At 59.7% G+C, this 69,748-nt stretch overlaps 1 protein-coding gene across 2 annotated transcripts; it reads right to left on the bottom strand.

The window, feature by feature from the left end:
- Positions 1-19,677: 19,677 nt before the first annotated feature.
- Positions 19,678-64,356, bottom strand: PLXNA1 (plexin A1). 2 transcript variants are annotated; one of them, XM_021694917.1, is made up of 31 exons: positions 63,121-64,356; positions 61,062-61,244; positions 49,400-49,540; positions 48,346-48,446; positions 47,887-48,010; positions 47,638-47,791; positions 47,228-47,327; positions 45,637-45,751; positions 43,056-43,256; positions 41,087-41,183; positions 40,812-41,005; positions 40,556-40,707; positions 40,342-40,462; positions 39,913-40,049; positions 38,875-39,042; positions 38,324-38,417; positions 37,950-38,189; positions 37,723-37,866; positions 37,150-37,384; positions 34,505-34,647; positions 32,573-32,829; positions 32,219-32,285; positions 29,313-29,459; positions 29,045-29,204; positions 28,144-28,247; positions 27,777-27,873; positions 27,238-27,428; positions 26,876-27,045; positions 25,110-25,322; positions 24,878-25,028; positions 19,678-23,079 (listed from the first exon to the last, which is right to left on the bottom strand). In XM_021694917.1, the coding sequence occupies exons 1-31, from the start codon at positions 64,306-64,308 to the stop codon at positions 22,984-22,986; spliced, it is 5,685 nt and encodes a 1,894-aa protein (XP_021550592.1). In that variant the 5' UTR covers positions 64,309-64,356; the 3' UTR covers positions 19,678-22,983. The 2 variants fall into 2 exon arrangements, with proteins under 2 accessions (XP_021550592.1, XP_044776817.1); XM_044920882.1 differs by having other exon boundaries at positions 47,228-47,324.
- Between the last annotated feature and the right edge of the window lie 5,392 nt (positions 64,357-69,748).

The raw sequence follows: 69,748 nt of genomic DNA, 5'->3' as shown, positions 1-69,748 counted from the left end.
GGAAGACTGGCAGTCTCTTACTAACTAAAGCTAGCCATAGTCTTGCCATATGATCTAACAATCATGCTCCTAGGTAGCTACCCAACTGAGTTGAAAACATATATCCACACAAAAACTACTACCATGTTTATAGCAGCTTTATTGGTAATTGCCAAAGACTGGAAGCATCCAAGATGTCTGTCAATAGGTGCATGGATAAACAAATGTGGTACGTTCATACAATAGAATATTATCCAGTGATAAAAAAGAAATGAACTGTCAAGTCACAAAAATAAGTGGAGGAATCTTAAATGCATATTGCTAAGTGAAAGATGCCAGTATGAAAAGGCTACCTACCATATGCTTCTGACTTTATGACATTCTGGAAAAGGCAATACTGTAGACAGTAACACTATAGAGGCAGTAAAACTATAGAGACAGTGAAAAGATCAGTGGTTGCTACAGCACCTTTTTAGGTCAATGAAACTATTTTTTATGATACTGTAATGGGGGATCCATGACATTATGCATTGTCAAAACCCATAGAATGTACAACACTAAGCATGAACTATGAACTTTAGTTAATAATAATGTATTAATATTGATTCATTAATTGTAACCACACTAGTGCAAGATGTTTAATAATAGGAGAAACCATGTGAGGGAGAGGAAGAGTATATGGGAACCCCTATTCAATCTACTCAATTTTTCTGTAAATCTAAAACTGTTCTAAAAATAAAGTCTAATAACTTTTTAAGTGATAGCTGTGAAAATCCTCAACCTCACACATTATGTAAATATGAACTCAAAATAGATCATGGACTTAAATATAAAACTATAAAACTTTTAGAAAAAAGCAGGAGAAAATCTTCAGGATCTAAGGCTTTGCAAAGAGTTCTTAGATTTGACACCAAAAGCATGATCCATAAAAGGAAATTTTGATAAATTAGAATTCATCCAAATTAAAAAGTTTTGCTTGCAAAAGTCCATATTAACAAGATGAAAGGACAAGATACAGTCTGGGAGAAATATGCAAACCACATACCCAACAAAGGACTAATATCTAGAACATATAAAAAACTCTCAAAACCTTTCAGAGGAAAAAAATACAATCCAATTAGAAAATGGGCAAAAGACATGAACAGACAGTTCACCAAGGAAGATATGCAGATGATGAATGAGAGCATAAAAAGATATCCACTATCCTTAACCATTAAGGAAATGAAAGTTCAAACCATAATAAAATATGCCATACACCTATCAAAATGGCTAAAATTCAAAATAGTGTTAACACCAAATGCTGGTGAGGATGTAGGGAAATTGTATTGCTCAGGCATTACTTGTTGGAATGTAAAATGGTACAGCCACTCTGGAAAACTGTTTGTCAGCTTCTTATAAAACTTAACATGCAACTACCATACAACCCAACAATTACACTTTGGGGCATTTATCAGAGAGAAATGAAAACTTACATTCCTGCAACAATTGATACAGAATAATCATGGCCACTTTATTTGTTATAGCCAAAAACTGAAACAACTCAGATGTCCTTCAACAGGTAATGGTGCATCCACACCATGGAATCCTACTTGGCAATAAAGAATCAAAGCATTGCTGCAGGCAATAACTTGGATGAGTCTCCGGGGAAGTATGCTGAGGAAAGAAGCCAATCACAAAATATTACATACTGTATGGAATGGAATGGAACGTACATTCATATGCAATGTCATATACATTCTTGAAATGACAAAAATATAGACACAGAGAACAGATTAGTAATTGCCAGGGATCAGGGATAAAGGGAGGGGGGAAGGAGAGGTGGGTGTGGCTATAAAAGGATAGTACAAGGGATCCTTGTGACGGAATGTTCTGTATCGTGACTATATTAATGTCAATATCCTGATTGTGATATCTGTGCTATAGTTTTGCAAGATGTTACCGCTGGGGGAAACTGGGTAAATTGTACACAGGATCTCTCTCCATTCTTTCTTATAATTGCATTTGAATATAATTATCTCAAAATGAAAAGTTTAATTAAAAATACAAAAATGTAATAGCTGGGTTTTTTTAATCTACATAAGGATTGGAAAATAAAGTTGAAGAAATATACTAGAAAGCAGAACAAAAGAAAAGGGAGATGGAAAATATGAGAGAAAAAATAGCTCTTAGTAAATTAGTCCAGATGGTCCCTCACTTACTAATAGGAGGCCCAGAAAGACAAAACAGAATATGCAGGGAAATAAAGATTGCTTGGATGCCAGAATTGGGGAAGCCAGGCAGAGTCAAGCCAACTCATTTGCAGAGTTCCAGAAATTCTGTGGAATTGGGGACACCAGATACCTTGGAGAAAGGGTCTGGCCACTTGGATCCCGTTGCTCCCCACCCCACCTGTGCAGCTAGGGAAATCTCTCTGCCCCAGCCAAAGAAGACAGGAGATTGTCTCTCTGCAGAAAGTGAACCAGGGGTTCGCTGGGGTGAGGGAGCTCAGCCTTTCTGGGGCAGAAGTGAGGCTCCTTACTGAAAAAGTAGGGAACATGAGAAAGTCTGCACATGGGGTCATGAGACCCCAGCCCCCTTCGCCATACAGAACGGGGTCACCAGGAGGACAGCAGAAGGTTCCTCTCCAGAGGAACAGCTTGACCCTGTGGGGTCACCACCAGGAGACCACCCATCCACAAACCCCCAACACACAGTTTCATTTTTATGATGTTAAATGTATTGAAGTATAATCAATGCATGGTGATATGCACTCATCATAAGCATCCACCAGCTAGGTAAGTTTCCACTAACTGAACACATGTGTGATCAGTTCAAGCTCAAGAAATGGAACCCATCAACATCCCAGAAGCCCCCTCACCCCCTCCCAGCCTCCACCCCATTTCAAAGATAACCACTATCCTGACTTCTGGGGCATAAATTCATTTTGCCTGTTTTTACGCATCATGCAAATGAAATCATGCATGTGTGCTACTTCATGTCTGGCTGCTTTTATTGAATATCATGTTTTTGAGAGTCCCCCGTGCAAACGTGTGTATAGGTTGTTCATTCTCACTGCTGCCGAGTATCCCGTTGGGGGAATACACTGTTTTATTCTATTGTACTACTGATGAGGATTTGGATAATGTCCCATCTCCCCTCTTACAAATATTCATTATGTGTTTAATCAGCTTTTAGTGCCTCCCTTTTAAATATGAATAGACAGGCAAGGATCACCCAGAGAAAGCCTCTAACATGGAAAATAGAGAGTAAAACAGAGGGTCTCAGAGGGCCTCTGATGCAGGCAGCCAAGCAAAACTTCAAAGAAAAATCAAAATAAATATCTTCAGAGAGATAAGGGAAGATCCATAAAAGAAACACAGATGCCCTAACAAGGAAAATTCAGAGAACAATTTCTAAGTAGATCTTAGAAATTAAACACGTGGGAACATAAGTTTAAAAATTCAATAGGTTGATTGGAAGATGAAGTTGAGGGAATCTTCCAGAGAGTAAGATAAAATGATAAAAGGGAAGGAATCCAGGATGTCCAGTGTCTGAATAATAGGAATTCAGGGAAACTAAGGAGAGAAAATCATCCAAGAAAACAATAAAAGAGAACATACCAGAATGGAATAACATCAGTTTCCACATTGAGAGTCCTCAAGAAGGACCCAAGGAATTGAAGACCCACACAGAGGCTCATCACCATCAAGTCTCAACACTGTAGGCAAGAGACACCATAAGCGTGTCCCAAGGACGAAAACAGATCCCATGCTGCTGACCAAGATAGAAGTCCCTACAAATTTGAACAAACAGGCATTTATTTGGGCAATTAGAATTAAATTGGGAGACACAGACTCAGGTAGCAACCTGACTCAGGTTCCGAGGAAGACACACAGGAGGCGGGGTTATGAAGACAAAGGTCATGAGTGCAGTTCTCATTCAGGTCCTCTATGCAAAATAGGGATTGAAACTAGGTGAACTGGGAGTGGTTGGGTTAACGTGCAAATGAAGTGTTGAAACTTGTCAAATCGCATTGGTTCCCTTAAAGTGAAGAGTGAAAAGGACTCAGGTGTCATGGTGAGGAGGGAGTTAAGCCCCAGCTGAGGGCCCGTGGCTGGCAAAAGTTCATAGTTTATTCAATGAGGATACGCATAAATTTCTCCTTCCTCATGGCCTCCCAGGCCTATTTTAAAAGAAAGCCTCTTCCCTATGCTGGCTCCACTGTGAAGTCCCCTTGCAGAATGCAGAGGGGCAGGACTCCCATGGCGTCCAGCTGTTCCACAGCAAGCTTGGAGGCTGGGAGACAAGGATCAGATGGCCTTGAATGCTGTGGAAGAACGTATTCCTACTTAGAACTCAATATCCAGACAAGTGATTATCAAGTGCAAGTGTAAATACATACTTTAAAGTATAAATGTAAAATACAATATTTTTGGACACATAGGATCTCAACAATTTTGCCTCCTCAGTATATAGGTATGAAGGAACCTGCCAAAGAACACATTCAGTCTACACGTGGGCACCAACCAGGGAAGAAAGAGGCATCGGGACCCCCATTATAAGGATTGGGACCCAGGACTGAGGCGAAGGGGATTTCCAGGCCATGAGGAAAGGGAGAGACCACAGCTACAGCGAGACTAACCATCCAGGCTCCAGGGGGACGTCATCAAGAAAAAATTTAAATCAGTGGGTTACTACTATGTTTGGATAATAATAATAATTACTAACTCCCCCCTCCAAAAAAATAAGGACGATTCCAGGGAAGAAATGGCATAAGAAAAAAACAGGATTGTGGTATACCATGTGACTGAGCTATGAACAATATTCACACAACCAGAACAATATAAACGCTAGACATTGATTTAACCAAAACTTGTGATATCACCACCCAGTGGGCCATGGAGAGGGGAAGGAGGGGGAATGTACAGCCTGATCTCATAAAGATGAAGTTCGGTGGATAATGCCTAATGTTCACATGCATAGAATTTGTAGAAAGTCCTGTTATTGAAGCAGATGATGATGCGGGACAAAAAAGGCATCTAAAAGGGTTGAAATAGTTACCTCAGGGGTGTAGATTTGGGTAGGACAGGGGACAAAATTTCTGTTTCGAGCATGAGAACGCCACAACCTGAATTTTTAAGCTATACACATTTTATGGCATTAAGAACTAAGTACAGAAAAAAGTCTCTGTTCACAATGCAATAAAACTAGATAATAATATTGAGGCCCTGTGTCTGGGAATTTTAAAGCTCTTTCCTAAGCAACATTTGGATCAAAGATGAAATCAAAATCCAAATTTGGAATATCCAGGAGCACTAAGAACACTACATGGGGGCTAATGTTCCTCAAAGGAAAATTCATAGCCTTAAATATTTATATTAATAAACAAGATGCAATGAAAATAATTGAACTCAATACACCCACAATCCCGATACCAATTTCATTGTTGTGTTTTGTTAACACACCACCAAGCAATTGTCATCAGGGCCTTGGAAGGGCAGGAAAAGGCAGACCTTAAACAGGAAGCAGGGCGCGTCTGTACACAGGGCCAGTTTCGCTGGGCATGGGGCAGGAGGAGGGGGCATCATTTCTCTACCTGGGAGTGTACAAAGATGCTCCCCCACTTCCTGCCCCTGGCTGATCCAACGGCAGAGAACAGGCATCCTAAGTGGCGGAGGAAGACGTCCGGTCCAGCGGTGGGCACCAGCCCCGCACTGCCCCCACCCTGCCAGCAGGTGGCCTGGGCCACGTGGCTCCTGAGCAGGGGTGTGCCCTGAGTCCTGGCTGTGAAGGGGGGCGGGGGAGAGGGAGCCTCAACCTTTCAGCTCTGAAACGGAAGCCCGGCAGACCAGGAGGGGAGCGGGCCAGCCAGCGGCAGGCAGGTCTGTCCCAGGCAGCCAGGGAAAGGAGAGCAATGAGCACCCCTAGCCACCCCCACCCCCACCCCACCCCCACCAGCCACCATGCAGGCCCGGGAGGACAGCTCTGGGCAGGGACTCGGAAACACTAGAGGAGGGGAGGGCGCCTTCGGACGTCAGCTGTCTCCCACAGCCCCTGACCCAGCTTGGAATGTCTGGCCGCCCTGACCTGGGGCGTCCTGGGGAGACATCCACCTGCTCACCCCTGGGAAAGTAAGCTTTTAGCACACACGTACATTCATTCGGGGATAGTCTCCCACACATGAGCAGAAAACAGCCTCTTGATTCTATACGTGCACAATCGGCCACATGGCCCCACAGGCTGGGAAGGATGGGGCGCAGTGTGGACGCCTCGGCTCTGCAAGGCCCAGGGCTGCTCGTCCTGGGGGCGGTCCGGGGACAGAGCAGGGCTGCCTGCCCCAGCCGGCACAGGTGGGCTGAGCGCCCCTACGCCCAGAGGGGACACAGCCACAGTCCGCACATAACAAGCACCATAGATGGGGCAACCTGAACGACAGACATCGATTTCCTCTCCGTTCTGGAGGTTGAAGTCTGCGACCACATGTCGGCGGGGTTGGTTTCCTCTGAGGCCCCTCTCCTGGATCTGCAGATGGTGGTCTTCTCCCTGTGATCTCACGTGGTCGTCCTTCTGTGTCGTGTCCTGATCTCCCTCCTTCTAAGGACACCAGTCAGGTTGGACCAGGCCCCACACCCATATGATCTCATTTCAATTTAATGGCCGCTTTAAAATCCTACCTACAAACAGTCACACTCTGAGGTACAAGGCGAGGCGTTAGGACTTCAACAGGTGAATTTGGGGGCCCATAACACTGCTGCTCAACCGGGATTGCCAGATGTAGTGAATAAAAACACGGGACACCCCATCACATCTGAATTTCAGATAAGCAACAAAAAATGTCCTGTGGTTTATCTGAAGTTCAAACGTAACTGGGTATCCTATATTTTATCTGATAACCCCGTGCTTAACAAACCACTCAAAACTCCGGGGCTGAAAATCACGAGCATTCATGGCTGCCCACGGGCCCAGAGTCAGCCGTACCGGTCGGCCAGCTCCAGGTGGGGCTTGGGGGGCCCTGGCCGGGGTGGCGGGCCTCTCTCCCACGTGGTCGCTCGGGCCCCGGCAGGGTGGCCACGGGTTTTCTCTCCATCCATGAGAAAGTGAACCTTGCAGGGCATCTTGAGGTCCAGGCTCCCAAGTGCACATGGACACCCAGCAGCCACGCTCAGAGGGGCAGACTGAGTCGCCAGGAGGCCCAGGTTTCCAGGGTGGGGAAGCAGACGCCCGCATCCTCTCGGGAGGGGTGGCATGGGCATGGGAGGGAGCTGAGAGGTGGGGACGGTTTCACGGTCAGTCTACCTCGGCAGCCTTGGAGCACCCGCCCCTGGGCCCACGGTGACTTCTGCACAGGCATGGATGGAGTTTGGACTCAGAGCTCTGGGGGCAAGTCAGGGTGGAGAGCCACAGACTCAGGGCAGGGGAGGAATGGCCCCCAGGGTAGGGAAGCACCGGATTTCTTCGTGGCATAGAGATTCTGCGCGAGGATGGGAGAAGTTATCCATCATAACTAACGATGGGGTCCCGCAGAGCCCCGGGAACAGGCGGTGGGAACAGCTCACCCTGCCTCAGAAAGACCGTCCGGCCATGGTGCGGAGGGGAGCAGGCCCGAACACCTGCAGGAGAGGCGATGCCGATGCGCCTGGCTGAGACAGGTGAGGGCATCCACCTGACAGCGGGGGCCGTGCATGTGCAGAGACCAGGAGTTCCTTCCACACCCATTCGTGTATTCAACTGCTGTTCGCCGCAGCCCCGCTGTGTGCCAGGCACTGTTCCAGATGCAGAAGGTGCAGCAGGGACCGAGACAGACAAAATCCCTGCCCTTACAAGGCAGCAAGAAAGGTATATAAATGGTGGTGACACACGCTTTGGAGAAAAAGTAAGCAGAGCAGAGACAGAGACAGCTTTGGGGAAAGGGCCCTTGTGCGTGGGGTGGTTGGGAGGGCCTCGCTGAGCAGGTGGCACCCGACGACAGGGATGGGCAATGCAGACTAGCCAGCTTTAGAATTACTAGACCATGCTATTCAGTTTCTAGAATTCGGGGGTCGTGAGCAGGGGACCCCCCCCCCCCGCCAGGGTGACACACCATCCGTTCCTCACACTGGGCCCATCCCAAAGGATCTTTGAGCCCCGCCTGCAAAGAGCTTGGGGAAATTTCTTCTGCTGACTCTAATCCAGCCCTCGGTGGGAGGCATTTCCAGAGTCAGTTGCTATGGGAAGTATTTTAACTGGCAGGAATTCAAAAGTCAAGAGTGACTGCCTATCAGCCTTCAAGAACCCCCACCTGGGAGGTTTAATGGGCCCTTATGGGGCCTGCCAGGAACTCACCCCTGGAATGAAGGGGCTCTGCAGCTCTGTAGCTGCATCGTAATCCAGGCTTACTGTCCTTTGTGCCCTTTGCCCTGATGTCTGAGCAGGCTCCCCCAGCTGCCCACTGATCTGGGGGGGTGGAGGCAGAAGGGGACAGTCTCGACTAGTGGGCAATTAAGGGAGGAACACTCTGGCCTCTCACCTGCTCGTGGCCACAGCAGCTCTGGGCAGAGGCCCCTGCCACAGCTATAGGGCCCAGGGCTGCAGACAGAAATAGGGGCTTCTACAGGTGAACCAGAGCCACGGAGCTGTTGGAAACGCCCCAAGATTTTCAGAAAGGCCAGCAAGGAGCCCTGATGGTGTGTAAGGAACTGTCAGAGGCTGGGGCAGGGACGGGGGCAGTAACACCACTTGACCACATTCTACACCCTGGTTCAGATCACCCACAGAAGCAACCACGATCTGCCAGATGGCCAGGCTCCAAGGGGGAGGCACTGGGGAGTCCTCTTGCCTCCCCCACAAGGCTCCATGAGTGGGTGGGAGGTTAGCAAGAGCAAGGGAAGGAAGAGTGAACTGGAAACACCTGGGTGGGGTGCAGACCCTCACCCCATGGAAGCATGAGCCCCATCCCCAACAGCTTCATCAGAGGTGTTGGGGTCAGAGTTTATGGGACTCAGGCAAAGGGCAGAATGCAGCTCACAATATGGTGGTCAGGGGCTGGGGGCCCTGTCCCTGTGGCGGCTTGTTGCGCAAAACAGGAACCACTCCAGGGATTTCCAGGGGACGGTGTTGAACAAGGGGAATGAAGCCCTTGCTCCATCCCTAGAAAGGCTGAGATGGGGCCCCCACTGGAAGTGTCATTATCCAGAACATTCTGCTGTAACTGATGCAAGGATCAGGAAGACATTGGATCTAAAAGCCAGAACACCAACGATGAAAAGCTGATCCTAAAAATAGCCAGAAAGAAAGAACACCACCTTCAAGGAAAGACCAGTGAACTGATGGCCAACCTTCGATGAGTAATGATGGAGGCTATAAAACAATGAGTTAAATCTCCGAAGTGCTGAGAGACAATAACTCAGCAGAATTGTGTACTTGGCAAAACCACCTTTCAAGAAAGAGGGTGGAATGAAATAAAGATAATTGCAGAAGAAAAAAGAGAATTTTTAACGTCATTGCACAGACAGCAAAAGAACAAAAAGACAAATCATGCCTTATGAAAATTAAAAACTTTTGTGCATCAAAGGCCACTATCAACAGAGTAATGGCGATCCACAGAACGGGAGAAAATATCTGCAAATCACATATCTGATAAGGTACTGACTGATATTCAGAACGTACAGAGAACCACTAAAATCAAGAACAAAAATCAAACAACCCACGTCAAAAATGCGCAAAGGACCTGAACAGACATTTAAACAGATGTACAAATGACCAATTGGCACATGAGAAGATTCTCAACATCACTAATCATCAGGGAAATGCAAATCAACATCCCTGTGAGCGATCACCTCATTGCAAGGCTACTGTCAGAAGGAAAAAACAACACCCCAGAAAACACGAAGTGTGACCAAGGTTATGGAGGAATTGGAATCCTCATGCTTTGATGGTGGGAATGGAAAATGGTGTGGCCGCAGTAGAGAATACTCCGGCAGTTCCTCAAAGAGTTAGACACTGAGTTACCACCTGACTCAGCAGTCGTGACCCTATACCCCCAGGTATATAGTCAAGAGAAATGAAAACATCTGTCCACACGAAAACGGGTACACAAAGGGTCACAGCAGCATGACACACAATACCAAAGAGTGGAAACAAGCCAAGTGTACATCAACTGGGGAATGGATAGTTTGTGGTCTATCCATGCAATGGAATATGATTCAGCCATGAAAAGGAACGAGGGGCAGACCCATGCTACAACACAGATGAACTCTAGAAATGTAATGTGGAGGGAAAACAGCCGGGCACAAAAAGCCACATATTGCACGATTCCACTTATATGAAATGTCTAGAATAGACACCTCTGGAGACAGACAGTAGATGAGTAGTGCCAGAAGCTGTGGAGCAATGCAGGGAGCAGGAGATGGACGCAAAGGGGTGTAGGGTTTCTTCTGAGCTGATGAAAATGTTCTAAAATTGACTACAGTGACAGCCATACAATGGGTGAATATACAAAAAAGCACTGAATTGTACACCCTAAATGGGTGAATTGTATGGTACGTGACTTAAGCTCACTGAAGCCATTTAGAAAACAAAAAATGGAGTGTTTCCTTACTTCCCCAGTTCTCACCCCAAATTCACATGTGCTTCACCTACACAGGGCCACCTTGTACAGTTGTGCAGGTTGTGCAGTGCACAACTCCATGGGGCACCATTAGCATAGACTGCATACATAGACTCAAGCCATCCATCACACACTCAGAAAATCAAGAACCCCTCTGGTTAGCAGAAATCATTCTCCTTAGAGAACTCTTTAGAAGCAATTGACATTAAGACAGACAACACACACACACACACACACACACAAAGAGCATATTCTTTTATCCCTAGAAAATTAGTCTAATCCCACTCTGTCCAATGGAACTATGATGTGAGCCAGAAATGTAATTTAAAATTCTCTAGTGGCCATATTTTAAAAAGTTAGAAGGCACAAGTAAAATTAAATTTAATAACATATTTTACTTAACCCTGTCTATCCAATATATTATCACTTCAACATATAATCCATGTAAGCAATTTTAATGAGATATTTCACAGCAAGTGTGTACTCTACTCACGGCCCGTCTCTGCTCCGACTATAGCCATGTTTAGAGCCCTCGGTAGCCACATGTGACCAGGGGCTATCGCATCAAACCGCACAGCTCTAAATTGCAATAGCAGATGGATTTGAGCAAAACCAGGAAAAAAGAATTTGTTGGCTAATGTCACCAAAGGCCAGAGTAGATTAGTCTTCAGGCATAGCTGGATCAGGAATTTCATCTCTCTCTCCCCTCTCCTCCCTGCCCTCTGTCCTCTGCCCTCACCCCCTCTTCCTCTCTCCTCTCCATCTCTATCTCTTCCACCTCTACCTCTCTCTCCTGTGTCTATCATGTCTTGTCTCTACACTCCTCTGAGTTGGCTTCACATTTAGGCAGGCTCATGAAGTGCCCTCCCCACACACCCTAACCTGCTCTTGGTTAACCTCCTCACCCCATGTCAAAGAGCACTTTCTCTTTTCAACAGTTTCAGGGGGGAAGAAATCGTCCCTGCTCAGGTGACATGCTTAGCCTGACAGGAGGAAGGAGATGCCCTGATTGGCTGATAGGTGTCATGTGTCAGTTGGGGGTCTGTGGCCAGGCCCACTGATATATTTGCACTGAGGATGGAGCACTTCCCGAGACTAAGGACTGGAGGCGACGGGCAAAGCCCTCACATCTCCGCTGTGCATGCCAGCCTGGCGTGGTCTCTAGGGTTGAAAATGCACACAGCTCTGCTCAGGTATTTTTGTTAATGTAGCTTCTTAATTGTCTGTATCTTATCTAATCTTGCTCCCAAGCTTCCACCCTACTGGGAAGCAGGAACAAACCTTAAATTAAAAAAAAAAATCTCAATTTAGTGATATTTAAACAATCTCTTTTGTTTTAATACAGTCTCTTTTGGAAAAGTGTTAAATCCGGGTCCCAGTTCACCTTCCCAACAGGGCTCTTCCTCCCTTTTCTTCCTTCTCCCCAAGATGGCATTCGGGTCTAAGGCAAAGCTTATAGGGCTTCCTGACACTAGGGAAGGGAAGTCAGTTCTTCTGCCGGCCTCCAGTGGAAGTGCTTCGCCCATGCAGGGCCACCTCGGGCAGTTGTACAGGTTGTGCACTGCACAACTCCATGAGCACCATTAGCATAGACTACAGTGTATGCAATTATTTCTGGAGTTGTGTGGGCAGCAGCCCTGCTCCCACTCACCTCTGCTTCTCAGCCTCAGTCCTCAATGAATGCTTCAGCTTTTGGACATGAGCTGCTCCTCTGTGGAGACTCTGGATGCTACTCTGCTCCCCCACCCCACCCCAGCAGCTTTCTCTTCCTGACTCCTGACTTCCCTGCTTCCAATGCTGCCCATGGTGGCAGGAGTAACTGAGTCCTCTCTGCATCACGACTTTGCTTGTGGCCCGTGAGGCAGCTGAAGGGGCTTTGGAATGACCCTTCCCTGATGCCCATTGCCTCATGACGGCCTCGTATAGTAAGTGGGTACTGCGGCCACACGTAATGTGAGATTCCTTTGTTCGGGGTGAGGAGGTTCACAGGATATGAAAACACGCCTGCGTGTATCTCCAACACACTCCCTGTGACTCTTACACAAGCTTCATGATACAGTCCTGCTGCCACCCTGGCAGGGCCCGAGGGACGTGTTCTCCCATTGTATGGATGAGGAACCTGAGGCTGCCCAGATCACGTGGCACCAAGGCCAGACCCAGGATTCCAGGCCAGGAAGAACTCTTCCCCTCTCGCAGACTGATCATTTAAAGAGGAATTTGTGCTTGAAACCTGTTTTCAGGTCATTTGTTCCAGCAAGAGAAGAGCGGCCTTTCTGGCTCTCTTCCTTGGACTAAGTACTGCTTGTGTGTTCTCCCCTCCATTGTTTCAGGCCCTGAGAATATGCAAAGAATGACAGGAATGTCCACACCTGCCTTTGTAATGTCAGAGAGACCAGGCCCCCTGGGAGCTATCGTCCTACTCAGGAGCAGGTACCCGGGGGTGGGCATGCTCCTCGTCCCTGGGAGAGCCCTGGGGGGGTTCTGGTGGGGGGGGTAGCATGGAAGCCAGAGGAAGGAGGGGGAAAAGCTCTCGGGCCACTGAGTGGAGCCGCTGCAGGAGCAGGGACACCCCGGCGCTGGGCCAGCCTGCAGGTCTGCTAAGGCTGGGCATCTAAACGGTGTGGGACAGGCACCCTAGGTGCTATGGGACAGTTTCGGGCAGGGCAGACCTGACATTCGATGAGCCTGAGGCGTCCTCCCAGGCAACGTTCAGTCGGGACAAGGAGCAGGGCCAGAGAGGGAACTTCATACAAGGGGCGAGGTGGAGGGCGCAGGAGGCAGAATCCCCTGGCTGGAGGGGTTGTGGGCTGGGGGCTGAGCTGCTGGTGGTGCCCAGCTGGGGGGCGCCCACCCTGAGGAGAAGCAGAGTCTTCCCTGCTCCTACCCCAGCCCCGGCCAGGGCAGCCGGCCAGGGACCTGGGAAGCAGAATTCGCAGGCTCCCCGAGGAGCTGGGGCGGGGCTCGGTCCTGGAGGCTCCGAGAGCTGCACCTGCACCTGCGGAAGGCCTGGCTTGCACTTACTAGCTTCTCAGACGGGGCTTTCTGTGGGCAGCTACTACTCTAGGAGTTCATATTATTTTTACTTTCGTTGTTTTACTTTTACAGTCACCTTCTACTTATGGCAAGCGACCTTGGTCATCCACTTAGGATTGTGCCGTCAAGTTTCGATTTCAATAACTTCTTCAGGTTAAAACAGGAAGAGCGTATTTAAAGAAAATTTCCAGGGATGCCTGGGTGGTTCAGTTGGTTAAGCGTCTACATTTGGCTCAGATCATGATCTCAGGGTCCTGGAATCAAGTCCACCCAGGGCTCCCTGCTCAGGGGGGAGTCTGCTTCTCCTTCTCCCTCTGCCCCTCCCCCCGCTACTGCTTGCTCTCTCTCTCTCTCTCAAATAAATGAAATCTTTAAAAAAAACATTCCAGGTGGATGGAAGGACTGAGCACACAGCCAAGGTGAAGGGAGCCCCTGAGGCAGTGGGACGCCTGGGAGCCACGACAGGAGAGGGCAGGCTGAGGCTGGGCTCCTGATCAACGCCAGTGTCACTGTACCCTCCCGGCAGGTGTTCTGGGAAGCGAGGGGCCCTGCTGGCCTGGAACCCCAACCCTGACCTATCAAGCTTCCAGATCAAGAACTGGTTTATGGCCACAAGGGGTAAGGGAGCGTGGCACACCCGCCCCACACCCACACTGTCTCAAAGGCCCTGCTTGTCCCCAAGAAATGGCTTTAAGACAGACGGAGCGCCTGTCGACAGAGCTGAAGGGGATGTGAAACCAAGCGGGTTCCTGGAGGTCCTCATTCAAACAAACCATCTGTGAAGACGCAGCTTTGAGACAATTGAGGAAATTTGAATATGCAAATACTAATTTTGTTAGTGTGATAATGACACGATGGTTATATAAAGAAAAAAATGTATATTTTTTTAACATTATTTATTTCAGAGAGAGAGGGAGCATGAGCAGGAGGGGCAGAGGGAGAGAGCGAATCCCAAGCAGGCTCCCCACAGCCCAGAGCCTGACGCAGGGCTCTGGGGCTCCGTCTCATAACCCTGAGACCATGACCTGAGCCAAAACCAAGAGGCAGGGCGCCTGCGTGGCTCAGTTGGTTGAGCGACTGCCTTCAGCTCAGGTCATGGTCCTGGAGTCCCGGGATCGAGGCCAGCATTGCAGGCTCCCTGCTCGGCGGGGAGTCTGCTTCTCCCTCTGACCCTCCCCCACCTTGTGCTCTCTTTCTCATTCTCTCTCAAATAAATACATAAAATCTTTAAAAAAAAAAAAAAAAACAAGAGGCAGATGCTTAACCGACTTCACCACCCGGGTGCCCCTATCTTCATCTATTAAAAAAGCAAAGAAAGGCTCATGAACAAAGAAGAGAGGGGTTTTGAAAGCTGGGCTGGGAAAGGCTTCACCTGCCAGTGAGGAAGTGGAGCTGGGGCTGGAGGAACTGGCCAAGTCCCAGCGCTGGCCTGCGGGGCCCAGAGACGCGGGGCCTAACCTCCCGAGTCCTGCGCTGTGCCTGGGCCAGGCGGCTGGGGGCAGAGGCCTTGGAGCTGCCCCCCAGCCCGGCCTGCCTGCTGTCGGAGCCCCGGCTCAGCGGGACAGACTTGCCCACAGACGGCAGTGTGCTGCAGGGCAGGAGCCGGGGCCTCTGCACGTGGAGGTAAGGCAGGCTGCGGGACATCTGCGGGGAGGTGAGAGGTCCGCCATGGCGGCTGTGAGTGGCCCCAGGGGGAGGTGTCCAGAGGGCAGTCAGATGAGGACAGAGGTGTGAGGCCACCAGCACAGCCACTGAGGGAGCAGATGGGACCACCAAGCCCCAAAGACAGAGTTCTCCAGCTCCAGAACATTCTGTGGCCCTCCTAGCCACACAGTAAACCTCAGACTCTTTTTAAAAATTGTTTTCTATAAATAAAATCTTAAAAAAAAAAAAAAGGGACACCCGGGTGGCTCAGTCAGTTAAGCGTCTGCCTCCGGCTCAGGTCATGATCCCAGAGTCCTGGTATCGAGTCCCACGTCGGGCTCCCAGCTCAGCGGGAAGCCTGCTTCTCCCTCTGCCTGCCACACCCCCTGCTTGTGCTCTCTCTCTCTCTCTCCAACAAATAAATAAATTAATTAAATTGTTTTCTATTATTTTTAAATATGGACAAATACACATAACATAAAATTTACCATAACCATTTTAAGTGCACAGTTCAGCGGCACTAAGTACATTCACACTGCTGTGCAACCATCCCCACCGTCTGTCTCCAGAACGTTCTCATCTCCCCAGACAGAAACTCTGCCCCCATTGAACAGCTCCCCACTGCCCTCCAGCCACCCCCCCCAGCCACCGTGCTATCTTCTGTGTCTGCGCACTTGACGACTCGCAGCACCTCATAGAACGGGAAGGACACAGTATGTCGATGGCCACCTGGGCAGCGTCCCCTTTTAGCTGCTGTGAGTGTGTGTGCAAATACCTCTTCGAGTCCCTGCTTTCAGTTCACCTGCGTGTCTACCCAGAAGTGGAACCGCTGGATTCTACGGTAGCTTATGTTTAACTTTTTAAGGACGCTCCAGAACATTCTCTACCATGGCTGCACCACCTTCCCTTCCCACCAGCACAGCACTAGAGTTCCCATTTCTCCACACCCTCGCCAACACTTGGAGGCTCAGATTCTTCTAAGCTCCTGCTTCAACTTCACGTGATGGACCTGTGGACAGATGATTGGACAGCTGTAGAAAAAGGAGGGGTGGATTGCCACCGGAAGGGGATGGATGGAGACGGATGGTGTCAATGGGGTAGACTGGTAGGTGGGTAGGATGGGGGGTCAAAGGTGGACCTGTAGAGGGTGTGTGTATGGGTGAGTGGGGGGGAAGATTGGGTGGAAGGGGGTCGATGAGGTGGAGGAGAGATGACATCACTCAGGCTGGAGTAGCCCAGGAAGCTCTGGCCACCCCCATCCCCAGTTCTGGGGGTCCGCACTCCAGCCCTCTTTCAAAAGTACTTCTGAGTTAGGGACTAGAATGCACTATCATCCAATGTGTGCTTGGGGTAGATCACCCCTCATGGCCAGAGATGTGTAACTGCCTCCCTGTCACTCCCCCCAGGCCTGGCCCCATCTGTCACCTGGCAGGGTTCCCTGGTATCATGGGCAGCCTCAGGCCAGATGTCCCCCTCAACCAAGGTCACATGGGCAGCAGAAGCTGGGGGGCAGGCAGGACTCAGGCATTTTAAGTGCATTTCAAGTGGGCAGTCAGCAGTTAATTATGGGCCCCCTGGGAAGAGACTGGATAATCATAGAAATGCCCTAGGCACTTCTGACAATCCATCCCCTCAGGTGTCCTGCACACAGACATAGCCGGAACTTACAAACTACATGAGACTTCCTCCTTCTCGAATGCACAGTTCTCTACAGTTTGCTAACCCCTGAGGTGCAAAGGGACTGACTCCTCTTCCCACTGGGCATGGGACCTGAGTCTGGCCAATCAGAGCACCTTGTCCTTTAGGCCAGAATGATCAGTTCAAGTAGAGACATGTGTGCTAAAGTTGGCTAATGAAATCCCTACCTGGACATGTGCTGACCAAAGGTGTTGCTTGGTTGGTAAGTCTACAGCTGCTGGCAGCCATTGGTGCCTCCCACTTGGGAAGAGCCTGCCTGAGAATGAAGCCATACAGATGACAGAGAAGAAGAAAGACAGATTCCTCAAGACCTCATGGAGCTCCTGGATCCAGCCGTGCCTGAAGCCAGACACACCTTTGGAGTTTTCTATTACATGAGCCAACCAGTTCCCTTTCATTGCTCAAGCCAATTTAGGTTAGGTTAAGTTTAGGTTAAATTATTTATAATGGAGAGGGCCACCCAGAAGAAAAATATGCTGTGTTATTTGAGTGGTTTTCAGCTGGAAGCAGCAATGATGGCTGGAAAGTTGATTTCTCAAACTAACTAATAAGACCCCAAGTGAGTTGATAGTCTGAGTTTGAATTCTGGCTCTGGCACTGACAGCTCCGTGTCCATGGGCGAGTGATTGATCTCACCTCTCTTTGTCCCCAGGTCCTCCTCTGGGTAGCAATGCTACCGGTTTGTATCAGTCAGTGTAGTCTGGGCTGTCCTGCAGAAACAGCAGTTTCCCCAGATGCCCAGCTCCAGCACAACTGAGCTTGTTTTGTGCTCAAGCCCTGCACCCAATGCAGGCTGGCTAGAGGTTCTGCTTTCCAGAATTCTCACTGCAGGACAACTAGATGCCCAACCTAGAAGTGCTCCAAGCCACTTCACTGACCATCCAATGATCTCCACAAGCCACACGGCCCCACCCTGTCCATTTTCAGGAAGGCCACACAACCCCATGAAGCAAAACCATCTGATATGCTCCTGGGTGTCCAGGAAGGCCCCAAAGGGGCACAGTGGGGCCAAGGCCCCTCAGAGACATCTGCAGGAACCTCCCAAGTGGACTCTGGCCTCCTCCAGCTTCTGATTCTCTAGCCCAGTGCCTGCCAAGTGCAAACCAGAGCTTCACCCCTCTGCCATCCACAGACAGCCCCATTGACATGCCCTGCTCAGTGCAGCCGGCAAGCCCTGGTATTAATAGCTGATGGTTTTAATACCCTGGATGAGCCAATGTGTGCGGCAATCAGAAGGCCCCTACCTCCCCCCCGGCACCGTGCTCACTGTGTAATTACGCGTGATCACGGCGCAGTGAGCGCTGATTGCAACTCAGAGGCCATCGCCTACTTTCGGGCTGGTGGGGCTGGAGCCCCCGGCGGCCTAACGAGGGTAATTGAGGCAGGGATGATTGTGCCGGAAAGCTGGAGGGGACTGAGCCATGAGAACAGGCCACGTCACACCCCAAACGGGACGCATTTGCTAAATTTGTTTCCGATGCAATTTCATGGTGATTACACTGATTTCTCTTTAGTAATTGAGCCTGGCGCTGAGCTCAGTGCCTGCAGCCCGGCTGTCAGGACAGGCCCATTTTGGAGCAGGAGGTATTGATTATGATTTATGGACCACTGTCAGAGCCCTCAGAAAGGAAAGACAGTGCAGGAAGGCAGGCGGAGAGAGCTGCCGGGGCTCTCTGGGAGACTCCCTCCTGATATGCTGTGGCCGGATTTCGATCTGGCTCTGTCACTTCCCACTGTGTGGCTTTGGGCAGCACCTGTGTGCCCCCCAGCTCTCCAACTGTTGGGGATAAGAACCCCTACCCATAGAGGTCCAAACCAGTCCATCCACCAGCCACGCTTGGGACAGTGGCTGAGCTACAAGTGGTCCATTGGCAGGTATGTCCTTTGGGGACGTGTCCCACCTGTCCCACCCAGAGACAGGCCTGCCGCATCCAAAATCACCACCGCTGATGCCATGCCTACCCTCTGGGTCAGCAACAGCCATCCCTATTGGCCCTAGAGGAGACGGGCCTCGAAATGGGGCCGCTGGGCAGAGCCACGCGCCAGCAGAGACTCCACAACACCGTTTTCGTTGGAAGAGTACTGGCCCAGATCTTCCTGGGATGGGAGAGCGTGTCTGGGCTGCAAAGGCCAACATTCCCCACTGGGTTCCTCAGCTGCGGGGCTCCCAACAAAAAGAATGCTCCTGGCTGAGAGAGTCTGGTAAACGCGGCTCCGGGCCCTCGCTGTCCAAGGTGGCCCAAAGGCCCTGGGGCGGCCAGGCCCCTCCTGGCTCTCTGGAGCACGATCTGCATTTTGACAAGCCCCCCCCACCCCCGTAACCAGCACTCCGAGCCGGGTGTTCCTGACCCTGCTGCCCAGGAGAAGCACCAGCAGAACCTCTGACAAGTAGCGTGTGGGGTCCCTGAGGGGCTCACACCTTGGTGGCTTTCAGTCTGACAGTTCCTGAGTGCCTCCAAGGTCCCCAGACCCCCTAGCACAGCGCTCCCACCCCAGGGCAGCAAACCCCCGGGGCCTGGCAAAGCGGCGGTGGCCAAGAGCCTGCTCTTGCAGGCAGTTCTGGGATGACGCGGCTGTGCTGGTGCGAACCCCGCTGGGAGCCGTCAGCACCCAGCTCGGCGGGCAAGGGGCCCAGTGCCAAGCAGGAGACGCACTGGAGTGTAGGGCGCGCCTGCCGGGCTGTGGGCCCTGCCCCAGACCCCTCCCAGCAACGAACACTCAGAGCCGAGAGATTTAGCAAAAATGTTTAATCTCTCTTTAATGTGTGTGTGTATTTACAAGTACTAAATCTGAAGAACAGTAAAATAGGAAATAGCCGTGTATTTACACGATCCGCGGGCCGAGCGCCCGTCAGCCACGCTGCTCCTGCCGGAGAGCGACCTCCGGGCGGGCGGCTCGGGCCGGCCGAGTGATCACTCTTCTTTTGGGTGGGGGCTCTGTGGCATTAAAGGACAGCTAATTGTGGGCTTCGTCTTAAAAATATCTTTCTCTCTCTCTAAATATATCTATTCTAGTTTGTGTAGCACCAACGACGTGAGCCATCAGATCCAGAACTGGGGAACCGGGGGTGGGGGGTACTCTCAGCAAGGCCAAACCAGGGAGGGTGGGAGGGAGGTTTGGGGCCCTCCGTCTGGGGCACCCCAGGTCCCTCTTCCACAGCCCCCAGCCCCGGCTCCTCGGGCCCTGGGTCAGGGAATACAGGGCAAGCTCGAGGTATATGGAGAGACCAGGCTCCCAGAGCGAGGTGTGAGCTGTCTAGGGGCACTCCTGAGACTGTGCGGATGGGGGCAGGGCGGGGAGGGGCGGGAAGGCCAGGCAGGGGGGTGGGGAGGAGTGGCCTGTAGCAGGGCAGGCACTAGCAGCAGTGTCTGGGACAGGCTGGGAGCCCTTGCAGCCCACACTGAGGCCTGGATCCCCCAAGCCCTGGGATGGCAGAGGGGCGCCCACCGCCGTTGCTCAGAGCAGGGCTTCAGTTCCAGGCTCCTGCCAGGCCGCCGTGCCAGTGTCGGAGCTTGGGGTGGGAGCCCCTGGCAGGAGGATGCGCAGAGGTGTCAGTAGGGTGCTACAGGGTTGGGAGGGCTGTGGCAAGTAGTGACGAGGAGGCAGAGCCTAACTGCACGACCCAGCAGGAAGGCAGGTGCGCGGGATCTGCTGCAGGGGTGAGGCAGGCCGAAGACCAGCTCCACGGGCTCGCATGTAAACAGGTACTGCTAAAGTGCTTGGCCTCCCTCTGCCACCACTGCCCTGCCCGCCCACCGTCCAAGTGACAAGGGCATGGGGAGGGCCCCGCCCTGGAACCTGTCACCTCGCAGAGGCAGGCACAGGGGGCTCGGCTCTGCGGGGACCAGGGAGGGCAGAGGAAGGGGCCGGAACTAGATTCTGAAGAGGAGGGACACAGGGGCCAAGGAACCCCAACCTGACCTCACGGAACTGGAAGAACAGGGGCTTCACATAGAAGCCGGCATCCTGGGAAGACTTTCAGGGAGAATGAGGCTTGCCCCCAGGCGCGGCCAGACATCAGAGGGGAGGCAGGGGTGCACCCAGGGACGAGAATCCAGGCCAAGGCGAGCCGTTACCAAAAGACAGCCAGATTTCTAGCCAGACCGGCCTCAGCTGGGCTGCCCAGGGACAAGTCTACAGGGGCTGTGCTGGGGCCGGGGGCGGCCTGAGCTCCAGCGGGGCACCCACAGCCGCAGGAGGCCCGAGCCCTGCCCGGTGCCCATGGGTCCCCCATCTGGCCCGTGCCAGGAGCTTCCTGCACCAGGAGTGCTCCGACTTCACGGAGCTCCCTCACGGGAGGAAGCGGCCCCTGACCTCATCTCCAGGGTGTGGCTCACGCTGCTTAGGAGGGGGGACCCCAAGACAGGCAGCCCGTGGGCGCAGGGCCGGCCACAGTTAGCTGTCCCTTAAAGTCCGTGGGAATCTTGAGTACCGTCGAAAAAGTGAACTTGAAAAGGGGCCGGGCCGCTTGTTTGTTCTCACAAGTGACTGATTAATTAAAAAACATAAAAAAGGGGTCTAACAACCTCTAGTATTCAACACTTGCAGTTTTAAAAAGATCAAGTCAGACTAAACGCTAGCACGGTCATGCAGGAATCCACGGCCCCGCGCCCTGGACACTCTCGAGGGGCCAGCGAGAAGGTTTCTCCTTTGTACGTCAACAAATGAAAACAGGATGACCCACAGGTCGAGGGGCAGAGGCCTTGGGGGCACGCCACCGGGGGAAGCCCTGGCCACTTCCTCCACGACCATTTGGTATTGCTTTCCCACTGCCTTAATTTCCTTATTCTACATTGTAAAATTTCTCCTCCTCCAGTTAACTATACAGGACCCCACTGGGGCTGGAGACTGAGGCTAGAGCCACATATATATATATATATGTACAGAGTTCTTTTAATTAAAAATGTGTTCTTTCTTGCTCACTGAGGGCGGATGGGCAGAGCCAACCTCCAGGACCTCTGGTCACTGCGTCCTACTCCCAGGGGCCCTGCCACAGCCCCGGCTGCCCACCCAGAGTGCTCCCCTAAAACAACCAAAACAAGTCCCCCAGATGTCCCACCGCGCTGCAGAGATGCCAGACCAGAAGCCGCTGAAGGTGGATGTGGAGAGCAGGGGACACAGAGGGGGGACGAGGGAGGAGGGTGGCCAGGGGCTGCTCCCAAGACCCGCGCGGCCGGAGAGCACAACCCGCCCAGGGGCTGGTGCCGGGAGAGGCACTGTGGGGGAATAAATAACGGGAACGTGCGCTCATGACCCGGAGCCCCAGGCCCCAGTGGCTCCCAGAGGCGCAGCCCTGAGGACAGGAAAGGAGTCACCGAGTCCTTCTGGAAGTCACGTGGGGGCGTTGGGCGAACCGTTCTGCAGCCCCTCCACAGGAGGGAGCTGGGGCCTGTCTGGGCGAGGTTGACGTGGCGCTCCGGCCTCGGCCGCGGCCGCGGAGAGCACGCGGTGAATCGGAGGATGGTGGCGGTGGTGCAGCAGCGAGCGTGGGGGTGCCAGACGCGGCGGGCGGGCAGCAGCAGGCGGGCCGGCTTCAGCTCCCCTCGGCTGGGCCCTGGGCATTCGGCCTCCCCCGCCCAGGGCTGCCGTCCGGGGCCCGGGCCTCACACTCCGCCCAGGACGCCGGGAACGGCTGGCACCCTCCTAGCCCCTCGTCCTGGCCCTTCTGACCCTGGCATCACAGCCTCAAGGAGACGGACCAGGCCGGCTACCCCTTTCCTGGAGGGCTCCAGCCTTACCCGCAGGTCCTCGGCGGCACCGTCTCCTCCCCAGGCGCCCCTGGTCACAGCCGGGCTCCCCCCGCCCCGTGGTGAGCAGCTCTGGGCACGGGCGGCACTGCAGGCACGGTCCCCCACACCAAGAAGAACTGGGACCCCTGCCAGGCAGGAAGAGGAGGGGGAGGGCCGGGAGGACGCTGGACCGCACGCCCGGCCCCCGAGCGCCCTGGCACGAGGCACAGTTGGGGCGAGGCTGCCTCCGGGGCCTCCCAGCTCCGGCTGCCAGACGGAGGCCGCGCCTGCGGGCCCTGTCGCTCAGCTTCCGCTGGGCGGTGACGGCCGAGTGTCTCAGCTGCTCAGGGCCATTGTGTCCACCACCTGCTCCAGCTTGCTCCGAAGCCGCTGCCGCCGCGCCTGCTCATCCTTCTCCAGGGCAGTCAGGATCTACGGGGGTAGGCGGGGGCGTCAGTGGGCCTGGCCAGGGCCACCTGCTCCCGTGGGGTGGGTACAAGAAAGCTCGGGGTGGGGAGTGGGAGGGGTGCCCAGGGAGCATGTCACACGGCCACCACCAGCGGGGACTCCAGAGTCTGCACTAGGCTCCACTCCTTCCATTTCAGCTGAGGAGCCTGGGTTGAGCCTGGACCCCCAAGATCCCAGTGTAAAGAATGAGTCCCCCAGGTCACCATGCCTACCCTGTCCCCCAAACTGGGCTTTCATCACAGCCAGCCCTTGGGGCTCTCTCAGCGCAGGTCTGTCAGAGCAGGGCCTGGCCTCATGGGGCACAGACACCACCCCCTCACAGCCTGCTCTGCACCCCAGCTCTGCCTGAGGCACCGAGCACTCGCTGGGCCCTCTGCTTGCCCACACTCCTGTGTCCTACTGGCCGTCAGCCCACCAGAGCACAGCCCCACTGCCACCTCCCTGCACCCAAGCCCCCCACAACCACCTCCCGTTTCTCTGCACCCCGTTACAGCAGAGCTCCTCAGAAACGACTGCTAGCTCCCCTCTGCTTTCCCTCGGGGGCCTAAAGAAGGCAGGCTTCAGTCCCCACCCTGTAGGTCACTCATCCTCCTCCACACTCGGCCATGTGCCGTGGCCTGTCCCTGGCTCTCAGTCCCAAGGCTCTGCCTGTCCCCTCCCGGCTCTGGACTCACCTCTGGGGCTGCCTCCTCCATTCACGGATGCCTCCTTCTCTTGGCTGCCAACCCCACACTCGGGCCTAGAGCCTGAGACTCTCCTGCTCTCAGATCTGTCCCCTCACACTTGAATAGCTGGACCCCTCGCCCCTCAGACCCCTGCCTCCTGCAGCCTGCCTCACACTTCTGTCACTCAGCCACAGGTCTGGAGTCAGGCCCACAGCCAATCCGATAGGCAAGACCCAGCCCCTGAACCCACGGCCCAGCAGCACGGCTGCAGCCTTGCTGGTCTCTGCCTCCCTCTCGTCCCTTGCTATCTGGCAGTACAATCACGGCTCTAAACCTTGAAGGCCCATCTCACTCAGGGAACAGCCAAAGTTCCCCGAGGCCTGCACACCGAGCGACGAACCCTGCCTCAGCCTTTCCTACTCCTCCCCCAGGGCCGGCTGATTCAGCCTCCCCGCCTCTGCCGTCCTGCAACAGGGCCCACTCTGGCTTCAGGGCCCTGGCACTGGCCAGGCCCATCCTGCTGCTCCAGCCCTTTGTGCCCTATCCAATCCAACCTGTAAGTCCATCCTCCCTCCCCGGACAGCTCAGGGAGCGCCAGCTCGGCAGACACCTGGGAGGCCTCCTGAAGCCTCACTCTAAGTCAGCAGGGGAAGGTGCTAAAGGTTGAGGAAAGGCCTGGTACCCTGCCCTGGAGACATCCACCCAGGCTAATAAACACTGTAATGGGCCCTCAGGGCACAGGCACTCACTGACCCACAGTCTCCACCTTGGAAAGACACTGCTGTCCACTCCCCCACGCCCCACAATGACCAGAAGCACAATCCCTGACCTAGTGCAGCCCAGCCCGACCCTGCCAGGCCTGGCAGGGAGTCAAGACAGCATTCCCTCCCTGCCCCAGTGAGCAAGGTGGCCAGTCGGGGTGCAGAGTGGAAAAGGCAAGCGCCCGGCCAGCCCTGAGATGTGGGGAGGGGCTGGTGGGACAGGGGTAGCTGAAGGGGCTTTAACGGAGAATGCTTGCTTGGCAGCATCTGGCAGGGGTCTGAGCTGGGCAGGTGTGGGACAGGGGGCCCTGGGTGAGGGCCAGCACGCATGCTCACCTCATCCTTGTACTTGGTGATGTAGGAGTAGATCTCGTGCAAGGCGCTCATGCTGTTGAACTGGCTCAGGTGCAGCCGCGACTGCTCGGCCAGGTAGGCGCTCATGTCCTGGTCGCTGATGGCAGGCATCTTGGCGATGTCAGCATAGTACCTGCAGACGGCGGCAGGTGGGCCGTGAGTGGGGTCCTGGCCCCTCGCCTGCCTGCCCGCCCGTCCCCCTGGCGCCGCCTACCTCTCCACCCAGCTCTTGTAGTTGGGGATGTCCTTGGCATAGAGCAGCTTGTTGGAGGGTGAGTCCTTGCCCAGCTTGTGCTCAGACGTGGAGCAGGAGTCCATGAAGGTCTGGGCCACCACTGACAAGCAAGCGTCCGTGATACTGCTCTTGTGTATGTCGAACACAAACTGTGGGTTCTTGATCACGTTCACCCAGAAGCGCAGGGGCAAGCTGCGGGCGGGTGGGCCCAGGTGCACGGTCAGACAGGGCCTCAGCATCCCTTCCCGATGGTGTGGGAAGGGGCCGGCCAGAAGGCCTGCAGCCCTCCTGGCTCTGACCTTCACACTGGTCACGGATTTCCATGGAGGTGGGGAAACTGAGGCCCAGAGAGAGCCAGGACTCTTGGTGAGTGCATCCCACCCCCCAGGGCCTCCAGGAGGGCAGCCCTCCCCTCAGAGGCACACATGGGTGAGACGTACAGACCCAGAAGTGCTCCCTCACCTTTGGGTGCCCAATGCACATGGCCACAGTCCTCCTAGGCCTGCATGTCTGCTCACATCAAGGGTCACACACACCCGGGTTGGCTCACCCCCATGGCTCACCCCGGAAGGCACACACTCATGCAGGCACACCAGGGGGCTGGCTCACACTGAAGCAGGCTCCCCTCCAGGGGAAGGCTCACCCCCCAAGACAGGGCACACCTGGCCTGGCTCACCCCTTCTCCTACCCAGATGGGCCCTGGAAGCAAGACCAGGAAGGGGTCCAGGAGACACAGCCCCACAGAGAGCTGACCTCTTCATCCAAGATGCCACCTCTAGGACAGCCCTCAGCTAGGGTATGCACTAGCCACTGGCCATGTGTGCCACTTTACAGAATTAAATGAAGGTAAAAATCCAGATTTTGGGTTGTACCAGTCCTCTGTCAAATGCTCAGTAGTCATACATGGCTGCCAGCCACTGCTCTGAACAGCACAGATCTAGAACATTCCGCCATCACAGAAAATTCCCCTGGACGATGCAAACCTGCATGGCGCTGCCCCCTCTCCAGTGCCCCATGGAACCCTCTTAAGGAGCTCAGGTGGAGCTGGAGGCCCAGGGTGGGTCCCAACCAGGGCCAGGGCTGCATCCCAGGCTTGGGAAGCTTGTAGAGGTCAAAGTCCTAGGAGGGCTAAGGTCACCAGGGGACAAGGGAGGAAGATGCCAGAGGCCAAAGGCAAAGGAGCTTCTGTAATAGGGCAAATGGTGCCAAGGGCCCAGGGTCAGGCTCAGAGAGACAAAAGCCAGACTGGGTGGTGGCTGCTGGCCCCATAGGGGGAGGGGGGAGGGCTTCAGGAGCGCTGGCTCTCACTGTCCTCACTGCAGCCGGCGAGAATGGGCCCATCCCACTGAGCCGACTGCTCACACGCAAGCCCGCACTCACACACTTGCACACAGCCATGCACACCCAAAGACACTCATGAATCCACAGGCATGGGCACACACACGTATTCACCTCCCACGCCTAAGGCAGGTCCCACAGGTTGGAGCAGAGGACATGCCCACACCCTGGGCGGGGAGGCATCAGATGCCCCCGAGATGGGTGAGTCAGGAAGGCGCACCCGCCGAGGGGCTGGCCTCAGCTCGGAGGCAGTGAACCCAGGGGGGCCTCTCTCCTCACCCGGGCAAACCTGTCCCTGGGGGCCAGCCTCCCGTGGCCCCACAGCCCCCAGCCCTCCCCGGCTGGGCCCCTAGTGCCCTTGCTCCCTTCCCTGGGGCGCCCGCCATGTCCCATCCTCCCGAACCCACCAGTTGCTCTTCCACGTGTGACGCACGTCTGAGTCGTGTATCTGGTGCTGGTCAGCCTGCTCGTCCAGGAAGTCGAACATGTACTTAATGGCCAACGGCAGGGCTGAGCCCCGGTGCGCTGTGCTGAAGATGGTCTCGAACAAATCATCCACAAACTTCTGCAGCGTACCCTGCAGGCAGGCGAGGGCAGAGGTCCAGGGGGGCCGCCAGGCTGCCCCCCTCGCCTCCCGGGTGGCCTGGGCAGCTGGTTGCCACAGGATAAGGGTGAGGATGAGGGGTTTGCTCTGAGCTCTGCTTTCTGAGGCCCAGGCCTGGCTGTCCCCCGCCCCCCACATGCCCACCACCTGCCCACCAGGGCCTACTTTGGTGGCCAGCAGCCGCGTCAGATAGATCTCGGAGACCATCTTGCTGCCTCGGTCGCCCTCCCGCTGGTCCAGGTGGTCATGATTCTTCACCAGGTGCCACAGCTTGGTGCCACTCTCCAGGTCGGGCGTGATCATGGGGGTGCGTGAACGCAGGCTGTCGGGGCTGCTGGCTGTGCGCAGCATGCTCTCTGTGGGCACCCTGCTCGTCAGTGGGGGGCCCTCCACACCTAGCACCCAGTGCCCACCCTGGTGCTGGCCAGGTGGCCTTGGCAGCTCCCGTCTGAGGCTGTTTCCTCATCTGAAAACTGGAATCAACAGCCCCACCACCCTGGGTTGTTGGGGACAGACAGACATCAGGGAGATGGCAGAAAGGACTACTACATAACGTCTGGGGAAAAGGAGGCTCCACATTTGGGGGAAAAGCCATTTCCAACTGACAAGCCACGAAGAAGCCCCCTCCCAGCCTGCAGCAAGGAGCACCGGGGAGGCGTCCCAGCCAGGCCTGTGGGCCCTGCCGTCCCCATCTAGTCCCTCACCGTATCTGCTGAGAGACTTGGTGAAGGTGGATGAGTTGGAGATGTTGTAGGCGGACGTCTGCTTGGGCACCAGGGCCACCGAGGACCCGTCCGTCACCTGCGGGCAGAGGGCCAGGAGATGTGTGACCCATCATCAGGGGCCCAAAGGACACCCCCTCCTGGTCTGAGCCTGGAGGCCAGTCATCTCACCACTCTGAGCCTCAGTGTCCCCAGCAGTGCCCCTGCAGGGCTGTGTGGGGCCCCTGTATCCTCTTCTCCTTGAGATCCGCTGACCAGAGCCCAAGGAGCCTGGACACTGGCATTGCCCTGGGGCCCCAAGAAGAGAGGCCCAAGCTGTGGCCGGAGGGTCAGGAAGTCTGGGGGTTACCTGGTAGTGAGCCAGCGTGTTCAGCCTCTTCCAGTCGTTGTCGATCTTGGTGGTAACATCCTCATCCTGCAGAATGATGCGCGCCATGCGGCCCTGGCGCCACTCTAGGGGGAAGGGGAGTGCTGGAGGGGCAGGCCACCCGGGCAGGTGCCACCCACCCACCGCTCCCTCCCCCTGATCCTGGCCTCTTATAGCAGGAGGGAAAGGACAGGCCCCAAGGGGGCAGGGCATCCTGTGGACACTTAGTGAGAGACCTGGAACAGCAGGATAAAGGAGAGACAGGGCTCCTCCCCTCCTCAAAGCTCCCATTCTGGCTCTGAGCAGGACGCATGCACCCCTGCAGGTAAGCCCAGCGTCCCTGCTGCTGCCCACGCCCCCTTGGGCAGCCCTCCACCTGTTGCAGCTGCTCCACCGGGGGCAGCCCGGCCCTCCCGCAGTATGCCCTGCCTTCCAGAGCTCTAGGCCCTCCTCCTCAGGCTGGCATTTGAGGCCAGCATGGTGCCCCACCCCAGCTTCTCCAGCCCAACTACCACACGAGCCCCGGGACCTATACCTCCCCCGCCTGCTCAGGCCCTTCTAGCTCTGCAGCCGCCCCTACCTGTCTGGCTCATGAGCCAGAGCGGCCCCCTGCCCCAGCTCCGATAAGCCTACCCCCTCCTCAGTGCCCGGGCACCCACCACCTGCCTGTCCCCTGAAGGGCAGCAGCCTCTGAGTGGACTTCCTGCTTCTTCCCCTCACCCTGGCCGGGAGCAGCTTTCCAGAGCCCAGCCCAGACGACATCCCTTCCCACAGACCCCCCCACGGCCTGCAGCACCCCCAGACCAGCACCGTGTCCAGCTCGCTGCCTGTGGCCTCAGGCCCCTGGCACACACAGCCCACTTCCCCGAGCGGTCAGGCTCACCAAGGTCCATGTCCCCAGCCTTTGGCCGCTGGGAGTAGGGCACACCCTTGTACACGGCATCCAGCAGCTTCTCCTTAACCTGCGTCACCGTGTCACAGTTCAGCCCCTTCACTGGCACCTCGGGTGCATTCTCGTTCTCGGGGTTCACACAGTTCAGCGTCTGCGGGCAGGGCAGGGTGCGGCGTCAAGCCCCACCCCTCCGGGCGCGTGCTGTGCAGGGGTGCATGGAGAGGGCGGGGCTGCACAGGACCGCTGGGCTCGCGCTCACCAGTGTCTTATAGTCGATCTGCTGCCGGATGAGCTTGTCCTCACTCAGGGAGTAGCGGGCCTCGCCTGTGATGGCGTCGATGGGGCCCTTCTCCATCTGCTGCTTGATGGCGCAGTAGAGCATGAAAAGGGGCTCCCCCGCGCACTCCTGCAGCAGGCAGGTGGGCGTCAGCTGTGTCCAGGACACCCAGGGGCTGCCGCCTCCACCCTCCGCAACCCGCTTCTGGTGCAGCCATGTGCACGTCTCCCACAACGAGAGAGAAGCAACTTTTCCAAATTCTTTTTAGCAAACAAGCAGAACCCTGGTTCTAGAGCCCCAAGAAGATGGTGCAAGAAAATAAATAGGTTAAACAACAGACCAGCTGCCCGTGAACTTCGAAGTGAAAATCCTAGTGTGGCCTCAACCAGGAGGAGCACACAGAGAAAAACGCCATGTGGCCAAGCCGGGTTTATGCCAAATAAGACCAAGGCCAGTGGACTCCTCCCTGAAGCCTCCCCCAGGTCAGGCCTCAGCGGGCCCACCACCCCAGCCCCCAGCCCCCTGCCTGTGCTCCAGCACCCCACTCTCCAGAGTCTGACCTGAGCAGCCAGCATGGCACCCAGGCTCCCTGGCCCCACCCCACGGCCTGAGGCATGGCGGACCCGGTGCCGCACAGCACTGTGTCTGAGGGTGATGGGCTGGATGTCAGAGGCCCACCTAGCTGGGACCCAGCCCTGCAGGCAGAGGACCACCCCTCCTTCCATCACCTGAGAGCACAAGGCCAATGCAACCGTGGGTGCAGACACACTGACCCGGAGCAGCGACTCTCCAGCACCGTGGGACACAGGAGTCCATGGCCAAGACAACGTGAGGTGGGCCCCTGGCACTCAGCAAGTCTGCTTTGCCCCTGCCTCTGACCACTTGCCCTCTGGCTCCCCACACTGCAGCCACCAAGGCCATCTCCTACTCCTCCACCAACCAAGCGTGTCCCCACCTCAGGGCCTTTGCACCTGCTTGTCCCTACAACCAGAAATTTCTCCCTCAGGTCCCAACTGTGGATAGAAACAGCCCAGGCCAGTCTCTGGTATCCCCCCTCACAGCGGGTATGGGCAGGTAGTCCCAGCATGGCCACCTCCCCCCTCGTGGCCCTGGGCCATCTCCTCCTGCCCAGCATGTTCCCTCACGTGCATGGTGGGGTATGGGCAGGTAGTCCCAGCATGGCCACCTCCCCCCTCATGGCCCTGGGCCATCTCCTCCTGCCCAGCATGTTCCCTCACGTGCATGGTGAGGGGGTAAACAAGAATTGGAAGGAGGAGTGCTCTGAGTAAATGCGGCCTCCCTCTCCCTCTCCCTCTGCTCACTACCTCCCATGTCACCACCCTTCACAAAGCAGACCCCATCCGAGAGCCCAAAGCACAACCCTCAGACAGCACCATACCCACACAGCCTGTCCACCTGCCGTGCCCTGTCGCGCTCACACCGCACACACACCCAACCCAGGCTCTCAGACCAGGCATCAAAATGAGTCCTCTTTCTCTGGGTGTGCAGAATCAGGGCCAGACAGGGAGGAACAGAGACAGAGCCTGACACCAGTCCTTGCTTCTCTTGGCTTATGGAACACCATTTTATGAGCACGTACGTGCCCCCTGCACGGTCTGCACAGAATTGCATTTCTACAAAAAGGCTCGAGTCTGTCACTGACCACCAGTTTTGTGCAATGATAATGTTGTTTACGGGGCATTTGTCATGTGCCCAGGATTCTGAGACTCTGCCACTGCTCCCTCCCGCTGCGGCCCCCACCGGGCCAGCCCCGCCCGGCTCCCCCGGGACCCCTCGCTGGAGCTTGCACACACCTCAGGGGCCTGTTTCCCTCGGGCTGGCTAACTCCTTCCCTTCCTTCACACCTTTGCTCAAGTCCCTCATCCCCTTGATTCCCTGCCCCTTCTCACCTGCCCTTGCATCCCAGCATCCCATCCAGGCCTCTCTCCCCAGTCAGGGCGAGACTCTGCCCTAGGCACCTCCAAGAGTCCACCGCTATCCCCAACTCAGTGAGGACTCCGGCAACTAAGGTCCATGACCAAGAAGCAACCACAGTAAAACTGAGCCCCAGGCCACCTGCGCCAGCCCCCACCTGTGGCCACTGGGCTCCACTGCCTATGACCTTGGCCATCTGTAGGGCATTAACCAGATGCCAGAGACCAGGGGGGAGCACACTCGAACCATACACACCGGGTTATGCTGCCCACCCCCCCCAGCTGGACTGCGGGCTTATCTGCCAAGCCTTTAGATCTTAAGGGAAGCAGACGTTTGGGTCTGAATGATCTCATTTCTAAAGGGCAAGTAACCAGTCTCACTACTTACACCCCCCAAAAAATCCACCTGGACCCGTATCTAGCGTCCACTCTATTCTGAGGCTGGCCATGGGCCTCCAGGGCTCATCTTCTGAGGGTGCGGGCCTGTCCGACAATAGAGGAGGCCCAGGCGGCCACCATCTCCCCACAACAGGGGCCAACAGGAGCCCCCGAGAGCCTCCCCAGGCTGGCCAGCACTGGGTGCTGGACACAGAGAAGTCCCTGCCCAGATGTCTCCTCCATCCCTGGCTCTGGGCCATGGGCTCAGCTACTGAGACGTGGGCCTGGGTCCAAACTCCAGCTTAGCCAGATGCTCACTGCAGCGCTGGGGTGTCCACCCCTGCCTTGGGGCTGGGTGAGGCATGGTCACCTCCAGGAAGAGGAAGAGGAAAGAGGTTAACGGGACACATGTCCTAGGGGAGTTCCTGCTGAGATCCAGTCCCCAGCCGAGCCCCTCTGGGCTGAGACCCCCCCCCCCCACCTGCCCGTGCCTCTCTCTTCTTCTATTTCCCTTGAGCCCATCCACCTGCCTGATACCCCACCTCCGATGTTCCCTCCTCCTTAACAGCCACCTACCTTCAGGAATTTATACAAAAGGAAGGTGAACCAGTTGGTCAGCATCTTCTCCGCCACTGACTCGGTCCTGGGGGCACGACATGAGGGGAGTGGCTTGACTCCACCGCCATGCCTGCCCGCTGTGCCCACCCCACTCCCACCTGGGGCGCTGAAGGTCAGGCCCTGCAAGGCACCGCAGGCATCAGGCAGCTGGGGGCTGCCATGGAGACCCCAGCCCTTGGCCCCAGAGCCAGGCCTCTGAGCGGGACAACTCTGGCTTGGCATCAATGGGCGCCAGGTGCGGCATGCCCTGGGGTGGGGGCCCTCGTGCCCGATGTGCCAGCTAGGGTCTGCAGGTCGGAAGTCCAGGCTCACCGCCGCAGCAGCAGCTTGGGGTGGTTCTTGCTCTCTAGGTTCTTCTCGATGAGGTCAGACAGCAGCTGCTTGAGCACCCCTGTGGCATACTCCATCTCGCCCTGCAGCGCCGTCATGATGAGCGAGGCCACATTCCCACGGTCTCGCATGGAGAAGCTGCGCTGGGCCTCCAGCGTGCGGATGAAGGTCAACAGGAAGTGCTTCTTGGTGAGCAGCTGCCCAAACAGCGTCAGTGACTTCTCCACGTTGGCCTGCACCTGGGGGAGGGGCAGCCCACAGGCGCGCTCAGACCCAGAGGGGCACCCAGCCCCCACATGAGAGGCAGGAGGGGAAGGCTGAGGGCAGGGCCAGAGAGGAGGCCTCGAAGGCAGGGGACATGTTGCCCTAACAGGTCCCTGGGCCTCAACTGTCCTTGGTAGAACGGATGTGTCCAGGCAGCTACTTGAGAAGCCCACCACAGGCAGGGATGGGGCAGACCAGTGTCATTGGGAGGTACAGAACGAGGGCCACCCTCTTTGCAGCCAGACCCTGGGACCGCCACCTCCTGCAGCCTTACTCTGGTAGCTAGAAGGAAGCCAAACTCAATGCCCCATCTGCTGGGCACCAGCACAGAACATCCATGGTCTCACTCTGCACTCACAACAGAAATCACCTTCCCCACTCCACAGAGAACAATAAAGTATCCCCCCTCACAGCGGGTATGGGCAGGTAGTCCCAGCATGGCCACCTCCCTCCTCGTGGCCCTGGGCCATCTCCTCCTGCCCAGCATGTTTCCTCACGTGCACGGTGAGGGGGCAAACAAGAATCGGAAGGAGGAATGCTCTGAGTAAATGTGGCCTCCTGCTCCCTCTGCTCACTACCACATGACATGGAAGTGGGGAGAAGGAATGGAATGCAGGCATGGCTGGCTCCAGGGCCCCTACTCTCTCTCTTATGCACACCAAGGCTTGGCAAAACAAGAGATTCCCCACCAGGCCATGCCAGAGGCTGCCAGTTCCACTGCTCCCAACCCAGGCAGACAAGTGGCAAGACCCAAGTAGAACACAGTCACAATTAAGAGAGCAGTCAGATGGGCATAGCAGATGGCCACATCAGGAAAGAGATATGATAAAGCATGTGGAGCCCTTGACATGGTAGCCATCCCCGGGATGAGGAGCTGATGAGCAGCCCAAGGCAGCCGTGGGCCTGAGCCAGAGTGATAGGAAGGCCCATTCCAGCAGAACTCAAGAGGGACTGTCCCACTGAGAGAGCTGCAACAGGGAGGGGGCTCCCCCACATCCAAAGTGTGCAGAGATGGGATGCCCTCAGCTGGACGGCATGAACGAGCTGACTTGCTGAGCCCCTGCCTGTTTCTAGCTGGGCACTGGGCTCCTGGCCTGCCACTGGGGGCTCCTAGAGGACTTCAGGGCCGGCCCTCTTCCTCTCAGCAAGCTCATGCCAATAGCCTGAGGACGGCCAACACCTCCACAAAGCCAAAGCCCAGCTCCATGAGGGCCACCATGCTGCATCAGCCACACACTCACCCCAAACAGCCATGCAAACTCCAGCTGAGCCCCACACCTCCCAGTCTGCACGGCAGTAGCCCCCTGCCCGGTGAGGCTCAGCATCCAGAGCCAGCCAGGAGACAGGCCAGGTGAACGTGCACAGGCAGTACACGATGCACACAGGGCCTCAGTAAAATAGAGGCAGGCCCCAATGAACCCAGGCTCCAGCCCAGGTGGCTGGCTGGGATGAAGCCCAGCCCTGACCCCAGGCGCCCACCAGGCCCATCTCCCTGCCACTGCAGAAGCACTACAGGGAGCCGAGGGCCCTGCCTCCCAGGACCCCTCCCAACACGTCTGGGCCATCCCCCAGGGGCCTCAGGCTGCCCGACAGTAACCAGGAGCCCCAGCAGTGGGCAGAGGTCCCAGTGAGCCCCAGCCGACAGCCCACCTCCATCTCCTTGAGCACTGGATGGTCCTCGATCCCGGGGAAGAGCACCCGCATGGCGTACGTCCGGTAGTCGAGGAATGGGATGCCGGCACCATCCAGGTCATTGGTCAGCTCGTGGATGTCCGTCTGCAGCTCCGCAAAGGCTGCAGCCAGACGAGGTGTCAAGACAGGTGCCCCCCCAGCCCCAGCACCCCCAGCCCTCCCACCCTCAGGGCCAGGCTCCAACTCTGGCTCTGCAGCTCGCTGGCTGGGGAACCTTAAGGAAACCGCTCAGTTCTCCCAGTGCTAACACATGGACAAAAACTCTGTCCCTCTGATGTGTCCCAGGATGCACCAGACAACAGCAAAGAGGGTTCTGCGCCCAAGGCCGGGCTGAGAGGGGCTTCCTGCATCTAACGCTGGCACCGGGGGGCAAGGAAACTACGGGTGCTGGCTCCCTCCACCACCCTGGGGCACACACTGCCCGCCCCGGCTCCCCTGAACCCTCCACTGTGACAACCACCACACGCAGAGCTCAGACCAGCGGGCCCTCTCCACTGCCCACCCTGCTCAGGGCAGCTCTGCTTCTTTCGGAAACAAAGCCAGGCAGGGAAGGGGCAGGCCTCAACGGAACATTCCAGAGCTGGGAGGTGTCTGCCCTGCAGCGGCCCGAGGGAGGCACTATGTGATCAAGAGCCAGAGGAACGCGAGGCGGGCTCTGGGGGATGGCTGGCAGGTTTAATTAAGAGCAGGGGCCTTCGCCTCCTGGGCACCGCTGCCAGGCGTCTGGTTATCGCCGCCTGGCCGGCCCCGCAACACCTGCCGGCCTCTGCCCCCCACGCTGCGCTGGCAGATAAAGGCACCCTGTGTGCTGGCCGCGGCACACGGCTGTCCTCATCCCGAGGTTCTCCCTGCCCAGGGAGCTCCCCATCTAGGCCACCTGACTCCCACCCAAGCCTCACACACCTGCCTGTGTCCCATGGGGTGGGTGGGTCGGTCCAGGACCTTTCAGTTTTCAGACAGGCAAGGGTCCTGACTAAACAGGACACTGTAGTCCCGGTGGAGTCACCAACAGCCCAACGCCCAGCCTGCTGCAGGCACGAGGCCCCCATGCAGCAGTCACCCCCAGGGCCTCACACCCCGCCTCCCCCTCAGCTCCCTTTCCTCATGCCCCAAACAGGAACACTCCCACCACCTGCTCCCAGAGCTGTGGCCAGCATTCGCAAAACGTCTGAGGTTGCTCTTGGCACCTAAGACAGGTCCTTCACCTGTCAATTACCACTAGTGTGGCTCCGTCCACCCCTTGCGACCGCCCCCATTTCCCCGATGAGGCTGGAAGCCGGGGGCCACGAGGAGACAGGGGCCATCCCAGGCTGGCCCCGTACCCGGGTCACCCAGCCCTGCGGTACCACCTCACACCAGCCAGAGAAGTTAGCCAGGTCTGAGGATGGCCATCACAGGCCAAGGCTGCTCTGCCGCCTAGAGCCTGCAGCACACACGGCAGCCGAACCCACCCCCTCAAGTGGCCAGCGTACAGCCCAGGGCCTCCATCCTAGGCCACCAGGGCTCCACGCGGGCCCTGACCTGTGCGCCCACCTCTCCGCTGCCCACCCTGCAGCAGTACCCTTGGCGCCTGGGCAGGTTGGGCAGTATCTGCTCTGCCGGGGATGAGCCTGGACCTTGCGCACACTGGCCTCTCTGGGACACGAGGGACAGAGACGGGGTGGCCTCTGTTCCAACTTGGGGCCCACCCCCCTCACCCTTCCTGCAGACACCCGAGCCCACTGCTCACATTTTTCTGACATCTGTGGCCCCTGCCTGTCAGAACCCATCCCATTCTCTGGGGTACCCCCCTCCTGCCCTTGGGGTCTGCCCACTCTCACTCGGGGGCTTCCAGGGGAGCAGGCTTCAGGGAAGGGGGCGCATGACCAGGCGTGGCATCAGGAGTTGGGCAGGGCTGGGCCCAGCGGGAAAGCTGAGCTTGCCCCCTGTGCTGGTCCTGGCACCACAGGGAGGGATCACTGAAGACGCAGCTGAGGGTCTGGCCCGGCCATGCTGGAAGCCAGCTGTGCCCCAGACTTCCCCTGCACAAAAGCCCACACGACGTCTCCCTAATGACCTGAGCTGATTTCCTCCACTCACACAGCAAGATCCTAAGGGACACAAGCCCGTCTTAGGAGGCTGGGCTGTGGCCTCATTCCTGAGACAGCCCCTCGAAGACAAAGACCAGTACCAGCCAAGGTCTGTACGTACTCAGGGCCTAAAGAAAGGGCCCCTGCTCCTTGGTGCCATGCCTGGCCCTGGGGACGGAATCACCACGCCCATCCTACAGATGAGGAATCTGAGACACAAGAAGGTCGTGTGCCCGTCCAAGGTCCTGCAGCCAAGCAGGGTCACAGACGCTAGCTCTCTGGCTCCAGAGTCTGTGTCTCAAGTAACACCCACAGAGGCTGTGCTCACCCAGGGTCCAGCTGCAGGCCTTGGTTAGGGCCTCGCCCGTCTGCCCGAGCCTGAGCATGGCACAGCAAAGGCATCGGGAAGGTGGAACACTGAGCAGAATCGTGGGGAGGACAAGGCCTGGCTCACACGTGGCGACAGCCAAGGAAGCCCCGCTCCCTGTGCTCCCCACTCCCCCACACAGTGTGCCTGCAGCTCTGACGACGCACCTTCCTTGCACTCCAGGGCCACGCGGGACTCCAGGTTGTCCATCTGCAGCTGCAGCCGCTTGAGCGTGCGGTCGGCGTCCCGAGACTTGCGCTTGTAGGCAATGAGCACGGCTACAATGACCAGTAGCAGGAGGCCTCCGCCCCCGCCAATGCCGACGATGGCGGGCAGGGTCAGTAAGCTGTCTGAGTACACCTGCAGCATCCCTGGCGAGAATTCGAAGCCGCCAGCCCGGACCTGTGGGTGGGGGTGCAGGCCAATCAGGAGGCCCCTTGCCCACTGGGAGCTCTGGAGGCCCCTGGTACCATGCCCCTTGAGAATCCCACAGCACCTACCCCTGGCCTGGAGTGGGCAGAGGGTGGGGATGTGGGGACTCAGCAGGTGCCAGGCCCACCAGGGGGCACCAGGGCCGGGCGAGGGCTGAGCTCGGCTCCCTCTGGGCCAGAGGCAAGTCCAGGGCCCAGCCACAGAGTTGGGATTGCCCTGGGTGGGGTAGGGTCAGTGGGTCAAAGGCAGGTGGGGCCAAGGAGACCAGAGCTGGGGCCAGAACATGGATGGGTGGACCATGGACGCACCGTGACCTTGTGCTGCCCTGTGAGGTTGGGTGACTCGCAGAGCAGCTGGGTCTCCGACACAGTGAGGGCGCAGGGTGTGGAGCCGATGAGCACCGTGTAGTTGAGCCGCGAGTTGCCAGGCGCAGGTGGCAGGAGGTTACGGCCCTGTGGGGGTGGGGTGAGCCAGAGAGTCCGACTGCCCCACAAGCCCCCCATCCTGTGCCCCCACCCAGATCACAATGGCCCACCTTGAGGATGAGCGGGGAGCTGGGCTTCAGCTCCAAGAGGCCTGTGGGGCTAAGCGGCTCCAGCACAGGGTCCGGGTAATAGAGGAAAGAGGAGGCGTTGAGCACCAGCAGGGCACGCACGTCATCCATGACGAAGCCCAGCTCATCTGGCCGCTCCCCCAGCTCTGGCGGGCTGCGCGTAGGGTTGTCCACCGACGGGGCCCGGCACACCATTGTGGTGTCGTTGTACACCAGGCAGCTCTGGGGATGTAGGTGTGGATGCTGGGCCGGCTTCTCCCCACATGGAGTCAGGCCCCAACACATGGGGGCCCCCACCTTCCTTCCACATCCCCCCTGCAGTGGCACAAGCTGCTGGGGGTCCCACAAGGACTCACGTTCTCCCTCTCGACACCTCCATACTTGGCCCTGATGCGGGGTTCGCGGACGGTGGCCAGGTTGGTGCCCGTGACCGTTAGGAGGGTCCCTCCGCTAGAAGATGGGGTAGGAGGTCATGGGGGTAAGCTCTGCCTGAGCCCAGCACACAGGTTGGGCCAGACATGCCAGTCGGCCCCCCCAAAGACAGCTGACAGGTTAAAATCCCCACGCACCGGACCTTTAATGCCACCAACCACGTCTCAAGGTGGACACGGTCCATCGTCCTGAGAGCCATGGCTCTGGGCACCTTAACTGTGTTCCTTTGATCTTCCTGAGGAGCTCAGCATCCCAGAGTTTAGAGGGCAATCTGTTTCCGTGACTGACACGCAAACCGGGTTGTTGCATCCAGGGCACGGTAGCGCTCTGGATCTTCTTCATACACCCATTCAGATTCTACTCCCAACCCCTGCCCAATGTTGAGAAGCAGAAAGAGAGGCGGGTGCAGGAGCGCCACCCTCGGCAGGACAGATGGGGTCGCTGGGGCTCAGAGCAGGCTGGAGGGGGCACCCACCTGTTGATGCTCCACTCGGGGTCGATCTTCAGGATGGTGGGGTCCTCCGTATAGTTGTACTTCACCTCCGGGTTGGTGAGCTGAGCACGGTTGATGTTGATGACGATGGGGGCGCTGCCAGGGCTCTGCCCAGGGGGCGTCAGACACCGGATCTCTCTGGAATTCCTCCTTGAGAGGCCAGGGGGGACAGTGAGGACACAGGTGGTAGGGCTCGCTTACAAGGTGAGCTATGCGTCTAGGCTCCATCACAGACAGGTGTGTGGGCAAGTTACTGGACCTCCCCAGGCCTCACCTGCCCACCTGTGTGTCTCCCAGAGGGCCACGCTAGCACCAACTCTCACTAAGGCGAGTGAGGCGCACGCTCTCCTTCCCCCTCCCCGCTTCTGTCTCCTGATCTGAAAACGGAGCCAACCCAAGCCTGGGCCATGACGAGGCAGAATGAAGTGGCCAGGGTGGAGAGGGCACTTGGTCACCCCAGCGAGCAGCAGCCAGCCACTGCCTGCACCTGGGTCCCTGTCCCCTCAGCTCCTTCAGCACAGCGGAGGCTCCCCAGCCGCCAGGCCTGCTCCTGCAGCAAGGCTGCAAACACCAATAATTAGTCTGATAGCGGATAATTACCGCAGGAAAATATTTAAAGGGCCGTTCCATTATCATCCCTAATCTAAAATTATCCACTTCAAGCCTCAGGGCTTTTGTCAAGATTTCTTTTTTCTCTCTTAAGATTTTTTTTTTTAAATACTTGTGTTCCCAAGGGATCTCCCTCACACCAAAACAGGGCAGTTGTGCCCGCCCCTCAGGTCCAGGCCCCGCCCACCCACCAACCCTGCCTGCCCTGCCCTGCCCGCTCTAGGAGGTAGCCTGTCTCCATGGTAACACTCTCCCCCTCTGGTTTCCATAGTGATCACCCCAGCCAGGCTCTCCACAACCCCCTCCTTGTTTCCTGGGCAACGGGAGGGGGCATGCAGCCATGTGAACCAACCACCACCCAGGGAAGGCAGGCCCTGCCCTGGCCCCCCACTCCCCATCTGCACCCCATACCAGGAGAAGGAGCAGGGCCGGCCACCAACAGACACAGCCACGTCGCTGCCTGCATTCAGGTGGCTGCCCTCGATGCCAATCCAGGTGCCACCCGAAAGGGGTCCTCGCGCAGGGCTCACCCGGTAGAAGGTTGGCGTCTATGGGAGGAAGGGGCTTGCTTGAGCGGCAGGGAAGGCCTGCCCTTCAGGCCAAAGGCCTACTTGCACCTCCAGCCGGGCCCCAGGCCCTGTGTGCACAGGGGCTCTCATACGCAGCCCACAGGCAGGGCCCAAAGTGTGCAGGAGGGACCTGGAGTTGGGCCTGGAGACAAGGAGGGGAGGGGAGACCAGAACAGAGGTGTTGCAGGATGAGGGGACCCACGGAGGACCAGCAGCTCAATCCAGTCCCTGCACAGCTCCCCCTTAGCCACCGGGGGGGAGGGGGGCTTACCACGAAAGTGAAGCGCTTGGGTGACAAGGCCCGGTAGTGGGGGGAACAGTCTCGCACGCACACCTCCACCAGGGCATCGTGAGCCCGCACTGTGCTAGCGTCCCCAATCTCACAGACGATCCTGTGGGGTGCCAAGGGGCCTCAGCGGGCTGCGGGGTCCAGCCCGGGGGGTCGGGGCGCCCCTGCCCGCCCGCACGGCCCGGGCTGCACTCACTGCTCGGCACTGATGTACTCGCTCTCCACGGGGCTGCATAGCACCTTGCCCACACGCACGCCCAGCCGCACGTCCTCGAAGCGCAGGCCCAGGTTCTCGCCTGTGATGGTGAGCCGCGTGCCCCCCTGCCGTGGGCCCGTCTCAGGGAACAGCTGCGGAGAGGCCGGGGCTGGGACACCCGTGCAGTCCGCCGCGGGCTGAGCCGGGCAGGGAGTGGGAGGCGGCCAGGGGCAGGGGGGCCGGGGGAGCTGCCTACCTTAAGGATCTTGGGGTCGGTGCAGCGGCTGGTGCCGTGGCGGGCATGCATCCAGGCGGCGGGCGAGTCGGCGGGGCAGTGGGGGCGCAGGGAGCAGCGGCGCTCAGCCACACACCAGCCGCACTCAAAGCGTGGGTCGGCCTTGAGGCAGAGGCCGCAGCTCTCCCGCAGGGCAGGGCACTTGTACAGGTGGGCTGTGGGGAGGGGCGCGGTCAGCTCAGCCCACCCTCGGCTCCCCCTGCCCCCACAAACCCCAGGCACCCTGCCCAGCTCACCCTGGATGTTCTGAGGGTTGTCGATGACGAAGTTGCCGTTCCATACCACCGACAGGTTCACGGGCAGGTCGCTGACATCATTGCCCTCGTAGGAATACTGTGGGCAGTGGGCGGGCGGATGGTCACATGCACAGCCTAGACTCGGGGGTTGCAGGCCACTGCCCAGGGCAGTGGGTCAGGGCCTGCCTGCCCCTCCTGGCTACCTCTGGGACTGGCCCCTGGGAGCGGGCTCGGCAGGACAGAGTCCAGGGGCTCTGCCTGTCCAAAATGGCATTTCCAATCTGGAGCCGGAAATCCCACAGAGCCACCCACCTGCCAGCCAGCCGAGATGGCTAAGCTGTCACACCCGGTTCTGCCTTGGTCTACCACCCCCCCCCCCACACACACACACCCCCCACACCCCCGCACACACACATACCACACACACAGGGCTTCCTTTCTGGTGGCCAGAATCCCTGCTCTCCAGCCAAGCCTGTCCCCAGCAGTCCCATGAGGCACACCCTCCAGGGTGACCCCCCACCTCCCTCTGCAGTCTGCCCCACCAGGGAACCAAAACTTCCCAACTGGCCCCCTTGGCTATTTCTCAGGGATTCTCTAGGAACCTGTTTCTTTGTCTGCTGAATGGATTCAGTAATCCCAACACCAGGACTGCCCTGAGGTGTAAGACGCGTGCCCCTGAGCCCTGGGCTCAGGCTGCAGGAAGCAGCATCAGGGAAAGCTCTGCCCTCCCACCCCCCAGGCTGGGCTGGGCTCGGGGACCATACCCCTCCCCCGGGGAGCCCAGGCCCAGCACTCCCAGCTGTGTCCCACTTTCGGCAGCTGAGGACCTCCACTCCATCCCAGAGCAATTCATCACTATTTTATCTGCAGGAATTTAATTGGATCCTATCAAATTCCCTGGTACTCCCTTTTCCCTTTCAACAGTCACAGGAAAGACAAATGTGGGCCGGTGGGCGGGGGAAGTGCAGCATGGAGGGGACAGAGGCTCGGGGATGGCAGAGAAACAGGGAATAGAGGCACGGACAGAGAGCCGGAGAGCAAGGAGAGAGTGGAAGTGGCCGGGGCCGTGGGAGCCAGAGAGAGGCAGCTGGAGGGCGTGACAGATGAGGAGACAGGATGGGAAGGGCAGGACAGGCGGGAAGATGTAGGGGCCTCTCCAGCCAGCTGCAGACCACAGGGGCCTGGCCAAGTGGCTGACTTGCCCCCAGGAGGCTGCTGGGACCCCCAACCCACCCCAATGGACACACAAGGTGCTGGCCAAGGAGCCACCACCACTGGCAGGAGGCCACACCTCTGACGAGAGGCCTCTTCCCTGGGATTCTCTCCTGAGGACTCTCTTCTGGAACAGGGGGGAAACCAAGGCCTGTCAGCTGCCACAGAGCCCGCCGGGGAAAGCTCGAGGCCGGTCTTAGGACCACCAGCTGGACACCACTCCCCGCACCCGCCAGCAAAGGATGTGGGTCTGCAAGATCGCCATCACTGAACTCACTGGACTTGACTAAAGGCTTTGGAACTGTTACCCTATCAGATTCCACACTCCAAACATGACTGCTCCCCGGCCCTCGGGCAACACCCCCGGCTACGGTACACCACCCCAACCGCTGTGAACAGCTTCTGGGTCTGGCCGCCAGATGCAGAAAAGGAGCTGAGCGCCTGGGCCCTGTGGCCCTGACTTTGGCCCTCCCGGAAGCACAGGCGAGGCTGGCCCCTGGGCATCCTGCACGCCAGCCTGGCCTCCTCGCCATATCCCACCCCATCTGTCTAAGTAAGTCACCCTTTCCCCCGTCTACAATGTGCTCCTGCCTGGCTCTCGGCGTGTCACCCCTGCGGCCCTGTCACCCACACACCCCGGCCCAGCCAAGGGTGCCTTCTGAGCCATCCCGGGCACACCTGCCCGTGCGCTGTCTCTGTGCTAAGAGCCACGAGGGTGACCACACACGGGATGCCCAGCAACCCCCCCCCACCTCACCGAGGAGTTCTGGCACTGCAGGCTGGAGCTGTTGAAGCGCAGGGCAGTGACACGCGCCAGGCTCCCTGGGATGTGGAAGAGGCACTCGTACCCGCGCTGGCCCGACTGTGGCTGCGGCAAGTTGCGGGCGGCCAGGGTGATGGGCTTCACCACACCCACCGGCACGTAGATCTGGGTGGAGGGCAGGATCTGCGGACAGTCCTGGGCGACAAGGCTTCGGCTGAAGGGCTGGGCGCCACGAGCACGGTGCACCCTCCCCGCGGCCCCGACCCCTGTCTGTGCACAGAGCCTTCGAGCATCATTGTGATCGTTTCACACACTGGCCGACTGAGGACCTCAGAGAGAGCCAGCTGGGCTGGAGGTGGGAGGCCTGGATTCTGCACCTGCAGGGCTGTGGCCTCTCCCCTGTGCACCCAAGTGCCCGCCCGGCGCTCTAGGACCCCGCTGTTCGGCCACTGAGGGGGCCCCATCTGGCCCACAGGTGAAAAGGCCCTTGAGGCAGAAGCAGCCAAGAGGGGTGCTGGGGCTGGTAGCTCTCAGCTGGGGGCCCAGGGCGCATGTAAAAATAGCCAGAGCTGGGCAGGAAAACAGCCCGGGCCCCCAGGGCCAGCCTCTCGGCAACAATGACTGATGCAACGGCCCAGCTCCCTTGCAGCACAGCCCTGCAGCAGTGGCGGGAGAAGGCCCCGCGGGACTATGCTAAACTGGGCTTTAAATAGAGCTGCTGAAAACAGGCCGTAATCCCTAAACCCTGCGGCAGCTCCCCAGGCGGGCCTGGGCCCGGGCTGGCTCTACCGAGGTTGTGGGGGCCTGAGGAGGGAGCCCAGGCTGTGGCAGGGGACAGCCAGGCAGGCTGACCGCTAGCTGCTGGGTCTGCAGGGATGCTCCCACCAGGGAGAGGCGGGTGATGAGGAGACATGTACGTAGGGCCGCCTTCCACACGTTCAGGGGCTCACACCTACACCAGCGCTTCCCTGGCCTTTGAAGAGGTGCCCCAGCCAGCCCCCAAGCCCGGGGATCCTCCTGCTGCCTCCCCAGCCCCTGGCTGCCCCTCCTGGACCCCCAGCAGCCCTGGCTCTTTCTGGCCACCAGGACTTGGCTCCTCTCACCCCCCAGCCTCATACCTCCCTCTACAGATACCATCTCTGCTGCCCAGGAGGCCCCCGTCTCTCTCTTGGGGTGGGGCCTCTGTACCCGCATCAGGCTGGAGTCTGGCTGAGGCTATGCCTTGGCACCAAGCTCCTCAGGGGCCACCCGACAAGATCCAAACCAAAACCAGAGATGGAAAGAAGGGAACCTGAGGGTGAGGAGTTCAAGGCCCTCTGAGCAATGGGACTGGTCAAGTTTGGGCCTGTGTCACACTCCTTAGTAAAGTCCCCATTAAAACCTGGGACTACAACTGAAAAAAGCAGATCCGTGGGATGGGCCCCTTCCCCAAGTGACCTCCCTGGACCCCAGGACCACCTGCAGCCCAGCCCTGAACGTGCAAGCCCCGCAGGAGGGTCCTCACATGCTGCCCCACTGAGGCCCACAACAGCCCTCCCTGAGGTCCCCAGACCCTGGGGTCACTAAGCAGCTTCCTGCTGCCCCATGGCCCCTGCCCATCCTCATGACACCTTTGGCAGGTCCTCCTGTGATCCACACTCCCGGGGAAGCCCACTGTCCGTCCCCACACCCTGGCTCTCACACCACCTGCTCACACAGACACCACCCCCCACCCAAACACCCAAGGTCCCTGCCTACCCCTGGTCTGCCCCCGACTGCTCCTTGTCCCCTGATGTGCGATGTTACGTCAGGGAGTGGACAAAGGTCCAGAGGGAACGGTGGAGGCTGGCCGGGGAGGCTCTGTGAGGAACAGCCCGAGGCAGGCTGCATGTCCTCGGCTTCCCCCACACCCCATAGCCAGCAGGACCCACACCCTCCTGCCCTGTCCAACCAACAGGCCTGCTGTCCACTGCAAAAGCAAGGGCCCTAGCTTCCAGGCCAGGCTCTGGACCCTCAGGCTGTACCTGGGGAACCCTGCATCCCCACTCCCTGCCTGGCAGGTGCCCCAGTCGGCCTGTCCTGGTTCTAAGAGCCTCGGGTTCTAGGAAAGGTAGCCTGGCTGTTCATAAATAAAGTCAGCGCCTTGCCCAAGCTCTAAAATAATTACTACCTAATTGCTATCAATTACTACGCAGTACCCTCAAATGACTCCAAGAACCCACCAGCCGCCCTGCCAGTCAGCCGGAGGGTTCCCTCATCTGCACGATGCTGGGCACCGGGACTCCCACGCCGGCCCAGCCAGACACCCCAGGCTCCAGGCTCCCAGCACACGGGGTGGACAGCGCCCCCCCGGCGTCGTCCCTCACGCGTTCCTCTGGTCTACAGCCCCCAACGAGAGGCCCCGGTCTGAGGCCTTCCCTCAGGGCTACAGAGCAGATCCCGTGACCACCAGCAAACACCCCTGGCTGGCCTCAGCTCCACACGGCCTCGGAGGACGACCCTCCCAGCACAGGCCATTAGGTCAGCATCCCAGCCACCCGTGGGAGCTCTCGGTGCTGCTGCAGCTCGGCAGCCCAAGCGCTCGGGACGGCTGTACCTCAGACACGTTGACGCGGCCCTCTAGGAAGGCGCAGTCGGCGGCGTCGTGGGTGCACACGTGCCGGTACTTGCACCAGTGGCAGGGGAAGGAGCCGTTGACACAGGACAGGCAGCTGCAGGGAGAGGGCAGGGCAGTCAAACGGGGGCCGCCTGTGCCTGCACCCCGGGGCCACCCGGGGCCGTGCTAGCTCCCTGCTAGTTCTTGCGCCGTGGAGGACAGTGCACGGCAGGGCCTTTGCGCTGGCTGCTGCTCCGCCCGCTCAGAGGGGCCTGCCCGGTGCTTCCCTCCCTCCTCACTGCCTTTCTTCCAGACCCCGAGCACCTGACGGCCCACGCCAGTGTCTGCTGATCGAACCCTCCCAGTAACAAACGTCTAAAACCTATGGTGTCCACTGGCCACGCCAAGCCACACGTGACAATTAGTGCTGGGCAATGTGTCGGTGCGGACGTGGAACTGCATTTCAAGTTCTGATCTCAGTGAACTTAGGCTTCCACTTGGGAGGCCAGCCATCGCTGCAGGGCCCCGCAGAGCGGCTGCACACAGCCGCCTCCCGACCAGAATTCAAGCTCAGTGGCTTGGCCGTTCACTCCCCCATGTCCCCAGGGCCTGGAGAGGGCCCTTGCTGCGCTCTGGCCTGTGCAACCTCCTGTGGCTGGCACCTTGTCGCCTCTCTCCAGTGCCCGCGGCCCCCACCTCCCCTGCAGAAAACCACCTCTGACTTCGCGAGGACCTCCCAGCCTGCTGGCCACCCTGCTTCTCCAGAGAACTTCCGTCCCCTCCGGCTCTGAAGAGCTGCCCCCTGCTCCAAAAACCCCAGCCCGCCCTGGGCAGAGCGGTGAAGCCGGCTAATACCGACACCCGGGCCCTCTGTGGGCACCACGAAGAGCCAGGACGGAGGCAGTCTGCAGGTCAACCAACGAAGGCACGGCTGAAAACCAGCTGCCTTCAGCTCCGCAGCTGGACCATACCACCTGTGTGGGCCTCCCCCCCACCGCCCCCCACACCCCTCGCTGGCCTTCCAGCCAGGGTCCCCTCCAGGTCAGGCTTGGGGCCAGGCCCAGGGCCCCAGCTTAGGGCGGGACACACAGCAGGTCCCCGGCTTCCCCTGTTCTTCCTCTGAGGCCCCAAGACAAGCACACCAGGGCAGCGGCAGGGACAGCTCCAGCCCCCAGCTCTCTGTGCCCCCAGCGCCCCGCTCCACCACCAGAGAGGACCTGGACTGCTCTCTGTCCCTGGGTGGCAGGTACCTGTCCTGAGCGGCCCGCCCTGGCCCACGGCTTGGCCATCTCCCGCTCGGGTGACAAAGCAGCTTCTCTCAGAGCTCCCTGCCTCACTCTGGGGCCCGCAGACCACTGCCCACACCTCAGCAGCTTGTGGGAGGCTGGGGAGACTCTCCTCGTTTGAATCGTGCCCCTCACTCCCTTAGCCTGCCCTCTCTGACAGCCCCAGCCCGGGCTTCTCTCTGCCTGGCCCGTCTGCTGGGGAGCAGTTCTTACACAGGCCTCCCCTCCCACCCTGAGCACAAGGCCACACAGCGCCACACCCTGTCCTGCTGCGAGTGTCGGGGCAGGAGGGCCAGGACACTCACGACTGGTGGACACTGCAGTTGTAGAAGACAAAGTCCACGGACGCGAACTTCTTGCCCGTCTCCTTGGACTTCAGGTAAAGCTTGACCACCCGCTGGTCTCCTGAAAAAGCAGCATGGGCCCAAGTCACCAGGGCCACCCGGGGCCACGGAACCCAGGCCTGCCAGCCAAGAGCAGGGACGGGCCTCGCCAAGGACCTTCCCTGCCACCATGTGCACAGCCCCTCGCTGTACCCGTGCCCCTCAGACCCTACGGGCCTCTAAGCACTCTGGGGAGGCACCTGCGGTCCCTGCCCCCAGGGCAGGCATCTGCTCCTTCCCCTGCCACCCCACAGGAAACGTGTGACGCCCCTTCCCTGACCAACAGGATGGCTCCAGGGGCTGCCCTGGCCCCAGCCCATGGCGGGACTCACCCTGGCCTCGCGTGATGGGTGCCACCTCCCGCGCGGAGGGTGAGCGGCAGTGGATCCGACCGTCCTCCAGGATGCTCTCAGACTCGGTGAAGTCCTCGAAGGAGCAGTTGACGCCGGCCGAGAGGTCGGGCACATTCCAGGCCTGCAGCACAAGCTGGGGTCCCCAAGGCAGGAGGTGAGCAGGCACCCCCCCCCCCCGCCCCGCGCCGGGCCAATCACCCGCCCCCGCCCCCGGGCAGCCATGCTCACCGGGACCTGAGACATGGTGACTGACACATTGCGAGGCTGCACCGTCAGCTGCACACACTGCAGCAGGTCTGAGGCGAAGCGCTGGGGCTCGTCAGCCCGCTCGCAGGCGTCCTGCCGGGAGCAGCTGCGGGCGGAGGGCGCTGCGGCTGGGCGTGGGGGAGGCGGCCAGAGGGACGCCCCGAGCCCACCAGCCCCTGCTCAGCGGGGTCGTCACCCGCACTTGGGGGAGCCCAGCAGCTTTACCCTGTACCCCGTCTTTACCGGGGTGAAGGTGGGCAGGCCATCACTTAGCCAGTCCCGGGCAACTGCCAAACGCAGAGCACCTCATCCAGGGGAGACCCGGAGGTGCTCCAAGGGGAGCCGTGACTGCCCAATGTGCACAGGGCGGCCACGTGGGGCTCTCTCAGGTCCAAGACTGCCAGGGCCCTCCAGCCCACCCTGCACCCCACCCAGACTCACATGCTGTGCAGGATGCACCAGCCGCAGTGGGGGTCCCGTGACCCCAGGCACAGCTCACATGACGCATACTGCACACAGCTCTCCACAGGCACCCGAGTCACCTGGCAGGATGGGCACCTCAGCATCAGGCCCCCACAAGGCCCATTCCAGAGACCCCGGCCAGCCTCACCTCCCCACTGCCACCGTGTGTCCCCTGAACCCAGTCCTGTTCCCATACATGAGGGGAGCCCCCATCTCGGGCCTTTCTCCAGCATGGTCCTGTGACCCTGACTTGGCCACGTCAGGCCAAACAGGCCAGGTCTCTCCCCTGGGAAGCAGTGGCCAGGAAGCAGTAAGCCGGTGCAAGGGAGCTACCCAGAGGAGAACTGACAGCTCTAGCCAGAGTCACTCTCCCATCTGTCTGGACTCTGAGTTCCCCACGGGAGCATGGGCTCGTCAGCCCCAATCCTAAGCACAGAGGCAGGCTGGGCCCTGCTTAACCTGACCTCGCCTGCTTGGCCCTGAGATCCTCTGAGAGGTGGAATAACCTGACAGCTGGGAGAGGGGCAGAGGAGAAACAACAGCTGGCCTAGAAGGGAGGCCTGGCCTCCCCAAGCCCATCCTGGACTGCCCCACGTGCCCCGTGTTCTTGGCTATCATGGGGTCACCAGCTTGAGAAGGGAAGAGGCTGGCTCCAAGCAGGTAGGCCAGGAACACAAATGGATGGCCTTGACGAGGGGGGCCAGGCCAGGCACCGACCCCATGGAGACAGCTGCCTGAAGCCGCCATTGGGCAGATGGGGCCAGGGCCGTGCAGGGCCTCAGCCCAGGAACTCAGGGCCCCAGATGTATACTCTCAGCCCTCGAATGACATCAACACTCTGATAAAATTTACTCAAATATCTATTCCTGAGAACATGCAACTGTTCAGGGAGGGAGTGGGAATTCCAAGTCTGACCAGGGAAAATCTGGAACCAGTACAGACAGAGTGGACCAATGACAGCCATGCCCAGCTTCCTGAGGGTAGCATCCCACCCCCCAAACCCACCCCACGTGTCCAGCAGTGGGTCACCCACCTGCTTCTCCGTCATAGCATAGAGATACTGGCGGTCGGGGCTGAGGACCAGGTCACGCAGGATGGGGCTGCTCTCTTGGGCCACCACACTCTCATAGGCCAGGGCCGGCCGGCCGCCGGGGTTTGCCAGGTCCACCAGGATCTGTGGCAGCGAGGGGCCTAAGTGGGGCTGTGCCAATGCCTTTCTGCCCCAGCCCCACACCTACTTAAGGGCAGGGGTCTGGAGCCCCTCCCCTGGCTGACGCTCCCCAGCCCAGCAAGAACAAGGCCGAGGCCTCCACCCACCGCAAGGAGGTTGCATAGGACAAACGGTGGCCCACTAGGTGGGTCCTGACTTAGCCCCTTCACCAGTCAACAGAGGCCATGCGGACGACCACAAGAACCACCACCCATCACCAGCTGTACAGCCAAGCCCAGCACAGAGGCGGCGGGAGCCCCTGGCAGGTGCCCCACCTTCCCTGGGGCCAGGCTGGGTGCCCCAGAGGAAGGGATATTTATGCAGAGGTTGGGAAGGAATGACGAGGCAGCAGGGGCCTTCGGGGAAAGGGAGACGTCAGCATGGCTGAGAAGTGAAACCAGGAGACTCCGGGGCAGGGAAGCAGCATGGGAGTGAAGGGCCAAGCTAAGGTCCCGGAGTGGGGTACACCCCTGCAAGAAGGCAGGAGGGCAGGCGTCTCATCGGCATGGAAATATATTCCAGATCCCAAACAAACCGGGCGTTAATTAGCCAGCTCTTCTCTGCAGCTTGCAATGGTGCAAGTATTTTTAGTTGCTTTTACCAAACAAATGTATTTAATTAACAGAGAGACCCAGGGGGCTTTCCAGAGATGGGACTCATGGGGCGGCGTCTGCCCAGCTCAGCCAGTCCTGGGCAAGCTCCTGGGGCACAAGGTAGCGGGGCCCTGCTCAGTCTGGCCGTAACCGAGGGGCCGGTCCCACCTCTTCCCCTCCACGTGGGGCCAGGGCTCAGGCCGGGCTCGGCCCAGCACCCCTCCTTTGCGCCCCCACACTGACAGGACGGGGCAGGTCTCACTGGCTGGGGTGGGCCACGAGGCAGCGAGGGCGGCCAGCCAGGGTGGGGCGCTGTGTCTCTGGGCCAGAGGCTGCCGGCCGCAGGAGAGGGGGAGGGCCGCATTCCTGAGAGCCCGAGGCCACCCCCCACATCCGCTCAGCTGCCTCCCGGCCGGGCAGCCAGGCTTAAGTCAAACCAGACCCGGAAGAGCGGAGCCCTGAGCCGGGCAGGGGGAGGCAGCCACGGGCTGGGCCTGGAGCTGCCCAAGTGGCTTGGGCCCACGGCCTACTGAAGAAGGGGTGCCAGGTGAGGGGCCACAGCAGCCCAGGCTCAGCGCCCCCGCAGGTGGGTGTGCACAGGACCCCAACCTGTACCCAGCCAGCTCCACAGAAATCCTGCCCTGCTGGGCTGAGCAGCCAGAGGGCAGTTGTTGCTCGCAGGGGGCCCTCAGTCAGCTCCTCAAGCTGGCAGGCCAGGCCAATAGCAGCCACGGGAGAGGTCAGGGAGGCCAGGGGTACAGCCTCTGGACCCACGCTGCCTGGGCCCAAGCCCCAGCTCAGACAACCCCAGCTGTGCAACCGAGGTGCGGCGCTGACCTGCTCTCTGCCTCAGTTTCCCTAGCTGTGAAATGGGGATGACAGAAACCACTCCCCACACCAGAGCTACTCTGAAAATTAAATAAGGACCTAGCCAGTGAGCCAAGAAGAGGGGACACAGGGTGGCTGAGCCCCAAGGCAATCCCCAAACCCCAGCAGCCACCCACCCAGGCCTGGCAAGGCTAGCCTGGACTATGGCCAGGAAGCAGGGGACAAGAAGGTCAGGAGGGCAGGGCAGGGCCAGGGTGCAGGCCAGGACACCAGCGGGACCCAATCTCCAGACCCAGTCTCAACTGATTCAAATCAGGACTCTGGATTTCTCCCAGAGCTCTGCCCTACGCCCGTGCCCCCCGCCTGCGGGTGCCTCTAGCAGTTGCCTAGAAGCCCAGGCCCAACCCCAGCCCTCGCAGGACCAGACCCCCTCCCCCAGTGCCCCAACATAGCCCCTCACAACCAGATACCTGGGACTTTTGCCCCCGAGGCCTTGACAGCCAGGCCTGACCAGACCTCAGCCCCTTGCACGCACGGAGCGCTCAGGAAGTGGCTGCTCAACAGGGATACTTGAGGGGCCCCAGACTCTCCCACCCTGACCACCAGGGGTCATGTGGTACTCAATCTGACCACCCCCCTCAGCCAGGCCTGCCTTCCCCCTCCCTGCTGAGGGCTGAGGGCATGGACTGGGCCGTGGATACCACATCAAGGGCCACCCACAACCCCGGAGGGCCCAAGGGAGATATTCTAGGGAAGGGCGCATCCAGGGGGCATACTAGCTCTGAGGCACAGAAGGGGGCAGGCAGAGAGCAGACCCTCTCCCCAGAGTCCTGGGGAAAGCAGGAGGGGAGGCAGGCCAGACGCAGACTCTGAAATGCCCCGCCCCCGGGCCGGCAGCGTGCCGACTCCAACAGGTGGCCCCCAACAGCTGCGGTGGGGAGCAGGCACGTCCAGCTGTCTGTCCACCATGCATCCATCTGTCCACCCACCTGCCTGGCCCTGGGCAGCCCTGGCCCTTACACACGCATAGGCAGGCTCCAAGGAGACAGGGCATTTCTGGAGGGCACAGAGTGGGTGGGGGTGTCAGGGAGGCAGGGCCAGCAGGCCAGTGGGTGGAGGTGATGTGGGTGACAGGCCCCAGGCTGTGCACTGAGCAGCCACAGTCCAGGCTCAGCAGGGCTCCTGCGTGCCCACATGTGACTGTCAGATGGGGTGGAAGGTGTCCAACCCACAGATGGCTAGTACTCAGGATACGCCTACTAGCTCCCAGCTGGTTTTCGGGCTGCAGGGCCTGTGTCGCACAGACAGGTAAACTGAGACTTGCGAGGACCTGCCAGAGGAACCCAGGGCCCTGGGCCGCCACCTGCACCTGCGGACGCAGAGTCTGCTCCCAAAGTGGGAGGGACGCGGCACGCCGCCAGGATGGCATTCCAGGGAGAAGGGGCATGCAGGGCGGGCACAGGGCCAGGCGGCTGGCAGGATGGCGGGACACATGCCGCCAGCAGCACACGCGCCGACGCCACTCGCCGGCGCACAGCTGTCCGGTCGAGGGCCACCCACCTGGGGATGGCCCACCCTGGGGCAGCTGGGCTTACAGAGCACGCAGGAGACTTCCGGCATCCCCTGGTATCTGCCCTCCCACCTCCAGCTGTCACCTCTGTGCTCTGCAAACCTTGTCCCAAAGACCACTAGAACTTTCCACAGCTAGCCACGACCACGTCCCCTCCCACATCCCACCACAGAAAAACCTCGGGACTCAAACCCAGATCTGTCCCTCTGCTGTGGTGCCCTTCCCAACACCTGCTGAGAAAGGACCCCTCTCCCCCCGCCCAGATGGCTGCAGTGGAGGTGTCCAGTCTCCCAGGACATGCCTGCTCGGCTGCACCAGGCCCAGGCACTCACCCACCCCCACCCAACCTCTGCCCCAGCCCTCCGGCTCCACCCACTTCTCCAACCCGGGGGGTTTTCCCTGCCCCTCTGCACATGAGGGAGTCCCCTGCATTCTGAGCTGTCAGCGCCCCCAGCAAACTCTTGGTGCCAGGGCCCAAACACTGTGGTCCACACACCTACCACCACCATGAGGCACCACCTGCCCCTTCCCACAGATAGGCCAGGGAGCAGGTTCATCCCTTCACCCCAGGCCTGCAGGTCCCGGGGGCCCAGGACACACGGGGCGGGGGTCCTGCAAAGAGAGGCCTGTGCAGGGCCAAGGGGAGGCACCCAGCCGGCTGCCCCCGCACCCATCACCGCGTGGCTCTCGCCAACTGCTGCGGCCCGGCCAGGTCAGCTGTCCATCCAGCCCAGAGCCAACAAAGAGCCCATTCTCTGGGCTGAGGGCGGGCAGGGGCACCGGGAGGATGTCTGGGCCATGCAGGCTGCTTGCCAAGGCCGGCACGCGCCCTAGCCGCCCAGAGGCAGGGGGCTGCCCAGCTTGGCCCTGGCCAGGGTGGGGAGAGAGTTCCCTCCACTGCGCACCCCAAGATAACAGCTCTCATGTCCCTATCTGTGGAATGGGGGTTCACTGACAGCAGGAGGACAGGACCTGAAGTGGTGCAAGAGGCTGAAGCCAGCTACGGGGCTGGGACCCCAGGGGGGGGTCTCCCTCCTCCAGTACGGACAGCTGCCAAGCCTGTTCCCAGCCCCCTAGGCAGCAAAGGGAGGAGCTGCGTGAGGGGCAGGAGCCTCTTTCACTCTCTCCTTGAAGGAGCCCATCCTCTCCTCTCCTTCCCGGTCAGGGGCCTGTGGCTGAGGCCCTGGTGAACCCAGCTCCTGGGTCCCTCCTCACCCCCTCACAAGCTGCCACAGGATTTCCCCCTCCTCTGGCTGGGGGCAGGTTCCAGGACCCTTCCTGGGACCGTTCTCAGAAAGGCCAGGAGGAATTTGATACTGGAAAAGCAATTAACAATTTCCTCTTGGCAGTACTTGGGTAATTAAAACATAATTTGCAGGAGGCCCAATGGCTGTAATTGGGCCAAACACACCTGGCGAGATTGGGGGGAGGGACCCAGGAATCTTGTCTTTTCCAAGCCTAGCCCTCAACACAGAGAAAAGCAGACACCAACCAACATAAACAATGGTCCTCCTTGACCTTCGGTCTCCCCCTCTGCCAATAGAAATCCATGTCACAGGGCTGTGTGAGAGTTCAGAAGCTCAGAGTTCCAATAGTAGGAGAGGGAAGACTGTTTGGAAGCTGCTTGGAAACTGGGCCCCCAAGGCTAGATGTTGCCATGGCGAGCTGGGCATGGAGGGCGGATCTGCCTCACTGCCGTGAAGGCCACACAAAGCTGGGCACAAGGCAACACAGATCGCACAGCCTTCCCTCACACGTCTCTGACCGGGACTGTCCTCAGCGGGGACGTGGCCAGAGAGCCCACTACAGCCTGAGACTTAACAAGCCCCGGGCCAGACCCTGTGGCAGGCAGCAGTGACCATCCAGCTGATGCCCTTGTCTCAAACCCAAGAAGCATCCACTGCCCACCTTCGCATCCATGACCCACGTCAGCCATGCGACTCCCACCCGCTCGGTCCCCCAAAGTGAGCGGGTAGATGTAAGCCCCTTTGACTTTCCTGAAGCCACCACAGTCCTCTGGCTCCCTGCCCCTAGCCAGGCCAGACCTCTGAAGCTTCTCCCAGAATCCTGCAGGCCAGGTCCCTGCCCCCACAATGCTGAACACCACAGGGTCACCAGTGAACAGTCCACCACAGGCGTGTCCACCGCAGGATAAGAGGTGGTCAGGGCAGTACAGGCAGCTTCTGCTACTTCAGCAAGCACGAGAGCGCCTCTGAGCTTTGGCCCTGCTGTTCCTTCCTTCCACAAAGCCCTTCCTGGCAGACTGTTCTAGTCTCTGTACCTATCTTGCTGTGATGCCAGGAGCTCTCACACCCTGACCCCCGAGAGGGCGGGTCCTGGAGGTCGGGGTCCTGTCTGCCCATGGGGAGGGAACTATGCATTGCGGACAATAATCTTGGGCCCTCAGGAGGCCACCCCCAAACCTAGGCATACACGGGACTGGGCACAGGGCGGCCCACTGCCAGCCTGCACCTGACAGCGTCATTCTTGTTCAAGTTGCCTAGGTGCCCCTGCTCGGGCTAAGGCCTGATGAGCCAGACCCCGCAGGGAGGCGGGACCCGCCATGCCTGCCTCCGGGCCACCGCCGGCTGCCATCGGATGCAAAGAAGCAATGCTCATGTGGCATGGCTCTGGGGGAAAGGGCTGGGATGTCAACAGACAGACCCGTGGGGGAATGAGATGTCCCTGTGCCCTTCTGGCACCACCTACCACGGCCAGCCGTGCCCAGGAGAACCAGAAAAAGTGTAACAAGTCCTCTGTGGGACACCCGGACATCCCTGAGACACCACGCGATACCACCCACAGTCCAGGGACCACGTCCTTGGCAGGCAGGGGTAGTGCACCCACGGGGCCCCTCAGGCACGGCAACTAAGATACACAGGAAGCAGGCAGCACGGACCCCTCCGCTCTCCACCAACAACTCTCTCGGGGTCGGAACCCCACCAGCACCCAGTAGCCTGCCATAAACACGGCCGGATGCGGATCAACCACTCTGCCAGGTACGACCACACTCGATCCTGGAGATGGCAACACAGGCAGCCCTCGAGATACAGGACAGAGAGGTCAGAGGGGCCCAGCCGCCCCCCTCCCAGGGACAAAGCGAGCAGAAACGCAGCCCTGCGTGCACCGGAAGTGTGCACAGCACGTGCGTGGCAGCCCCGCCCACCACAGACCCGCGGGAAGCACAGCCGTGCCTGCCCACAGCGGAAGGACGCCACGCATGCATGTCTGTGACACACACCGTCGTCATGACCAGCTGCCCACTGCCGCAGGGCCGAGCCTCACAAATAGCAATGAGAAAGAAAGACACAGACGACATGCTGCATGCCCCACGAAAGGACCCCACCCGGCAAAACAGCCCTTGAGATGGACGTCACCCACTGAAGTGATCCTTAGGGGAGGGGGGCCTCCCAGGGGCCAGGGGGCCTGCTGCACGCTATGTGACAGGCCCCGAGCTGCACAGCCACAGCTGTGTAGTGTCCTGTGGGCACGGCCTATTTCAGAATGGACGTCGGTCATACACCAGCTGCGTGCAGGATGCTGGGGACCCCGCTGCCCCCACCCCTGCCGTGCTCAGGGCCCACGGCTCAGCGTGACGAGAACGTCTGCAGGCGCACAGCCACCCATGGTGCAGGCTGCCCCTTGGAGCCTCTGCGGGTCTCTAGAGAGGTCACAAGGAGTCAAGGGCATCCCCCCTCCCCCTGACACATACACAAGATGCAAATCCATGGGGCCATGGGCAGTAAAATGGGAGGTGGTGACACTCCTTGGCTCAGGGGTTGGGGGGCTAGGGGCCTGGTCCTGCCCAGCATCTCTCTCAAGGCCCCTGTCCTGCCCCAGCCCCACAGGGGCTCCCCAGCCCACCTCCTGCACAGACCTGGGCTCGCGGAGCAGGGACCCCTGCTGGATGCATGGAGCAGACTTTCGCCCAGGACAACGAGGCCCTGGTGCAGGGACCCTGAGAAGAGGCCACCAGCCGCTCTCAACAGGTCTTGGAAACACTACCGGTCTCTGAATTTCGACATCCTATGAGGAATGGGAGTGCTGGGGGGAATGGGAAAATCGTCCAAAGGGAAGCTTCTAGAGCCGTGAGGGCCAAAGGAGAGTAAGAGCTCTCCCTGTCCCTGGCAGCCCAGGCCCAGAGCAGCACCCAGCATGTGCTCAGCCACCACCAGCACAGCTGGGATGCCAGAGGGTCAGGTAAGAGCAGGTAGCTCCGAGGGCCCAGACACAGCCAAGGCCTGAGTACACAGGGACAATGGCCCGGCCAGGCCCCAGCGCCAGGGCACAGATGTCGCGGCCACAGCCCTGTTTCTCCTCCATACAAGGATCACTACGCAGGAAGGAATGTCAACCTCCCTTGGGCCTCCCAACAGCCCCCAGGAGGCACAGTCCACCCAATGTGGAGGGATGAAAACCAAGGCCCCCCCCAGGAAGGAGCTTCACCACGGCAGGCCTCCCTGCTAGCCACACTCCCAAACAGCCCAGCCCAGCCCCAGAGCCCAGCTAGGCAGCTGTCCCTTGGGTCCTACCCCAAGGCCCAGCATCCTGCAAGCCAGTGATGCCACAGCCCAGATCCCCATGGTCATAAACTGGTAGCCCACAGCAACCTTGGGTTGGCCCATAATGCTTTCTAAAAATGTATCATTAGCTGCCAATGCTTAACAGTAAGAGATCTCACACAAAATATGGATTTCCAGATTCTCTTGAAAAACCGGATGCTGAGGCAGACGGGGCCCGCTTTCCCCCTGGCACAGCCACCAGAGAGACAGGGCTGTGTTGCTCAGCCTAGCCCTGAGCCCTGTAGCAGGCACAGTACCAGGGCCAAGCTGGCCTGGGGTGTCCCTCACCAGGCCCAGAGGGCAGGGACTGTCCCCACCTCTGCTTTGCAGAAAGGGAGAGTCCAAGAAGGCCTCCAGGCTGGGGTGGGGCAGGGAGGGCACCCACTGGCAGGAGTCCAGGACAGGTCCTCTCCACACCCACTGTGAATATCTGAGGTGACTCAAAAGAGCTCAAACCAGGGGCCACCCGTGGGAACTCCTGCTAGGGTCCAGGGATCCCTGGTGGCCACTTGGGGTGGGGGGAGGGTGGTACATGCAGGACTGGGGCTCTGGGGGGCGGTCAGCCCAGGAGGATGGGCTGCCTCTGTTGGCAGAGAGGGCGGCAGGTGGCGGGCAGGGCCTCTAGGGAAGGCCAGGGGAGTCGGGGAGCACCCCCAGCCAGCCCTGAACAGCTGGAGTTGGCAGGTAATTTTTAAATTAATCGGCTACAACTTTACACAACAACATTCTCGTTTTCTCGGTGGGGCCTGGCAGAGGGCCAGCCGGGTCCCTAGAGCTCACCAGTTACTTCTTAAAGCTCAAGAAAAACCAGGCCTGGGGAAGATGGGGGCCTGTCAGCACAGCAGGCCTGCCCCTGGGTAAGCAGTGGGCAGGGGTCCCCAGGGCCCAGAACCCAGCACGTGACCAGGATAGAGAATGAGAGGCAGCAAAGGAACACAGTGCTGGACTGGGCTGGGCCAGAGCTGCTCCCACCCTCAGCCTGGGTCAGGATGACACATGGGGAGGGTGAGGATGAGGCAGGAGAGGACATTCTGCTGTAGGCTGGGCCCCATGCACAGCAGGGAGCAGGCGTCCTGCACAGTGGGTCAAGGCTAGAGGCCTAGTGTGGGGGCTGGGGGAGGTTATGGAGGTGGGGCGAGCAGAGTGGGACTGAAACCCCTGCCCCCAGCCCTTACGCTGCTTCAGACCTCCAACTGCAGACCCCAGGGTGTGACGTGGGGTTCAAGGGCGCCACGGGTCCTTAGGAAATGGGCAGGCAGAGAGAACAGGAAAGCTGTGCTACCCGTGGGAGCTGGATGTGCCAGGCCTGGTCGGAGCTGATGTGCTGGGCAGTGGGAAGAAACACCCCCGAAAGCTAGCAGCTCAGGGCAGGCGTGGGCAGTGAGGAGCTCCTGGACTCCGGGCTTCCTCGGAGAAAGGACACTGAAATAGGAGTCCTGTTTCTCTCCCTCCAGGGACCCACAGGACAAGGAGGGAGCCTGCAGTTATAAGTGAGGACCCTGGAGCCAGTAAGCCTGGGCACATGCTGCTGCCATTATGTGCCTCAGTTTCCCCATCTGTCAAATGGACAACAGAGTTGTTGTGAGGACTCGGAGAAGCACGACGACAACAGAGAGCTAACTGCACTCCTGAATGGGACCAAGTGCACGTCAGGCTCTGGGCCCTCCTGGCGCATCCTCTCATCCTTCTTCGTACTATGCTTGGGGAAACAGGCTCAGAGAGGCTAGACAGCCAGCTCCAGGACCACAGAGCTGGCGACGGGGAGAGCTGAGACCACACCTGATCTCAGCCACTTGCACGGGATTAGGGTGCGAACAACTGGCCATAGAACATGAACAGCCACGTGACAGCTTCCTGAAACCGTGCCCCCGCCTTGAGCAGGTGGATGCAGGTGACCGGTCCAGGGGACGAGGCCCGCCTCTATGGAAAAGCCTCAAAACTAATATAAATCTAATTCCCCAATGAGGGGGCACTCCCACCACCAGGCCAGCAGCTCCTGAGCATGGCTCACCCCCACATGCCCCAGAAAGGCACAACCCATTCACTTGCAGTGCCCAGCCCAGACGGGTCCAGGGGTGGAAGGAGCCAGTGCCTAGGATGCGGTTCTGGGAGGTAGGTGCAGGGGCCGGTGGGGGAGGGACAAGCAGAGGTTTCCCTACAGATGGGCCTAAGCCCAGCTCCCACTCCACACAACGGGCCTCTGTTTCCCCTCTGTGGGACTAGGGCAGAGATGGAGGAGAGCAGGACGAGCTAGACTTACAGAGCTCCCACCCGGACCGTGGCCCTGGGGCAGGGGGGTGAGGCTGGAGCCAGGGAGGCAGCGGGGGAGGCAGGGCTGGACTAACCCGTTCTCCCAACCTCACAGGGTGGCCTGTGGGCACAGACAGCGCCTTAGCAGCTGCCTGCCAGCCCACCAGCCTTCAAATGGGCCACTCCCAGCCCCAGGAGCCCAGGCTCCTGCTGGGCAACAGGCCCTGGGGTGCCCTGCGGAGTGTCTCCAAGCAGCCTTCACCCTGCAGCCCTGCCCCAGGGGAGGCTCTGGCCCCTGGCAGGCCCACCCCATTTGACATAAGCCCCTCCCCAGGGGGTTCTGTGGTTCTTCTCCCCGGCTCTCCCAGCCCCAAGTACCCTCCCTTGGGGTGGAGAGCCCACCCCTGGGAAAGGAAAGAGCCTACGCCCGGGCTGCCAACAGTACCCCTCACACTAAGGTAAGGAAAGGTGGGCCACACCAGAGGACCAGCTCAGGGCACGGGGGCTTGCCCACCCCCACTGGCCAGCAGAGTGCCTGAGTTGGACAGAACCCCACAGCACCCCAGGGTGCCCCATCCTGGGATGACCTTCAGTTAGCATGTGGACCACCCCAGCCTACAGCCCACACATCCGGGTTCACTTCACAGATGGGAAAGCTGAGGTGGTCACAGAACCAGGGAACAGTGAGACATGATTGCCAGGGCACCCACCACTGCAAAGACAGGGAGACCCCCCTCCCGCAGAACCCAGCACAGAAGCTGAGAGCAGGCAAGGCCCTTGCTGGCCCCGGGCCCAGCCCCCACCCACGGGTACACACTGGGCGGGGAGCTGTGTCAGCACCCGGCCTGGGGACAGCTGTTATTTCATCTACCAGGCCCCGCCCCTGGCCTGGCTCTGGGGCTCCCAGGCACCCCTGTCCCACGGTCACCCCAGGAACTTCCTTCCCAACAGGCCAGCCCTACCCTGGTCTGGTCCCACCCACCCACCAAGTTGGGACTGAGCCACAGGCAGCTGCCCTCAGGGCCCCCTCCGGGAAGTCCTCCCGTGGCTGCTCCCTGGCAGCCCTGTGCGGCTCAATGCTTGCTAGTTGAGGGACGGAAGGCAGCCACCACGCGGGCCCTGCCCCCACAGTACCCCACCTCTCACCCTGAGGAGCCCTCACGTCTTTGGAGCCACAGTGCTCCCCTTGCAGCCGCCAGTGGCAGGTGGGGGTGGGGGTGCTACCCTTGCCCTGCCCTTGGCCTTGCTGTCTCTGTGCAGAGCGGGGGCCTCTCGCCAGGGCAGAGTGCTGCCTCAGCAGACACTGGATCCCCCGGAGGGGATGGGGGCCGCACAGGCGTGCCCTGTCCCCACCCCCGCGCAGCCTGCCCAGGAGGTCACTGTACGCCCTCAGAGATGAGCGGCAGCATCTCCAGGGCCCCTGGGGATGGTAGGGTGACCAGACCCCTTAGGTCCCTGACCCAGCCCCGGAGCCGCGGACACCCTGCCAGGGCCTTTACACCTGCCAAACACCGAGGCAGCCCCAGAGAAGGGGCACGGACAGGGAGGCCCAGGGGAGTGGGGGCCTGCTGAGGCCCCTCGCGGTGGCCAGGCCTGGCACTGGACCCGGGCCTCCCAGTCTCCGGGCAATGCTGTCCGCCCCGGGCTCCGCCCACCCCATCCGCCCAGCCCCAGGGCCTGACCTTGCGGATGCGGCCGCTGCGCGTGCCGGCGAACACCACGGTGCGGCCCCGGTAGTCGTAGGCAGCCACAGCCGTCAGGCCATCATCCTTGTCCACGAACAGGGGCGTGCCCTCAATCGTGACCGTGCCCCCCAGAGGCTGGTTGAAGTCCTGCCCACAGAAATCGTCGTCGATCTGCAGTGGCTGCGGGAAGGGAGAGGGTGAGCCTCTGGGCCCCTGCGCCCAGCCCCGGGAGCCTTCTGCCTGCGGGCGGGAGGCCTTGCAGCCAGGTCGGCCAGTGGCCCTGGCTAACTGGGGGGTGGGCATGGAGGGGGCAGGGGTTCACAGAGGGTCCTCAGAGGGGCTGGGCTCCAGCATGGCCCCGACAAATGTCGGGGATCGAGGATTCCTGGACCCATTCGACAGAGAAGCCAACGCTTGCAAGGGCCCTGAGGCCCAGTGCACATGCCCAGAGCGGGGGGAGGCATCCCCCACATAGCCACTGGGCAAGGGCCCCCCACCCAACCTGTGGGTGGGAGGGGGAGAACCAGAAAGGAAGCAGCCTAGGGGAGACTAAGGAAGGAGAGCAGCCACCTTGCGGACCAGGCCCACAGCATGGACGATGGCTGCACAGGGAGGGGGCCAACCACCGGAGGGCTGTGGGTACAGGGAGGGCTCATTCGAAACAGGAAACAGGGGTCACACCTAAAAGGCAAAGGCAGGGGCCGGCTATGAAGTGGTAACTGAAGGGACAAGACGCAATCAATACGTAAGGTTCCAGAGAAGGGAGAAAGGGCCTGGATGGAGGAGGGCAGGTTCCGGGGGAAAAGGGGCCAGCTAGCTCCCGTGAAGCAGGCTCAGGGCGTGAGGTTTGCAGGGAAGAGATCACTAATGTAGACGGAGCAAAGAACGCCGAGATGCAGCAGGGCTGAGGGTCCCCGAGTGGCCCCAGTAACTGGGACCCAGCCAGGGGGAGGGAATGACCGCAGCCATGCACACGGAGCATGCAGAGCATCCAGTGTGACCTCGGAGGGGCTGTCCTTCCAGGCCTCAGTTTCTCCAGCTGTACAGCAGAGATCATATGCCTTCCCTGAGAGGCCAGGGGAGGGTGGACAACGCATCGGCCTGGCACACCCGGGCCTCACAGTAGAGGACGGCCCCATCCTGATGGGTGCCCCACCCCACCCAGCGGTAGACATGACAGAGAAGGAGTGAAGGGACCCTTGCCCTGCCCCCCTGCCCTGAAGACAAACCAGTGTCACTCCCAGGATACAGCTGGGACAACTGAGGCCAGACGGGCCAAGCTTTCCCTGGGCCAACCAGGTAGTCCTGGGCAGCAAGAGCAGAGGGGTCGAAGCCTGGCTCCCACCTGGGCAGGTCACCTCAAGGTGCCCCTGAACAAGTCCTTTACCCTCTCTGAGCCTGTAGTCTTCCTCAGAAAAACAACAGATCCTACTGCTTGGGGGCATACATAAGATGCTCCCCAAAAAGCAGCTGACCCCAGGCTGGCTTCTTCCGGGCCTAGAGACAAGAGCTGTGGCTGTTGGCCACCCAGCACCCAGGCCCTCAGGCTGCCCTGGTGTCAGGGCTGGTGCCATCATCTGGTACCAGCTGAGGCCACAGGCCCAGAGAGCAAGTGCACGGCCCGGCGCCCAGGGCAAGGATGAGCAGGGCTTCTCGACAATGGACTAAGTGGGGAGACGGGTCTGGGCCCCACGCTCCCCGTCTGGCCCAGCTCTGCCTCTTACTGGCTATGTGATGCTGGGCAAATCACCTCACCTCACTGAGCCTCCGTGAGCTCTCCGTAAGAAGGAGACAAGACAAGGCGGTGAGCGCTTGGTACGGTGCCAGGCCCACTGCCTACAGGGGCTCATGGACTGCTGGACACGGGCCCGTCACCGTCTTCAAAGAAGCGGGACGGCTGCGGGCATGGGCACAGGCTTCCAGACCAACACCCCAGGAGCAGCCCTAACCCTCTGGGAGGCGCCCAGTGGTGGCCCCAGGTACAGGGCGAGCGCCGCAGGGTGTTGAGCACGGGGCGGGGGGGGGCCGGAGCAGCGCCCACACGGCACCTACTCACCGAGTTGATGCAGCCCAGCTCCTTGTTGAGCAGCCAGGGCAGCGAGAGCTTGCCCTCACCACGGTAGCAGGACTGGATGCGTTCCTTGATCTTCTCCTTGATGGCCCTGAGCGTGAACAGGCACAGCACGGACTCCTTGGGGGGCTTCACGCGGTTCTTCTGGCCCTGCGCGAACACGGTGAACAGCACGTCCTCGTCCTCTGCCAGGCCCAGCTGGCGGGCCAGGGCACGGCCGGGCCGGCTCAGGTAGGCGTCCTGCACCAGGCGGTACTCCACACCCGCCTGCTCGCAGCCGATGGGGAACTCGACATAGGAGTAGAACTTGGGATCATCCACGCACAGCCGTACAATCTTGGAAGTGAAGAAGTGCTCGCCGGCGGCGTCGGGTGAGGTGAGCTGCGTGTCCAGCTGCAGGGTGAGGTAGTAGACGAACTGCTCGCTGCGGAAGCTGTACACGTAGTAGATGTCGAATGCCGGGAACTTGGACAGCGTGTCCGAGGGGATCTTGAGCTGTGACGACACGAACTCGTCCTGGTACACGAAGCCGAACATGTCGGCGTCCTCCTCGTTGGCCATGAGCCGGCGGCTGGACAGCGTGGGGAAGTACTCAGACTTGCCGTCGATGGGCGTGCCCACGAAGAGCTTGGCCTGGCCCTGGCCCGGCGGCCCGGCAATCAGCACACCGGCCATGCTGCCTGCCTCGCGCACACTGGACAGGTAGTGCTCCTTGCGGTGGTGCGGCTCGCCCAGCTTGAAGAGGTCGTCCAGCCGCAGGAACTGGCAGATGCCCTGGGAGGCGCTGCCACAGGCCAGCAGGCGGTTGGCGGCGTAGTCCAGGAGCAGCAGCTTGTTGACATTGTCGGTGCTGCCCAGGCCGTGCGGGCACGACTGCACGCTGGGGGGCGGGTAGCACTTCTCGTTGTCCTCCACGGGCCCCGTCACGTGGGCCCGCAGCAGCGTCAGGTTCCCTGACAGCTTGTAGATGCGGTTCACCGCGCCCACGTACACCTCGCCGGTCTGCTCGTGCACCACCAGGTGGGTCAGGCCCCAGTCGCTGGCTGAGAAGGTGCGGAAGGCAGGCTGCGGCCCCCCACCCGCCCGGGGTGCCCCTGCCGCACCCCCCAGAAGCAGCAGCAGCAGCAGCAGCAGCCCCGGGAGCACCCGCGGGCTCGGGCGTGGCAGTGGCATGGCGGGCCGGGGCCTCAGGCCGAGGCGCTCGGGTCCTGCAGAGGCGTGCATCATGGGGCCGGGAGCCTCAGCCCTGCGGAGGAGAACGGGCGGGAGAGGGGGGGTGTGTGTGGGTACAGCCCCTGGGCATGGGAGGGCACACACACGCACCCAAGTGCACATGGCCATCTCACGAGCTCTGCGTGCTGCCCAGCCGGTGCTGGGACAGCCCATGTTCCACCTCCAGGGGCACGGCTTAACTGCCAGGAGAAGCCCGAGGTGGACAGAGGACCCCCTCCCCAAACTGAGGACCTGCAAGCAGGGAGAGGAACACCAGGGGTCACCAAGACCAAGCCTGTGAGCACCATGGGCAGCACGGGACGGCCAACAATGCCTGGGCCTGCCATTCCTAGGCAGAGGAGAGAAATGGACCCAGGAACAGGGAGGCAGGTGATGAAGGTCCAGGGTCCAGACTGGGAGCCCAGCTAACACCCCAGTCTGGAGGCTGTAACCTCCTGACTCAGAGCCTCCCCATGCCTAGGGAACAAACCCCCTCCCCCAGCTCCAAGCTCCTAGGGTAAGTGACCACCTCTCTGCCCAAGGCTCTGGGCACACGTGCTCCCTTGCAGGGCCCTACTCATAGGCAAACCCCCTCCTCCCACCCCACCAGCAGATGAAGATTCTCGGACCCATCACCACACAGGCAGCAATTCTCAGAGGGGCCGGGAGGCAGTCTGGCTCATCTTGGCTCTGGGGCCACTTGCTGGCTGATCCTGGCCCAGCCCCTTTCTGGACCTTGAGCCCTGTATTCCAAAGAATGATCCAGAAGCCAAGCCTTGTACACCTCCCACCCACTATCCCCACCCCCAGCCAACCAGGTCCCCCATGCTGTCGGTGCAGCACTGCCCCCTCCCAGGCTCCTCCTGCCTGCCTCTCAGCTCCCCTTCCACACCCTCACCCCAACTCAGAGGAAACAGGAAGCCCTCTGGGGGGGGCTCCCTGAAACCTGCGCCCCCAGCAGTGGTTCTCTCTCCCCAGTCTGAAAAGCCCAGAGGCTGTCTTCTACCTGCCTGCGGCTCCTCCCCTCCTGTCAGATCGGCCCCCAGCATCTTTTACCACCACACCAGGCTCCCGGCATCCCCACCTGTACCTCCCGGGTCACACTCTCCACTAAGGGCAGCGTCCCCCACTAAGTCTCCCCCGAACTGCCTACCCCTCTCCCACCTGGACAACCACAGCACCTGGCCTCACCCACCATGCCCACAGAGTAGCCTGGGCCACTTTTCTGAACCGCACACAAGGTCACCGGCCCCCAAATCCTGCCATGGATCCCCCCTTCCTCTGGAAAAGTCTCGTCTCCTCCCAGCCCAGCAGCGGGCAGTCAGATGCTCGGTTATATCGAGGCTCTGTAGCCAGGTGGCCCTGATGGAAGTCACTCCTCTTTCCCAGCCTTGGTTTCTGCGTCTATAAAACGAGAATGACAAGAGCTCCTCTCTCATGCCCAAAAGCCCACAAGGTGCCATCAGCAGGAGTACCCTCTTGGTGTCAGGAGTGGCCCTGCCCTGGCGCTGCCAGATGCTGAGGCCTCGCCCCACCCCGGGCTGGAGACCGACCACAGCCATGCTGGATCGGGACGCAGGCCGGCGCCAGCCAGGGCTGCGCACGCTCTCTGCTCCCAGTGTCCCTTACATAGACTGGCAGCCCCATTTTACAGGTGGGGGAGGCGGAGGCCCACAAGACAGGTGCCTTCTGCCAAGTCCAGGCTGGGAGCTGGCCACAGGGCAACAGGCTGCCAGACAGGGCCCACGGGTCTCTGGGCTCCCATGTCTGCCCCTGTAGCACAGGGCTCCTCTGCCCTCGGCCAGGCCTTTGGCCATGCTGTTCCCTCTACTGGGATGCTCTTCCCTTCCCTGCCCACACCCCTGCTCAGGTCTCGGCTGCCTGCCCTGACCTGCCAGCTGAAGCTGGCAGTCTCTTCCTCTCAGCTACTTACTCCGTTTTAATTTGGGGCACAGGACTTGCAAATGGCTTTGTTACTTATTGTTCCCAAACTTGTGCTCTCCCCACAAGAATGGCAGTTCCACAGAAGCAGGGCCTGGCTCTCTGCATTCTCCCTAAGCCGACTCCAGGGCCCAATACTTGTGAATAAAGGAGTAAATGAATAGATCCTGGGCAGAGCAAGGCCTGCTCCGTCACCTTGTCTCACTCTCCACCCACCCTCTGCCGAGTGAAGGCCCACACCCACCGCTCAGGTGGGGACACTGAGGCTCATGGAAGCAAGGAGCTTCAGCTAGGATCCCACAGCAAGAGGACCCGGTTGTGCTGCCCTGCAGGACCCTCCCGGCTGGCTGTCATCTGCCTCTCCTTGAGGATCTCCGCCCAGACACCACCCCAAGAGCCACAAGCCACCTATGCTGGCAGCCAGGAGAGGAGTCCCCAGCCCCTCCCCCCATCCCTGTCCCCAGCTCAGGAGCCAGAGAACAGGCTCCTCACAGTGTCAGCAGGGCCTGGGCTGAAAGCTGAGTGCATGTGAACTCCAAAGAAAACATGAATCACTCACCGTTTATCAGTTCAAAGCAGGCCTGCAATTACCAGGGGCTGGGCTCTCCCCTCCTCCGGGATAATTATACACGTCTTAATGCAATTATGGGCCGTACTTTTTATATTAAACAGGAGAGACCCGGCTGGAGAAGCCACTGTCCAAACTCCAGGCTGGCCCTGGGCCCACTCCCTCTCTCCCCCAACAGTGGCTGCTGGCAAGGGGCTGGCCACGGCGAGCGGGATGGCCAGCCAGGGAAGGGGAGATCCCAAGTCCAGGGCTGGGTCCCTCATGCCCACCATCTCACAAAGGCCAGTGAAGACGTTTCAGTCACTTCCCCTATCTTAGAATTATGGAGCCCAGGGCTTAGACAGACCCAAGGTCACCGAGCAGGACAGGATGAAATCCCACACTCCTACAGAAACATAGATGGCCAGCTGACTGGCTGGGGCTCATGGTCCACAGATGTCCGGCCTGCCCCGGAAAAAATGCATTTGTGCCAAAGCCAGGCCTGGGTGCTGGGGAGGACCACGCTGGGTTGGGGGACAGGAGCACTGACAGATGCTGGGAGGACATCTGGGAGGAGAGCAGAACTGGCCACTGTGGTCTGGGGAGGCTCCTCTAGGGGGCCTTTCCACCTGTTCTAAGAGAACCAGGCACACTGGGAGCTGGTGGGGAGGAGGAGAGAAGCAAGGGCCCAAGCCAGGGACTGGAACCTGCTGGACCATGCAGAGGGGCAGTGAGAATGACTGCAGCTTCCTGGCATGGGCAGTGGGCTGTACCGGGGGGCCCAATCTGAACCAGACTGGGAAGGGAGAAGCTAAACTGGTGTTGGGTGTGCCAACTAGGGGTTAGCCAGGGACAGAGAGGCCAGGACAGAGGCAGATGGGGCCACAGCACAGCCGGCTCCACTCCTGGACGGGATGGGCTTGACCGCCCAGCAGAGCGTAGAGAGAGCAACATCGCCTTTCCTTCTCCAGGGCCCGGCAGCCACCACCACTCCTTATCCTCAGAAACAAAGACCCTCAGAGCCCTCTTCACAGAGGAAGAGCCCCAGTCTCCACGCCTTCGCACTCTGGATCATTCTGGGACTTGGGCAGGTTGGGGCTTGGGGGGACGGGGGGACAGGATGGGACAGCCATCCTGCCCAGAGGTACCCCATTAGCAACCAGGGCAGAGAGCTGCACTGTCACCCACCTCCCCCCCAACACAGGCCCTAGGAAGAAATGGTCCCAAGCCATCCTGCTCTCCCACCAGACAAGTCCTATGAGACCAGGATCTGGAAGCAGTGGAGTCTTACTCAGAAAAAGTGCCCACCACTCGGGCCTTCCCTCCTGGCCAGCGGCTCTAGACATGGGGACCTTCCTGAGGGATCAGAACATAGAGGCAACAATCTGGGGGTGCAGAAGCCCAGCAAAGGGTTGCCTGCTTTGTCCACAGCACCTCATTTGTCCCCCACCCCAAACACACACCTCAGCCGCACAGACACTGCCAGACCTCTGCCTATACCGTCCCCTCTGCCTGAAACGCCCTTTCTGGGCCTCCCCAGCCACCCTCCCAGGCTGATTTGCAGCCTGGCTCTGAAAGGGAATCACTGGTGTTCTCATCTGCCTCTGGCATGAGACTGGATGCTCCTCAAGGGCTGGGCAGAATCTTGGCTGCTTGGTGCCGCACCTGGTCTCTGCTGCACACCCCAAACCAGCAGGGAGTGGAGAAGACCTGGGGCTTGCTGCCCAAGGGCCCGAGGAGCAAAGACTGAGCCTCACCCCCCACCACAGCCCCAGAGAACCGGTCCCGGCATGGAAGAGGTGGAGCAGCAGTGAGCTGCTAAAGCCCTGGCTTAGGGAGCAGAGGCCCGGTCCACATCCCCCCCAATACACACACCCCTTTCTTTCAAGGGGCGTGGCCCCAGCACCCCAAAGATGAGCCAGGGCCAGTTCTCAGCTCTAAGCAGCCACTGGAGCCCCTTTCACCCCCCTTTCCCGGGCTGCACCTGAGATCTCACAGCGGCCAGGGGCCTCCCCGGAGCCCCGCTTCCCCTTCCCCAAGGCAGCCCCAAATCAGCCCCGCCGCCCCCAGCTACGCCGCACACCAGGCCCGGGACTGTCAGGGAAGCAATCCGAAGCCTCCGAGAGAAGCGGGCTGACCCTGGAGAGGCCCTGAGAGGGGGAGGCTGAAGAGGCCCGATCGAGCGGGGCGGCCTCCCGGGCGGCACCCGCACCGCCCCCTCCCAAGCCCGGGTGAGCGGCCCTGCGGGCCAGGGGCGGACACAGCGCCCATCTCCCGGCACCCTGGGCCAGAGGGGGCGGGGGCGGGCGTCGGTCCCGAGGAAGCGGCTCCAACTTCCACCCCAGCGCCCTGAGGGCCAGCGGAGGATGCAGCCCCGCACGACCTCCTCCGGCTCCCGCGGCCCTGCCCAGGCAGCCGCGCAGCCCGGCCCGGGCCTGCCGAGCCCAGCCCGGCCCTGCCGGCGGCCGGAGGTCGGAGTCCGCGGTCCAGCCCCGGGGTTCGGCCTGGGCATCCCCAAGGGCCCTCCCTCTGGGGCCGCCGCAAACTTTCTCTCCTGCCATTGAGGAGGGAGCAGCGGCGACCCCCGCCCCCCGCCGCGCCGCCGGGAGCTCTTTCCCGCGGAGCTCGGCGGGCCGGGCCGGGCCGTGCGGGCGGGGAGAGGCCGGCGGCGCGGGGCCTGGGGCCGCGGTCCGATCCCGGCCGGGCGGGGACACGACGAGCTCAGCGCCGGCGCCACGGCCGCGCCCGGACACACGCGGGCGCCGGGCTGGAGCCGCAGGGACACGCGGACCCGCGGACACGCGCGCCGCAGTCCCCCGCGCACACCCCCTGCCCGCTCGGCCGCACGCCCCGCGCCCCGGCCGGAGGCCGCCCCGCTCCGGCCCGAAGGCACCTCCCACCCCGGCGCGCCCC

The sequence above is a fragment of the Neomonachus schauinslandi genome, chromosome 1, assembly GCF_002201575.2.
Source record: "Neomonachus schauinslandi chromosome 1, ASM220157v2, whole genome shotgun sequence".
Classification (NCBI taxonomy): domain Eukaryota; kingdom Metazoa; phylum Chordata; class Mammalia; order Carnivora; family Phocidae; genus Neomonachus; species Neomonachus schauinslandi.
Note: the sequence above shows the minus strand (reverse complement) of the source record. Positions and strands in the feature narration are given on the sequence as shown.

Excerpts from the sequence above, each read along its gene's own strand:
- PLXNA1 (XM_021694917.1), bottom strand. The coding sequence starts at position 64,308 with ATGCCACTGCCACGCCCGAGCCCGCGGGTGCTCCCGGGGCTGCTGCTG. Across the intron at positions 29,205-29,312 it reads AGATCGACTATAAGACACTG|ACGCTGAACTGTGTGAACCC; the intron begins GTGAGCGCGAGC and ends CCCTGCCCGCAG. Across the intron at positions 28,248-29,044 it reads GGCTGGGGACATGGACCTTG|AGTGGCGCCAGGGCCGCATG; the intron begins GTGAGCCTGACC and ends CCTTCCCCCTAG.